This window comes from Taudactylus pleione, unplaced genomic scaffold (assembly GCF_031769625.1).
Source record: "Taudactylus pleione unplaced genomic scaffold, aTauple2 ptg000038l, whole genome shotgun sequence".
Taxonomy (NCBI): domain Eukaryota; kingdom Metazoa; phylum Chordata; class Amphibia; order Anura; family Myobatrachidae; genus Taudactylus; species Taudactylus pleione.
In genome coordinates this window covers 8037692-8109780 of record NW_028284440.1, presented here as the reverse complement: position 1 = coordinate 8109780, position 72089 = coordinate 8037692, and positions in this window count along the sequence as shown.

The window sequence follows — 72089 nt, the reverse complement described above, 5'->3', positions numbered from 1 at the left end:
CATCTCCGTGCCGCGTAAGTAAAGTACACCACAATGTTTTCTACAGCACTGTGTCGCTCTCCTTTTTTACCCTTGTCAGTCTCTCTCTCTCTCTCTGTCTTTCTCTCTTCCTCTCCCCCTCCCTCTCTCTTTTTCTCACTCTGTCTGTGTTTGTTTTTTGTTGATATGGAGGCTCTGTTCAAGATTTATGGTGCATACACACTAGGCGATAAAGTGGACGACTCAGGGAGCATATCGTGTAGTGTGTACGCACCATTACACAGTATATTTGTTACCAAATGTTTTTGATGGAAACTGTTCTTTGTCCACAGAACTAACACCATCGACGGCTACACCACCACCACCACCACCCACTGGCATCTCCGTGCCGCATAAGTAAAGTACACCACATTGTTTTCTACAGCAGTGTATCGCTCTCCTTTTTTACCCTTGTCAGTCTCTTTCTCTCTCTATCTTTCTTTCTCTCTTCCTCTACCCCTCCCTCTCTCTTTTTCTCCCTCTGTCTGTGTTTGTTTTTTGTTCTTATGGAGGCTCTGTTCAAGATTTATTTTGCGTACACACTAGGCGATAAAGTGTACGACTCAGGGAGCATATCGTGTAGTGTGTACGCACCATTACACAGTTTATTTTTTCCAAATGGTTTTGATGGAAACTGTTCTTTGTCCACAGTCCTAACACCATCGGTGGCTACACCACCACCACCACCACCCACTGGCATCTCCATGCCACGTAAGTAAAGTACACCACATTGTTTTCTACAGCACTGTATCGCTCTCCTTTTTTACCCTTGTCAGTCTCTCTCTCTCTCTCTGTCTTTCTCTCTTCCTCTCCCTCTCCCTCTCTCTTTTTCTCCCTCTGTCTGTGTTTGTTTTTTGTTGTTTAGGAGGCTCTGTTCAAGATTTATGGTGCGTACACACTTTGCGATAACGTGGACGACTCAGGGAGCATATCGTGTAGTGTGTACGCACAATTACACAGTTTATTTGTTTCCAAATGGTTTTGATGGAAACTGTTCTTTGTCCACAGTCCTAACACCATCAGCGGCTACAGCACCACCACCACCACCCAGTGGCATCTCCGTGCCGCGTAAGTAAAGTACACCACATTGTTTTCTACAGCACTGTATCTCTCTCCTTTTTTACCCTTGTCAGTCTCTCTCTCTCTCTGTCTTTCTCTCTTCCTCTCCCCCTCCCTCTCTCTTTTTCTCCCTCTGTCTGTGTTTGTTTTTTGTTGTTATGGAGGCTCTGTTCAAGATTTATGGTGCGTACACACTAGGCGATAAAGTAGATGACTCAGGGAGCATATCATGTAGTGTGTACGCACCATTACACAGTTTATTTGTTTCCAAATGGTTTTGATGGAAACTGCTCTTTGTCCACAGTCCTAACACCATCGGCGGCTACACCACCACCACCATCACCCACTGGCATCTCCGTGCCACGTAAGTAAAGTACACAACAATGTTTTCTACACCACTGTGTCGCTCTCCTTTTTTACCCTTGTCAGTCTCTCTCTCTCTCTCTGTCTTTCCCTCTTCCTCTCCCCCTCCCTCTCTCTTTTTCTCCCTCTGTCTGTGTTTGTTTTTTGTTGTTATGGAGGCTCTGTTCAAGATTTATGGTGCGTACACACTAGTCGATAAAGTGGATGACTCAGGGAGCATATCGTGTAGTGTGAACGCACCATTACACAGTTTATTTGTTTCCAAATGTTTTTGATGGAAACTGCTCTTTGTCCACAGTCCTAACACCATCGGCGGCTACACCACAACCACCATCATCCACTGGCATCTCCATGCCACATAAGTAAAGTACACCACAATGTTTTCTACAGCACTGTGTCGCTCTCCTTTTTTACCCTTGTCAGTCTCTCTCTCTCTATCTCTCTCTGTCTTTCACTCTTACTCTCCCCCTCCCTCTCTCTTTTTCTCCCTCTGTCTGTGTTTGTTTTTTGTTTGTTATGGAGGCTCTGTTCAAGATTTATGGTGCAAACACACTAGGCGATAAAGTGGACGACTCAGTGAGCATATCGTGTAGTGTGTACGCACCATTACACAGTTTATTTGTTTCCAAATGGTTTTGATGGAAACTGTTCTTTGTCCACAGTCCTAACACCATCGGCGCCTACACCACCACCACCATCACCCACTGGCATCTCCGTGCCGCGTAAGTAAAGTACACCACATTGTTTTCTACAGCACTGTATCGCTCTCCTTTTTTACCCTTGTCAGTCTCTCTCTCTCTCTCTCTCTCTCTCTCTTTCTGTCTTTCTCTCTACCTCTCCACCTCCCTCTCTCTTTTTCTCCCTCTGTCTGTGTTTGTTTTTTGTTGTTATGGAGGCTCTGTTCAAGATTTATGGTGCGTACACACTAGGCGATGTAGTGTGTACGCACCATTACACAGTTTATTTGTTTCCAAATGGTTTTGATGGAAACTGTTCTTTGTCCACAGTCCTAACACCATCGGCGGCTACACCACCACCACCATCACCCACTGGCATCTCCGTGCCGTGTAAGTAAAGTACACCACATTGTTTTCTACAGCACTGTATCGCTCTCCTTTTTTACCCTTGTCAGTCTCTCTCTCTCTCTCTCTTTCTGTCTTTCTCTCTTCCTCTCCCCCTCCCTCTCTCTTTTTCTCCCTCTGTCTGTGTTTGTTTTTTGTTGTTATGGAGGCTCTGTTCAAGATTTATGGTGCATACACACTAGGCAATAAAGTGGACGACTCAGGGAGCATATCGTGTAGTGTGTACGCACCATTACATAGTTTATTTGATTCCAAATGGTTTTGATGGAAACTGTTCTTTTTCCACAGTCCGAACACCATCGGTGGCTACACCACCACCACCACCACCCACTGGCATCTCCATGCCATGTAAGTAAAGTACACCACATTGTTTTCTACAGCACTGTATCACTCTCCTTTTTTACCCTTGTCAGTCTCTCTCTCTCTCTCTGTCTTTCTCTCTTCCTCTCCCCTCCCTCTCTCTTTTTCTCCCTCTGTCTGTGTTTGTTTTTTGTTGTTTAGGAGGCTCTGTTTAAGATTTATTGTGCGTACACACTAGGCGATAAAGTGGACGACTCAGGGAGCATATCGTGTAGTGTGTACGCACCATTACACAGTTTATTTGTTTCCAAATGTTTTTGATGGAAACTGTTCTTTGTCCACAGTCCTAACACCATCGGCGGCTACACCACCACCACCACCACCCACTGGCATCTCAGTGCCGCGTAAGTAAAGTACACAACATTGTTTACTACAGCACTGTATCGCTCTCCTTTTTTACCCTTGTCAGTCTCTCTCTCTCTCTCTCTGTCTTTCTCTCTTCCTCTCCCCCTCCCTCTCTCTTTTTCTCCCTCTGTCTGTGTTTGTTTTTTGTTGTTTAGGAGGCTCTGTTTAAGATTTATGGTGCGTACACACTAGGCGATAAAGTGTATGACTCAGGGAGCATATCGTGTAGTGTGTACGCACCATTACACAGTTTATTTTTTCCAAATGGTTTTGATGGAAACTGTTCTTTGTCCACAGTCCTAACACCATCGGTGGCTACACCACCACCACCACCACCCACTGGCATCTCCATGCCACGTAAGTAAAGTACACCACATTGTTTTCTACAGCACTGTATCGCTCTCCTTTTTTACCCTTGTCAGTCTCTCTCTCTCTCTCTGTCTTTCTCTCTTCCTCTCCCTCTCCCTCTCTCTTTTTCTCCCTCTGTCTGTGTTTGTTTTTTGTTGTTATGGAGGCTCTGTTCAAGATTTATGGTGCGTACACACTAGGCGATAAAGTAGATGACTCAGGGAGCATATCATGTAGTGTGTACGCACCATTACACAGTTTATTTGTTTCCAAATGGTTTTGATGGAAACTGCTCTTTGTCCACAGTCCTAACACCATCGGCGGCTACACCACCACCACCACCACCCACTGGCATCTCAGTGCCGCGTAAGTAAAGTACACCACATTGTTTACTACAGCACTGTATCGCTCTCCTTTTTTACCCTTGTCAGTCTCTCTCTCTCTCTCTCTCTCTCTCTCTCTGTCTTTCTCTCTTCCTCTCCCCCTCCCTCTCTCTTTTTCTCCCTCTGTCTGTGTTTGTTTTTTGTTGTTTAGGAGGCTCTGTTTAAGATTTATGGTGCGTACACACTAGGCAATAAAGTGTACGACTCAGGGAGCATATCGTGTAGTGTGTACGCACCATTACACAGTTTATTTTTTCCAAATGGTTTTGATGGAAACTGTTCTTTGTCCACAGTCCTAACACCATCGGTGGCTACACCACCACCACCACCACCCACTGGCATCTCCATGCCACGTAAGTAAAGTACACCACATTGTTTTCTACAGCACTGTATCGCTCTCCTTTTTTACCCTTGTCAGTCTCTCTCTCTCTCTCTGTCTTTCTCTCTTCCTCTCCCTCTCCCTCTCTCTTTTTCTCCCTCTGTCTGTGTTTGTTTTTTGTTGTTATGGAGGCTCTGTTCAAGATTTATGGTGCGTACACACTAGGCGATAAAGTAGATGACTCAGGGAGCATATCATGTAGTGTGTACGCACCATTACACAGTTTATTTGTTTCCAAATGGTTTTGATGGAAACTGCTCTTTGTCCACAGTCCTAACACCATCGGCGGCTACACCACCACCACCACCACCCACTGGCATCTCAGTGCCGCGTAAGTAAAGTACACCACATTGTTTACTACAGCACTGTATCGCTCTCCTTTTATACCCTTGTCAGTCTCTCTCTCTCTCTCTGTCTTTCTCTCTTCCTCTCCCCCTCCCTCTCTCTTTTTCTCCCTCTGTCTGTGTTTGTTTTTTGTTGTTATGGAGGCTCTGTTCAAGATTTATGGTGCGTACACACTAGGCGATAAAGTGGACGACTCAGGGAGCATATCGTGTAGTGTGTACGCACCATTACACAGTTTATTTGTTTTCAAATGGTTTTGATGGAAAGTGTTCCTTGTCCATAGTGCTAACATCATCGGCGGCTACACCACCACCACCACCACCCACTGGCATCTCCGTGCCACGTAAGTAAAGTACACCACATTGTTTTCTACAGCACTGTATCGCTCTCCTTTTTTACCCTTGTCAGTCTCTCTCTCTCTGTCTTTCTCTCTTCCTCTCCCTCTCCCTCTCTCTTTTTCTCCCTCTGTCTGTGTTTGTTTTTTGTTGTTTAGGAGGCTCTGTTCAAGATTCATGGTGCGTACACACTAGGCGATAAAGTGGACAACTCAGGGAGCATATCGTGTAGTGTGTACGCACCATTACACAGTTTATTTGTTTCCAAATGTTTTTGATGGAAACTGTTCTTTGTCCACAGTCCTAACACCATCGGCGGCTACACCACCACCACCACCACCCACTGGCATCTCAGTGCCGCGTAAGTAAAGTACACAACATTGTTTACTACAGCACTGTATCGCTCTCCTTTTTTACCCTTGTCAGTCTCTCTCTCTCTCTCTCTCTCTGTCTTTCTCTCTTCCTCTCCCCCTCCCTCTCTCTTTTTCTCCCTCTGTCTGTGTTTGTTTTTTGTTGTTTAGGAGGCTCTGTTTAAGATTTATGGTGCGTACACACTAGGCGATAAAGTGTACGACTCAGGGAGCATATCGTGTAGTGTGTACGCACCATTACACAGTTTATTTTTTCCAAATGGTTTTGATGGAAACTGTTCTTTGTCCACAGTCCTAACACCATCGGTGGCTTCACCACCACCACCACCACCCACTGGCATCTCCATGCCACATAAGTAAAGTACACCACATTGTTTTCTACAGCACTGTATCGCTCTCCTTTTTTACCCTTTTCAGTCTCTCTCTCTCTGTCTTTCTCTCTTCCTCTCCCTCTCCCTCTCTCTTTTTCTCCCTCTGTCTGTGTTTGTTTTTTGTTGTTATGGAGGCTCTGTTCAAGATTTATGGTGCGTACACACTAGGCGATAAAGTAGATGACTCAGGGAGCATATCATGTAGTGTGTACGCACCATTACACAGTTTATTTGTTTCCAAATGGTTTTGATGGAAACTGCTCTTTGTCCACAGTCCTAACACCATCGGCGGCTACACCACCACCACCACCACCCACTGGCATCTCAGTGCCGCGTAAGTAAAGTACACCACATTGTTTACTACAGCACTGTATCGCTCTACTTTTTTACCCTTGTCAGTCTCTCTCTCTCTCTCTCTCTCTCTCTCTGTCTTTCTCTCTTCCTCTCCCCCTCCCTCTCTCTTTTTCTCCCTCTGTCTGTGTTTGTTTTTTGTTGTTATGGAGGCTCTGTTCAAGATTTATGGTGCGTACACACTAGGCGATAAAGTGGACGACTCAGGGAGCATATCGTGTAGTGTGTACGCACCATTACACAGTTTATTTGTTTTCAAATGGTTTTGATGGAAAGTGTTCCTTGTCCATAGTGCTAACATCATCGGCGGCTACACCACAACCACCACCACCCACTGGCATCTCCGTGCCACGTAAGTAAAGTACACCACATTGTTTTCTACAGCACTGTATCGCTCTCCTTTTTTACCCTTGTCAGTCTCTCTCTCTCTCTCTGTCTTTCTCTCTTCCTCTCCCCCTCCCTCTCTCTTTTTCTCCCTCTGTCTGTGTTTGTTTTTTGTTGTTTAGGAGGCTCTGTTCAAGATTCATGGTGCGTACACACTAGGCGATAAAGTGGACGACTCAGGGAGCATATCGTGTAGTGTGTACGCACCATTACACAGTTTATTTGTTTCCAAATGGTTTTGATGGAAACTGTTCTTTGTCCACAGTCCTAACACCATCGGCGGCTGCAGCACCATGTCCACCACCCACTGGCATCTCCGTGCCGCGTAAGTAAAGTACACCACAATGTTTTCTACAGCACTGTGTCGCTCTCCTTTTTTACCCTTGTCAGTCTCTCTCTCTCTCTCTGTCTTTCTCTCTTCCTCTCCCCCTCCCTCTCTCTTTTTCTCACTCTGTCTGTGTTTGTTTTTTGTTGATATGGAGGCTCTGTTCAAGATTTATGGTGCATACACACTAGGCGATAAAGTGGACGACTCAGGGAGCATATCGTGTAGTGTGTATGCACCATTACACAGTATATTTGTTTCCAAATGTTTTTGATGGAAACTGTTCTTTGTCCACAGAACTAACACCATCGACGGCTACACCACCACCACCACCACCCACTGGCATCTCCGTGCCGCATAAGTAAAGTACACCACATTGTTTTCTACAGCAGTGTATCGCTCTCCTTTTTTACCCTTGTCAGTCTCTTTCTCTCTCTATCTTTCTTTCTCTCTTCCTCTACCCCTCCCTCTCTCTTTTTCTCCCTCTGTCTGTGTTTGTTTTTTGTTCTTATGGAGGCTCTGTTCAAGATTTATTTTGCGTACACACTAGGCGATAAAGTGTACGACTCAGGAGCATATCGTGTAGTGTGTACGCACCATTACACAGTTTATTTTTTCCAAATGGTTTTGATGGAAACTGTTCTTTGTCCACAGTCCTAACACCATCGGTGGCTACACCACCACCACCACCACCCACTGGCATCTCCATGCCACGTAAGTAAAGTACACCACATTGTTTTCTACAGCACTGTATCGCTCTCCTTTTTTACCCTTGTCAGTCTCTCTCTCTCTCTCTGTCTTTCTCTCTTCCTCTCCTCTCCCTCTCTCTTTTTCTCCCTCTGTCTGTGTTTGTTTTTTGTTGTTTAGGAGGCTCTGTTCAAGATTTATGGTGCGTACACACTTTGCGATAACGTGGACGACTCAGGGAGCATATCATGTAGTGTGTACGCACAATTACACAGTTTATTTGTTTCCAAATGGTTTTGATGGAAACTGTTCTTTGTCCACAGTCCTAACACCATCAGCGGCTACAGCCCACCACCACCACCAGTGGCATCTCCGTGCCGCGTAAGTAAAGTACACCACATTGTTTTCTACAGCACTGTATCTCTCTCCTTTTTTACCCTTGTCAGTCTCTCTCTCTCTCTGTCTTTCTCTCTTCCTCTCCCCCTCCCTCTCTCTTTTTCTCCCTCTGTCTGTGTTTGTTTTTTGTTGTTATGGAGGCTCTGTTCAAGATTTATGGTGCGTACACACTAGGCGATAAAGTAGATGACTCAGGGAGCATATCATGTAGTGTGTATGCACCATTACACAGTTTATTTGTTTCCAAATGGTTTTGATGGAAACTGCTCTTTGTCCACAGTCCTAACACCATCGGCGGCTACACCACCACCACCATCACCCACTGGCATCTCCGTGCCACGTAAGTAAAGTACACAACAATGTTTTCTACACCACTGTGTCGCTCTCCTTTTTTACCCTTGTCAGTCTCTCTCTCTCTCTCTGTCTTTCCCTCTTCCTCTCCCCCTCCCTCTCTCTTTTTCTCCCTCTGTCTGTGTTTGTTTTTTGTTGTTTAGGAGGCTCTGTTCAAGATTTATGGTGCGTACACACTAGGCGATAAAGTGGACGACTCAGGGAGCATATCGTGTAGTGTGTACGCACCATTACACAGTATATTTGTTTCCAAATGTTTTTGATGGAAACTGTTCTTTGTCCACAGAACTAACACCATCGGCGGCTACACCACCACCACCACCACCCACTGGCATCTCCGTGCCACATAAGTAAAGTACACCACATTGTTTTCTACAGCACTGTATCGCTCTCCTTTTTTACCCTTGTCAGTCTCTCTCTCTCTCTCTGTCATTCTCTCTTCCTCTCCCCCTCCCTCTCTCTTTTTCTCCCTCTGTCTGTGTTTGTTTTTTGTTGTTATGGAGGCTCTGTTCAAGATTTATGGTGCGTACACACTAGGCGATAAAGTGGATGACTCAGGGAGCATATCGTGTAGTGTGAACGCACCATTACACAGTTTATTTGTTTCCAAATGTTTTTGATGGAAACTGCTCTTTGTCCACAGTCCTAACACCATCGGCGCTACACCACAACCACCATCATCCACTCGCATCTCATGCCACTTAAGTAAAGTACACCACAATGTTTTCTACAGCACTGTGTCGCTCTCCTTTTTTACCCTTGTCAGTCTCTCTCTCTCTATCTCTCTCTGTCTTTCACTCTTACTCTCCCCCTCCCTCTCTCTTTTTCTCCCTCTGTCTGTGTTTGTTTTTGTTTTTTGTTTGTTATGGAGGCTCTGTTCAAGATTTATGGTGCAAACACACTAGGCGATAAAGTGGACGACTCAGTGAGCATATCGTGTAGTGTGTACGCACCATTACACAGTTTATTTGTTTCCAAATGGTTTTGATGGAAACTGTTCTTTGTCCACAGTCCTAACACCATCGGCGCCTACACCACCACCACCATCACCCACTGGCATCTCCGTGCCGCGTAAGTAAAGTACACCACATTGTTTTCTACAGCACTGTATCGCTCTCCTTTTTTACCCTTGTCAGTCTCTCTCTCTCTCTCTCTCTCTCTCTTTCTGTCTTTCTCTCTACCTCTCCACCTCCCTCTCTCTTTTTCTCCCTCTGTCTGTGTTTGTTTTTTGTTGTTATGGAGGCTCTGTTCAAGATTTATGGTGCCTACACACTAGGCGATGTAGTGTGTACGCACCATTACACAGTTTATTTGTTTCCAAATGGTTTTGATGGAAACTGTTCTTTGTCCACAGTCCTAACACCATCGGCGGCTACACCACCACCACCATCACCCACTGGCATCTCCGTGCCGTGTAAGTAAAGTACACCACATTGTTTTCTACAGCACTGTATCGCTCTCCTTTTTTACCCTTGTCAGTCTCTCTCTCTCTCTCTCTCTTTCTGTCTTTCTCTCTTCCTCTCCCCCTCCCTCTCTCTTTTTCTCCCTCTGTCTGTGTTTGTTTTTTGTTGTTATGGAGGCTCTGTTCAAGATTTATGGTGCATACACACTAGGCAATAAAGTGGACGACTCAGGGAGCATATCGTGTAGTGTGTATGCACCATTACATAGTTTATTTGATTCCAAATGGTTTTGATGGAAACTGTTCTTTTTCCACAGTCCGAACACCATCGGTGGCTACACCACCACCACCACCACCCACTGGCATCTCCATGCCATGTAAGTAAAGTACACCACATTGTTTTCTACAGCACTGTATCACTCTCCTTTTTTACCCTTGTCAGTCTCTCTCTCTCTCTCTGTCTTTCTCTCTTCCTCTCCCCTCCCTCTCTCTTTTTCTCCCTCTGTCTGTGTTTGTTTTTTGTTGTTTAGGAGGCTCTGTTTAAGATTTATTGTGCGTACACACTAGGCGATAAAGTGGACGACTCAGGGAGCATATCGTGTAGTGTGTACGCACCATTACACAGTTTATTTGTTTCCAAATGTTTTTGATGGAAACTGTTCTTTGTCCACAGTCCTAACACCATCGGCGGCTACACCACCACCACCACCACCCACTGGCATCTCAGTGCCGCGTAAGTAAAGTACAAAACATTGTTTACTACAGCACTGTATCACTCTCCTTTTTTACCCTTGTCAGTCTCTCTCTCTCTCTCTCTGTCTTTCTCTCTTCCTCTCCCCCTCCCTCTCTCTTTTTCTCCCTCTGTCTGTGTTTGTTTTTTGTTGTTTAGGAGGCTCTGTTTAAGATTTATGGTGCGTACACACTAGGCGATAAAGTGTACGACTCAGGGAGCATATCGTGTAGTGTGTACGCACCATTACACAGTTTATTTTTTCCAAATGGTTTTGATGGAAACTGTTCTTTGTCCACAGTCCTAACACCATCGGTGGCTACACCACCACCACCACCACCCACTGGCATCTCCATGCCACGTAAGTAAAGTACACCACATTGTTTTCTACAGCACTGTATCGCTCTCCTTTTTTACCCTTGTCAGTCTCTCTCTCTCTCTCTGTCTTTCTCTCTTCCTCTCCCTCTCCCTCTCTCTTTTTCTCCCTCTGTCTGTGTTTGTTTTTTGTTGTTATGGAGGCTCTGTTCAAGATTTATGGTGCGTACACACTAGGCGATAAAGTAGATGACTCAGGGAGCATATCATGTAGTGTGTACGCACCATTACACAGTTTATTTGTTTCCAAATGGTTTTGATGGAAACTGCTCTTTGTCCACAGTCCTAACACCATCGGCGGCTACACCACCACCACCACCACCCACTGGCATCTCAGTGCCGCGTAAGTAAACTACACCACATTGTTTACTACAGCACTGTATCGCTCTCCTTTTTTACCCTTGTCAGTCTCTCTCTCTCTCTCTCTCTCTCTCTCTCTGTCTTTCTCTCTTCCTCTCCCCCTCCCTCTCTCTTTTTCTCCCTCTGTCTGTGTTTGTTTTTTGTTGTTTAGGAGGCTCTGTTTAAGATTTATGGTGCGTACACACTAGGCGATAAAGTGTACGACTCAGGGAGCATATCGTGTAGTGTGTACGCACCATTACACAGTTTATTTTTTCCAAATGGTTTTGATGGAAACTGTTCTTTGTCCACAGTCCTAACACCATCGGTGGCTACACCACCACCACCACCACCCACTGGCATCTCCATGCCACGTAAGTAAAGTACACCACATTGTTTTCTACAGCACTGTATCGCTCTCCTTTTTTACCCTTGTCAGTCTCTCTCTCTCTCTCTGTCTTTCTCTCTTCCTCTCCCTCTCCCTCTCTCTTTTTCTCCCTCTGTCTGTGTTTGTTTTTTGTTGTTATGGAGGCTCTGTTCAAGATTTATGGTGCGTACACACTAGGCGATAAAGTAGATGACTCAGGGAGCATATCATGTAGTGTGTACGCACCATTACACAGTTTATTTGTTTCCAAATGGTTTTGATGGAAACTGCTCTTTGTCCACAGTCCTAACACCATCGGCGGCTACACCACCACCACCACCACCCACTGGCATCTCAGTGCCGCGTAAGTAAAGTACACCACATTGTTTACTACAGCACTGTATCGCTCTCCTTTTATACCCTTGTCAGTCTCTCTCTCTCTCTCTCTCTCTCTGTCTTTCTCTCTTCCTCTCCCCCTCCCTCTCTCTTTTTCTCCCTCTGTCTGTGTTTGTTTTTTGTTGTTATGGAGGCTCTGTTCAAGATTTATGGTGCGTACACACTAGGCGATAAAGTGGACGACTCAGGGAGCATATCGTGTAGTGTGTACGCACCATTACACAGTTTATTTGTTTTCAAATGGTTTTGATGGAAAGTGTTCCTTGTCCATAGTGCTAACATCATCGGCGGCTACACCACCACCACCACCACCCACTGGCATCTCCGTGCCACGTAAGTAAAGTACACCACATTGTTTTCTACAGCACTGTATCGCTCTCCTTTTTTACCCTTGTCAGTCTCTCTCTCTCTCTCTGTCTTTCTCTCTTCCTCTCCCCCTCCCTCTCTCTTTTTCTCCCTCTGTCTGTGTTTGTTTTTTGTTGTTTAGGAGGCTCTGTTCAAGATTCATGGTGCGTACACACTAGGCGATAAAGTGGACAACTCAGGGAGCATATCGTGTAGTGTGTACGCACCATTACACAGTTTATTTGTTTCCAAATGGTTTTGATGGAAACTGTTCTTTGTCCACAGTCCTAACACCATCGGCGGCTGCACCACCACGTCCACCACCCACTGGCATCTCCGTGCCGCGTAAGTAAAGTACACCACAATGTTTTCTACAGCACTGTGTCGCTCTCCTTTTTTACCCTTGTCAGTCTCTCTCTCTCTCTCTGTCTTTCTCTCTTCCTCTCCCCCTCCCTCTCTCTTTTTCTCACTCTGTCTGTGTTTGTTTTTTGTTGATATGGAGGCTCTGTTCAAGATTTATGGTGCATACACACTAGGCGATAAAGTGGACGACTCAGGGAGCATATCGTGTAGTGTGTACGCACCATTACACAGTTTATTTGTTTCCAAATGGTTTTGATGGAAACTGTTCTTTGTCCACAGTCCTAACACCATCGGCGCCTACACCACCACCACCATCACCCACTGGCATCTCCGTGCCGTGTAAGTAAAGTACACCACATTGTTTTCTACAGCACTGTATCGCTCTCCTTTTTTACCCTTGTCAGTCTCTCTCTCTCTCTCTCTCTCTCTCTCTCTCTCTCTGTCATTCTCTCTTCCTCTCCCCCTCCCTCTCTCTTTTTCTCCCTCTGTCTGTGTTTGTTTTTTGTTGTTATGGAGGCTCTGTTCAAGATTTATGGCGCGTACACACTAGGCGATAAAGTGGATGACTCATGGAGCATATCGTGTAGTGTGTACGCACCATTACACAGTTTATTTGTTTCCAAATGGTTTTGATGGAAACTGTTCTTTGTCCACAGTCCTAACACCATCGGCGCCTACACCACCACCACCATCACCCACTGGCATCTCCGTGCCGCGTAAGTAAAGTACACCACATTGTTTTCTACAGCACTGTATCGCTCTCCTTTTTTACCCTTGTCAGTCTCTCTCTCTCTCTCTCTCTCTTTCTGTCTTTCTCTCTTCCTCTCCCCCTCCCTCTCTCTTTTTCTCCCTCTGTCTGTGTTTGTTTTTTGTTGTTATGGAGGCTCTGTTCAAGATTTATGGTGCATACACACTAGGCAATAAAGTGGACGACTCAGGGAGCATATCGTGTAGTGTGTAGGCACCATTACACAGTTTATTTGTTTCCAAATGGTTTTGATGGAAACTGTTCTTTTTCCACAGTCCTAACACCATCGGTGGCTACACCACCACCACCATCACCACCCAGTGGCATCTCCGTGCCGTGTAAGTAAAGTACACCACATTGTTTTCTACAGCACTGTATCGCTCTCCTTTTTTACCCTTGTCAGTCTCTCTCTCTCTCTATCTCTCTCTGTGTCTTTCTCTCTACCTCTCCACCTCCCTCTCTCTTTTTCTCCCTCTGTCTGTGTTTGTTTTTTGTTGTTATGGAGGCTCTGTTCAAGATTTATGGTGCGTACACACTAGGCGATGTAGTGTGTACGCACCATTACACAGTTTATTTGTTTCCAAATGGTTTTGATGGAAACTGTTCTTTGTCCACAGTCCTAACACCATCGGCGGCTACACCACCACCACCATCACCCACTGGCATCTCCGTGCCGTGTAAAGTAAAGTACACCACATTGTTTTCTACAGCACTGTATCGCTCTCCTTTTTTACCCTTGTCAGTCTCTCTCTCTCTCTCTCTCCTTCTGTCTTTCTCTCTTCCTCTCCCCCTCCCTCTCTCTTTTTCTCCCTCTGTCTGTGTTTGTTTTTTGTTGTTATGGAGGCTCTGTTCAAGATTTATGGTGCATACACACTAGGCAATAAAGTGGACGACTCAGGGAGCATATCGTGTAGTGTGTACGCACCATTACACAGTTTATTTGATTCCAAATGGTTTTGATGGCAACTGTTCTTTTTCCACAGTCCGAACACCATCGGTGGCTACACCACCACCACCACCACCCACTGGCATCTCCATGCCATGTAAGTAAAGTACACCACATTGTTTTCTACAGCACTGTATCACTCTCCTTTTTTACCCTTGTCAGTCTCTCTCTCTCTCTCTGTCTTTCTCTCTTCCTCTCCCCTCCCTCTCTCTTTTTCTCCCTCTGTCTGTGTTTGTTTTTTGTTGTTTAGGAGGCTCTGTTTAAGATTTATGGTGCGTACACACTAGGCGATAAAGTGGACGACTCAGGGAGCATATCGTGTAGTGTGTACGCACCATTACACAGTTTATTTGTTTCCAAATGTTTTTGATGGAAACTGTTCTTTGTCCACAGTCCTAACACCATCGGCGGCTACACCACCACCACCACCACCCACTGGCATCTCAGTGCCGCGTAAGTAAAGTACACAACATTGTTTACTACAGCACTGTATCGCTCTCCTTTTTTACCCTTGTCAGTCTCTCTCTCTCTCTCTCTGTCTTTCTCTCTTCCTCTCCCCCTCCCTCTCTCTTTTTCTCCCTCTGTCTGTGTTTGTTTTTTGTTGTTTAGGAGGCTCTGTTTAAGATTTATGGTGCGTACACACTAGGCGATAAAGTGTACGACTCAGGGAGCATATCGTGTAGTGTGTACGCACCATTACACAGTTTATTTTTTCCAAATGGTTTTGATGGAAACTGTTCTTTGTCCACAGTCCTAACACCATCGGTGGCTACACCACCACCACCACCACCCACTGGCATCTCCATGCCACGTAAGTAAAGTACACCACATTGTTTTCTACAGCACTGTATCGCTCTCCTTTTTTACCCTTTTCAGTCTCTCTCTCTCTCTCTCTGTCTTTCTCTCTTCCTCTCCCTCTCCCTCTCTCTTTTTCTCCCTCTGTCTGTGTTTGTTTTTTGTTGTTATGGAGGCTCTGTTCAAGATTTATGGTGCGTACACACTAGGCGATAAAGTAGATGACTCAGGGAGCATATCATGTAGTGTGTACGCACCATTACACAGTTTATTTGTTTCCAAATGGTTTTGATGGAAACTGCTCTTTGTCCACAGTCCTAACACCATCGGCGGCTACACCACCACCACCACCACCCACTGGCATCTCAGTGCCGCGTAAGTAAAGTACACCACATTGTTTACTACAGCACTGTATCGCTCTCCTTTTTTACCCTTGTCAGTCTCTCTCTCTCTCTCTCTCTCTCTCTCTCTCTGTCTTTCTCTCTTCCTCTCCCCCTCCCTCTCTCTTTTTCTCCCTCTGTCTGTGTTTGTTTTTTGTTGTTTAGGAGGCTCTGTTTAAGATTTATGGTGCGTACACACTAGGCGATAAAGTGTACGACTCAGGGAGCATATCGTGTAGTGTGTACGCACCATTACACAGTTTATTTTTTCCAAATGGTTTTGATGGAAACTGTTCTTTGTCCACAGTCCTAACACCATCGGTGGCTACACCACCACCACCACCACCCACTGGCATCTCCATGCCACGTAAGTAAAGTACACCACATTGTTTTCTACAGCACTGTATCGCTCTCCTTTTTTACCCTTGTCAGTCTCTCTCTCTCTCTCTGTCTTTCTCTCTTCCTCTCCCTCTCCCTCTCTCTTTTTCTCCCTCTGTCTGTGTTTGTTTTTTGTTGTTATGGAGGCTCTGTTCAAGATTTATGGTGCGTACACACTAGGCGATAAAGTAGATGACTCAGGGAGCATATCATGTAGTGTGTACGCACCATTACACAGTTTATTTGTTTCCAAATGGTTTTGATGGAAACTGCTCTTTGTCCACAGTCCTAACACCATCGGCGGCTACACCACCACCACCACCACCCACTGGCATCTCAGTGCCGCGTAAGTAAAGTACACCACATTGTTTACTACAGCACTGTATCGCTCTCCTTTTATACCCTTGTCAGTCTCTCTCTCTCTCTCTGTCTTTCTCTCTTCCTCTCCCCTTCCCTCTCTCTTTTTCTCCCTCTGTCTGTGTTTGTTTTTTGTTGTTATGGAGGCTCTGTTCAAGATTTATGGTGCGTACACACTAGGCGATAAAGTGGACGACTCAGGGAGCATATCGTGTAGTGTGTACGCACCATTACACAGTTTATTTGTTTTCAAATGGTTTTGATGGAAAGTGTTCCTTGTCCATAGTGCTAACATCATCGGCGGCTACACCACCACCACCACCACCCACTGGCATCTCCGTGCCACGTAAGTAAAGTACACCACATTGTTTTCTACAGCACTGTATCGCTCTCCTTTTTTACCCTTTTCAGTCTCTCTCTCTCTGTCTTTCTCTCTTCCTCTCCCTCTCCCTCTCTCTTTTTCTCCCTCTGTCTGTGTTTGTTTTTTGTTGTTATGGAGGCTCTGTTCAAGATTTATGGTGCGTACACACTAGGCGATAAAGTAGATGACTCAGGGAGCATATCATGTAGTGTGTACGCACCATTACACAGTTTATTTGTTTCCAAATGGTTTTGATGGAAACTGCTCTTTGTCCACAGTCCTAACACCATCGGCGGCTACACCACCACCACCACCACCCACTGGCATCTCAGTGCCGCGTAAGTAAAGTACACCACATTGTTTACTACAGCACTGTATCGCTCTACTTTTTTACCCTTGTCAGTCTCTCTCTCTCTCTCTCTCTCTCTCTCTCTGTCTTTCTCTCTTCCTCTCCCCCTCCCTCTCTCTTTTTCTCCCTCTGTCTGTGTTTGTTTTTTGTTGTTATGGAGGCTCTGTTCAAGATTTATGGTGCGTACACACTAGGCGATAAAGTGGACGACTCAGGGAGCATATCGTGTAGTGTGTATGCACCATTACACAGTTTATTTGTTTTCAAATGGTTTTGATGGAAAGTGTTCCTTGTCCATAGTGCTAACATCATCGGCGGCTACACCACAACCACCACCACCCACTGGCATCTCCGTGCCACGTAAGTAAAGTACACCACATTGTTTTCTACAGCACTGTATCGCTCTCCTTTTTTACCCTTGTCAGTCTCTCTCTCTCTCTCTGTCTTTCTCTCTTCCTCTCCCCCTCCCTCTCTCTTTTTCTCCCTCTGTCTGTGTTTGTTTTTTGTTGTTTAGGAGGCTCTGTTCAAGATTCATGGTGCGTACACACTAGGCGATAAAGTGGACGACTCAGGGAGCATATCGTGTAGTGTGTACGCACCATTACACAGTTTATTTGTTTCCAAATGGTTTTGATGGAAACTGTTCTTTGTCCACAGTCCTAACACCATCGGCGGCTGCAGCACCATGTCCACCACCCACTGGCATCTCCGTGCCGCGTAAGTAAAGTACACCACAATGTTTTCTACAGCACTGTGTCGCTCTCCTTTTTTACCCTTGTCAGTCTCTCTCTCTCTCTCTGTCTTTCTCTCTTCCTCTCCCCCTCCCTCTCTCTTTTTCTCACTCTGTCTGTGTTTGTTTTTTGTTGATATGGAGGCTCTGTTCAAGATTTATGGTGCATACACACTAGGCGATAAAGTGGACGACTCAGGGAGCATATCGTGTAGTGTGTATGCACCATTACACAGTATATTTGTTTCCAAATGTTTTTGATGGAAACTGTTCTTTGTCCACAGAACTAACACCATCGACGGCTACACCACCACCACCACCACCCACTGGCATCTCCGTGCCGCATAAGTAAAGTACACCACATTGTTTTCTACAGCAGTGTATCGCTCTCCTTTTTTACCCTTGTCAGTCTCTTTCTCTCTCTATCTTTCTTTCTCTCTTCCTCTACCCCTCCCTCTCTCTTTTTCTCCCTCTGTCTGTGTTTGTTTTTTGTTCTTATGGAGGCTCTGTTCAAGATTTATTTTGCGTACACACTAGGCGATAAAGTGTACGACTCAGGGAGCATATCGTGTAGTGTGTACGCACCATTACACAGTTTATTTTTTCCAAATGGTTTTGATGGAAACTGTTCTTTGTCCACAGTCCTAACACCATCGGTGGCTACACCACCACCACCACCACCCACTGGCATCTCCATGCCACGTAAGTAAAGTACACCACATTGTTTTCTACAGCACTGTATCGCTCTCCTTTTTTACCCTTGTCAGTCTCTCTCTCTCTCTCTGTCTTTCTCTCTTCCTCTCCCTCTCCCTCTCTCTTTTTCTCCCTCTGTCTGTGTTTGTTTTTTGTTGTTTAGGAGGCTCTGTTCAAGATTTATGGTGCGTACACACTTTGCGATAACGTGGACGACTCAGGGAGCATATCATGTAGTGTGTACGCACAATTACACAGTTTATTTGTTTCCAAATGGTTTTGATGGAAACTGTTCTTTGTCCACAGTCCTAACACCATCAGCGGCTACAGCACCACCACCACCACCCAGTGGCATCTCCGTGCCGCGTAAGTAAAGTACACCACATTGTTTTCTACAGCACTGTATCTCTCTCCTTTTTTACCCTTGTCAGTCTCTCTCTCTCTCTGTCTTTCTCTCTTCCTCTCCCCCTCCCTCTCTCTTTTTCTCCCTCTGTCTGTGTTTGTTTTTTGTTGTTATGGAGGCTCTGTTCAAGATTTATGGTGCGTACACACTAGGCGATAAAGTAGATGACTCAGGGAGCATATCATGTAGTGTGTATGCACCATTACACAGTTTATTTGTTTCCAAATGTTTTTGATGGAAACTGCTCTTTGTCCACAGTCCTAACACCATCGGCGGCTACACCACCACCACCATCACCCACTGGCATCTCCGTGCCACGTAAGTAAAGTACACAACAATGTTTTCTACACCACTGTGTCGCTCTCCTTTTTTACCCTTGTCAGTCTCTCTCTCTCTCTCTGTCTTTCCCTCTTCCTCTCCCCCTCCCTCTCTCTTTTTCTCCCTCTGTCTGTGTTTGTTTTTTGTTGTTTAGGAGGCTCTGTTCAAGATTTATGGTGCGTACACACTAGGCGATAAAGTGGACGACTCAGGGAGCATATCGTGTAGTGTGTACGCACCATTACACAGTATATTTGTTTCCAAATGTTTTTGATGGAAACTGTTCTTTGTCCACAGAACTAACACCATCGGCGGCTACACCACCACCACCACCACCCACTGGCATCTCCGTGCCACATAAGTAAAGTACACCACATTGTTTTCTACAGCACTGTATCGCTCTCCTTTTTTACCCTTGTCAGTCTCTCTCTCTCTGTCATTCTCTCTTCCTCTCCCCCTCCCTCTCTCTTTTTCTCCCTCTGTCTGTGTTTGTTTTTTGTTGTTATGGAGGCTCTGTTCAAGATTTATGGTGCGTACACACTAGGCGATAAAGTGGATGACTCAGGGAGCATATCGTGTAGTGTGAACGCACCATTACACAGTTTATTTGTTTCCAAATGTTTTTGATGGAAACTGCTCTTTGTCCACAGTCCTAACACCATCGGCGGCTACACCACAACCACCATCATCCACTCGCATCTCCATGCCACATATGTAAAGTACACCACAATGTTTTCTACAGCACTGTGTCGCTCTCCTTTTTTACCCTTGTCAGTCTCTCTCTCTCTATCTCTCTCTGTCTTTCACTCTTACTCTCCCCCTCCCTCTCTCTTTTTCTCCCTCTGTCTGTGTTTGTTTTTTGTTTGTTATGGAGGCTCTGTTCAAGATTTATGGTGCAAACACACTAGGCGATAAAGTGGACGACTCAGTGAGCATATCGTGTAGTGTGTACGCACCATTACACAGTTTATTTGTTTCCAAATGGTTTTGATGGAAACTGTTCTTTGTCCACAGTCCTAACACCATCGGCGCCTACACCACCACCACCATCACCCACTGGCATCTCCGTGCCGCGTAAGTAAAGTACACCACATTGTTTTCTACAGCACTGTATCGCTCTCCTTTTTTACCCTTGTCAGTCTCTCTCTCTCTCTCTCTCTCTCTCTTTCTGTCTTTCTCTCTACCTCTCCACCTCCCTCTCTCTTTTTCTCCCTCTGTCTGTGTTTGTTTTTTTTGTTATGGAGGCTCTGTTCAAGATTTATGGTGCCTACACACTAGGCGATGTAGTGTGTACGCACCATTACACAGTTTATTTGTTTCCAAATGGTTTTGATGGAAACTGTTCTTTGTCCACAGTCCTAACACCATCGGCGGCTACACCACCACCACCATCACCCACTGGCATCTCCGTGCCGTGTAAGTAAAGTACACCACATTGTTTTCTACAGCACTGTATCGCTCTCCTTTTTTACCCTTGTCAGTCTCTCTCTCTCTCTCTCTCTTTCTGTCTTTCTCTCTTCCTCTCCCCCTCCCTCTCTCTTTTTCTCCCTCTGTCTGTGTTTGTTTTTTGTTGTTATGGAGGCTCTGTTCAAGATTTATGGTGCATACACACTAGGCAATAAAGTGGACGACTCAGGGAGCATATCGTGTAGTGTGTATGCACCATTACATAGTTTATTTGATTCCAAATGGTTTTGATGGAAACTGTTCTTTTTCCACAGTCCGAACACCATCGGTGGCTACACCACCACCACCACCACCCACTGGCATCTCCATGCCATGTAAGTAAAGTACACCACATTGTTTTCTACAGCACTGTATCACTCTCCTTTTTTACCCTTGTCAGTCTCTCTCTCTCTCTCTGTCTTTCTCTCTTCCTCTCCCCTCCCTCTCTCTTTTTCTCCCTCTGTCTGTGTTTGTTTTTTGTTGTTTAGGAGGCTCTGTTTAAGATTTATTGTGCGTACACACTAGGCGATAAAGTGGACGACTCAGGGAGCATATCGTGTAGTGTGTACGCACCATTACACAGTTTATTTGTTTCCAAATGTTTTTGATGGAAACTGTTCTTTGTCCACAGTCCTAACACCATCGGCGGCTACACCACCACCACCACCACCACCCACTGGCATCTCAGTGCCGCGTAAGTAAAGTACAAAACATTGTTTACTACAGCACTGTATCACTCTCCTTTTTTACCCTTGTCAGTCTCTCTCTCTCTCTCTCTGTCTTTCTCTCTTCCTCTCCCCCTCCCTCTCTCTTTTTCTCCCTCTGTCTGTGTTTGTTTTTTGTTGTTTAGGAGGCTCTGTTTAAGATTTATGGTGCGTACACACTAGGCGATAAAGTGTACGACTCAGGGAGCATATCGTGTAGTGTGTACGCACCATTACACAGTTTATTTTTTCCAAATGGTTTTGATGGAAACTGTTCTTTGTCCACAGTCCTAACACCATCGGTGGCTACACCACCACCACCACCACCCACTGGCATCTCCATGCCACGTAAGTAAAGTACACCACATTGTTTTCTACAGCACTGTATCGCTCTCCTTTTTTACCCTTGTCAGTCTCTCTCTCTCTCTCTGTCTTTCTCTCTTCCTCTCCCTCTCCCTCTCTCTTTTTCTCCCTCTGTCTGTGTTTGTTTTTTGTTGTTATGGAGGCTCTGTTCAAGATTTATGGTGCGTACACACTAGGCGATAAAGTAGATGACTCAGGGAGCATATCATGTAGTGTGTACGCACCATTACACAGTTTATTTGTTTCCAAATGGTTTTGATGGAAACTGCTCTTTGTCCACAGTCCTAACACCATCGGCGGCTACACCACCACCACCACCACCCACTGGCATCTCAGTGCCGCGTAAGTAAAGTACACCACATTGTTTACTACAGCACTGTATCGCTCTCCTTTTTTACCCTTGTCAGTCTCTCTCTCTCTCTCTCTCTCTCTCTCTCTCTGTCTTTCTCTCTTCCTCTCCCCCTCCCTCTCTCTTTTTCTCCCTCTGTCTGTGTTTGTTTTTTGTTGTTTAGGAGGCTCTGTTTAAGATTTATGGTGCGTACACACTAGGCGATAAAGTGTACGACTCAGGGAGCATATCGTGTAGTGTGTACGCACCATTACACAGTTTATTTTTTCCAAATGGTTTTGATGGAAACTGTTCTTTGTCCACAGTCCTAACACCATCGGTGGCTACACCACCACCACCACCACCCACTGGCATCTCCATGCCACGTAAGTAAAGTACACCACATTGTTTTCTACAGCACTGTATCGCTCTCCTTTTTTACCCTTGTCAGTCTCTCTCTCTCTCTCTGTCTTTCTCTCTTCCTCTCCCTCTCCCTCTCTCTTTTTCTCCCTCTGTCTGTGTTTGTTTTTTGTTGTTATGGAGGCTCTGTTCAAGATTTATGGTGCGTACACACTAGGCGATAAAGTAGATGACTCAGGGAGCATATCATGTAGTGTGTACGCACCATTACACAGTTTATTTGTTTCCAAATGGTTTTGATGGAAACTGCTCTTTGTCCACAGTCCTAACACCATCGGCGGCTACACCACCACCACCACCACCCACTGGCATCTCAGTGCCGCGTAAGTAAAGTACACCACATTGTTTACTACAGCACTGTATCGCTCTCCTTTTATACCCTTGTCAGTCTCTCTCTCTCTCTCTCTCTCTCTGTCTTTCTCTCTTCCTCTCCCCCTCCCTCTCTCTTTTTCTCCCTCTGTCTGTGTTTGTTTTTTGTTGTTATGGAGGCTCTGTTCAAGATTTATGGTGCGTACACACTAGGCGATAAAGTGGACGACTCAGGGAGCATATCGTGTAGTGTGTACGCACCATTACACAGTTTATTTGTTTTCAAATGGTTTTGATGGAAAGTGTTCCTTGTCCATAGTGCTAACATCATCGGCGGCTACACCACCACCACCACCACCCACTGGCATCTCCGTGCCACGTAAGTAAAGTACACCACATTGTTTTCTACAGCACTGTATCGCTCTCCTTTTTTACCCTTGTCAGTCTCTCTCTCTCTCTCTGTCTTTCTCTCTTCCTCTCCCCCTCCCTCTCTCTTTTTCTCCCTCTGTCTGTGTTTGTTTTTTGTTGTTTAGGAGGCTCTGTTCAAGATTCATGGTGCGTACACACTAGGCGATAAAGTGGACAACTCAGGGAGCATATCGTGTAGTGTGTACGCACCATTACACAGTTTATTTGTTTCCAAATGGTTTTGATGGAAACTGTTCTTTGTCCACAGTCCTAACACCATCGGCGGCTGCACCACCACGTCCACCACCCACTGGCATCTCCGTGCCGCGTAAGTAAAGTACACCACAATGTTTTCTACAGCACTGTGTCGCTCTCCTTTTTTACCCTTGTCAGTCTCTCTCTCTCTCTCTGTCTTTCTCTCTTCCTCTCCCCCTCCCTCTCTCTTTTTCTCACTCTGTCTGTGTTTGTTTTTTGTTGATATGGAGGCTCTGTTCAAGATTTATGGTGCATACACACTAGGCGATAAAGTGGACGACTCAGGGAGCATATCGTGTAGTGTGTACGCACCATTACACAGTTTATTTGTTTCCAAATGGTTTTGATGGAAACTGTTCTTTGTCCACAGTCCTAACACCATCGGCGCCTACACCACCACCACCATCACCCACTGGCATCTCCGTGCCGTGTAAGTAAAGTACACCACATTGTTTTCTACAGCACTGTATCGCTCTCCTTTTTTACCCTTGTCAGTCTCTCTCTCTCTCTCTCTCTCTCTCTCTCTCTGTCATTCTCTCTTCCTCTCCCCCTCCCTCTCTCTTTTTCTCCCTCTGTCTGTGTTTGTTTTTTGTTGTTATGGAGGCTCTGTTCAAGATTTATGGCGCGTACACACTAGGCGATAAAGTGGATGACTCATGGAGCATATCGTGTAGTGTGTACGCACCATTACACAGTTTATTTGTTTCCAAATGGTTTTGATGGAAACTGTTCTTTGTCCACAGTCCTAACACCATCGGCGCCTACACCACCACCACCATCACCCACTGGCATCTCCGTGCCGCGTAAGTAAAGTACACCACATTGTTTTCTACAGCACTGTATCGCTCTCCTTTTTTACCCTTGTCAGTCTCTCTCTCTCTCTCTCTCTCTTTCTGTCTTTCTCTCTTCCTCTCCCCCTCCCTCTCTCTTTTTCTCCCTCTGTCTGTGTTTGTTTTTTGTTGTTATGGAGGCTCTGTTCAAGATTTATGGTGCATACACACTAGGCAATAAAGTGGACGACTCAGGGAGCATATCGTGTAGTGTGTAGGCACCATTACACAGTTTATTTGTTTCCAAATGGTTTTGATGGAAACTGTTCTTTTTCCACAGTCCTAACACCATCGGTGGCTACACCACCACCACCATCACCACCCAGTGGCATCTCCGTGCCGTGTAAGTAAAGTACACCACATTGTTTTCTACAGCACTGTATCGCTCTCCTTTTTTACCCTTGTCAGTCTCTCTCTCTCTCTATCTCTCTCTGTGTCTTTCTCTCTACCTCTCCACCTCCCTCTCTCTTTTTCTCCCTCTGTCTGTGTTTGTTTTTTGTTGTTATGGAGGCTCTGTTCAAGATTTATGGTGCGTACACACTAGGAGATGTAGTGTGTACGCACCATTACACAGTTTATTTGTTTCCAAATGGTTTTGATGGAAACTGTTCTTTGTCCACAGTCCTAACACCATCGGCGGCTACACCACCACCACCATCACCCACTGGCATCTCCGTGCCGTGTAAAGTAAAGTACACCACATTGTTTTCTACAGCACTGTATCGCTCTCCTTTTTTACCCTTGTCAGTCTCTCTCTCTCTCTCTCTCCTTCTGTCTTTCTCTCTTCCTCTCCCCCTCCCTCTCTCTTTTTCTCCCTCTGTCTGTGTTTGTTTTTTGTTGTTATGGAGGCTCTGTTCAAGATTTATGGTGCATACACACTAGGCAATAAAGTGGACGACTCAGGGAGCATATCGTGTAGTGTGTACGCACCATTACACAGTTTATTTGATTCCAAATGGTTTTGATGGCAACTGTTCTTTTTCCACAGTCCGAACACCATCGGTGGCTACACCACCACCACCACCACCCACTGGCATCTCCATGCCATGTAAGTAAAGTACACCACATTGTTTTCTACAGCACTGTATCACTCTCCTTTTTTACCCTTGTCAGTCTCTCTCTCTCTCTCTGTCTTTCTCTCTTCCTCTCCCCTCCCTCTCTCTTTTTCTCCCTCTGTCTGTGTTTGTTTTTTGTTGTTTAGGAGGCTCTGTTTAAGATTTATGGTGCGTACACACTAGGCGATAAAGTGGACGACTCAGGGAGCATATCGTGTAGTGTGTACGCACCATTACACAGTTTATTTGTTTCCAAATGTTTTTGATGGAAACTGTTCTTTGTCCACAGTCCTAACACCATCGGCGGCTACACCACCACCACCACCACCCACTGGCATCTCAGTGCCGCGTAAGTAAAGTACACAACATTGTTTACTACAGCACTGTATCGCTCTCCTTTTTTACCCTTGTCAGTCTCTCTCTCTCTCTCTCTGTCTTTCTCTCTTCCTCTCCCCCTCCCTCTCTCTTTTTCTCCCTCTGTCTGTGTTTGTTTTTTGTTGTTTAGGAGGCTCTGTTTAAGATTTATGGTGCGTACACACTAGGCGATAAAGTGTACGACTCAGGGAGCATATCGTGTAGTGTGTACGCACCATTACACAGTTTATTTTTTCCAAATGGTTTTGATGGAAACTGTTCTTTGTCCACAGTCCTAACACCATCGGTGGCTACACCACCACCACCACCACCCACTGGCATCTCCATGCCACGTAAGTAAAGTACACCACATTGTTTTCTACAGCACTGTATCGCTCTCCTTTTTTACCCTTTTCAGTCTCTCTCTCTCTCTCTCTCTGTCTTTCTCTCTTCCTCTCCCTCTCCCTCTCTCTTTTTCTCCCTCTGTCTGTGTTTGTTTTTTGTTGTTATGGAGGCTCTGTTCAAGATTTATGGTGCGTACACACTAGGCGATAAAGTAGATGACTCAGGGAGCATATCATGTAGTGTGTACGCACCATTACACAGTTTATTTGTTTCCAAATGGTTTTGATGGAAACTGCTCTTTGTCCACAGTCCTAACACCATCGGCGGCTACACCACCACCACCACCACCCACTGGCATCTCAGTGCCGCGTAAGTAAAGTACACCACATTGTTTACTACAGCACTGTATCGCTCTCCTTTTTTACCCATGTCAGTCTCTCTCTCTCTCTCTCTCTCTCTCTGTCTTTCTCTCTTCCTCTCCCCCTCCCTCTCTCTTTTTCTCCCTCTGTCTGTGTTTGTTTTTTGTTGTTATGGAGGCTCTGTTCAAGATTTATGGTGCGTACACACTAGGCGATAAAGTGGACGACTCAGGGAGCATATCGTGTAGTGTGTACGCACCATTACACAGTTTATTTGTTTTCAAATGGTTTTGATGGAAAGTGTTCCTTGTCCATAGTGCTAACATCATCGGCGGCTACACCACAACCACCACCACCCACTGGCATCTCCGTGCCACGTAAGTAAAGTACACCACATTGTTTTCTACAGCACTGTATCGCTCTCCTTTTTTACCCTTGTCAGTCTCTCTCTCTCTCTCTGTCTTTCTCTCTTCCTCTCCCCCTCCCTCTCTCTTTTTCTCCCTCTGTCTGTGTTTGTTTTTTGTTGTTTAGGAGGCTCTGTTCAAGATTCATGGTGCGTACACACTAGGCGATAAAGTGGACGACTCAGGGAGCATATCGTGTAGTGTGTACGCACCATTACACAGTTTATTTGTTTCCAAATGGTTTTGATGGAAACTGTTCTTTGTCCACAGTCCTAACACCATCGGCGGCTGCACCACCACGTCCACCACCCACTGGCATCTCCGTGCCGCGTAAGTAAAGTACACCACAATGTTTTCTACAGCACTGTGTCGCTCTCCTTTTTTACCCTTGTCAGTCTCTCTCTCTCTCTCTGTCTTTCTCTCTTCCTCTCCCCCTCCCTCTCTCTTTTTCTCCCTCTGTCTGTGTTTGTTTTTTGTTGTTATGGAGGCTCTGTTCAAGATTTATGGTGCGTACACACTAGGCGATAAAGTGGACGACTCAGGGAGCATATCGTGTAGTGTGTACGCACCATTACACAGTTTATTTGTTTTCAAATGGTTTTGATGGAAAGTGTTCCTTGTCCATAGTGCTAACATCATCGGCGGCTACACCACCACCACCACCACCCACTGGCATCTCCGTGCCACGTAAGTAAAGTACACCACATTGTTTTCTACAGCACTGTATCGCTCTCCTTTTTTACCCTTGTCAGTCTCTCTCTCTCTCTCTGTCTTTCTCTCTTCCTCTCCCCCTCCCTCTCTCTTTTTCTCCCTCTGTCTGTGTTTGTTTTTTGTTGTTTAGGAGGCTCTGTTCAAGATTCATGGTGCGTACACACTAGGCGATAAAGTGGACAACTCAGGGAGCATATCGTGTAGTGTGTACGCACCATTACACAGTTTATTTGTTTCCAAATGGTTTTGATGGAAACTGTTCTTTGTCCACAGTCCTAACACCATCGGCGGCTGCACCACCACGTCCACCACCCACTGGCATCTCCGTGCCGCGTAAGTAAAGTACACCACAATGTTTTCTACAGCACTGTGTCGCTCTCCCTTTTTACCCTTGTCAGTCTCTCTCTCTCTCTCTGTCTTTCTCTCTTCCTCTCCCCCTCCCTCTCTCTTTTTCTCACTCTGTCTGTGTTTGTTTTTTGTTGATATGGAGGCTCTGTTCAAGATTTATGGTGCATACACACTAGGCGATAAAGTGGACGACAAAGGGAGCATATCGTGTAGTGTGTACGCACCATTACACAGTATATTTGTTTCCAAATGTTTTTGATGGAAACTGTTCTTTGTCCACAGAACTAACACCATCGGCGGCTACACCACCACCACCACCACCCACTGGCATCTCCGTGCCACATAAGTAAAGTACACCACATTGTTTTCTACAGCACTGTATCGCTCTCCTTTTTTACCCTTGTCAGTCTCTCTCTCTCTCTCTGTCATTCTCTCTTCCTCTCCCCCTCCCTCTCTCTTTTTCTCCCTCTGTCTGTGTTTGTTTTTTGTTGTTATGGAGGCTCTGTTCAAGATTTATGGCGCGTACACACTAGGCGATAAAGTGGATGACTCAGGGAGCATATCGTGTAGTGTGAACGCACCATTACACAGTTTATTTGTTTCCAAATGTTTTTGATGGAAACTGCTCTTTGTCCACAGTCCTAACACCATCGGCGGCTACACCACAACCACCATCATCCACTGGCATCTCCATGCCACATAAGTAAAGTACACCACAATGTTTTCTACAGCACTGTGTCGCTCTCCTTTTTTACCCTTGTCAGTCTCTCTCTCTCTATCTCTCTCTGTCTTTCACTCTTACTCTCCCCCTCCCTCTCTCTTTTTCTCCCTCTGTCTGTGTTTGTTTTTTGTTTGTTATGGAGGCTCTGTTCAAGATTTATGGTGCAAACACACTAGGCGATAAAGTGGACGACTCAGTGAGCATATCGTGTAGTGTGTACGCACCATTACACAGTTTATTTGTTTCCAAATGGTTTTGATGGAAACTGTTCTTTGTCCACAGTCCTAACACCATCGGCGCCTACACCACCACCACCATCACCCACTGGCATCTCCGTGCCGCGTAAGTAAAGTACACCACATTGTTTTCTACAGCACTGTATCGCTCTCCTTTTTTACCCTTGTCAGTCTCTCTCTCTCTCTCTCTCTCTCTCTCTCTCTCTCTTTCTGTCTTTCTCTCTTCCTCTCCCCCTCCCTCTCTCTTTTTCTCCCTCTGTCTGTGTTTGTTTTTTGTTGTTATTGAGGCTCTGTTCAAGATTTATGGTGCATACACACTAGGCAATAAAGTGGACGACTCAGGGAGCATATCGTGTAGTGTGTAGGCACCATTACACAGTTTATTTGTTTCCAAATGGTTTTGATGGAAACTGTTCTTTTTCCACAGTCCTAACACCATCGGTGGCTACACCACCACCACCATCACCACCCAGTGGCATCTCCGTGCCGTGTAAGTAAAGTACACCACATTGTTTTCTACAGCACTGTATCGCTCTCCTTTTTTACCCTTGTCAGTCTCTCTCTCTCTCTATCTCTCTCTGTGTCTTTCTCTCTACCTCTCCACCTCCCTCTCTCTTTTTCTCCCTCTGTCTGTGTTTGTTTTTTGTTGTTATGGAGGCTCTGTTCAAGATTTATGGTGCGTACACACTAGGCGATGTAGTGTGTACGCACCATTACACAGTTTATTTGTTTCCAAATGGTTTTGATGGAAACTGTTCTTTGTCCACAGTCCTAACACCATCGGCGGCTACACCACCACCACCATCACCCACTGGCATCTCCGTGCCGTGTAAGTAAAGTACACCACATTGTTTTCTACAGCACTGTATCGCTCTCCTTTTTTACCCTTGTCAGTCTCTCTCTCTCTCTCTCTCTTTCTGTCTTTCTCTCTTCCTCTCCCCCTCCCTCTCTCTTTTTCTCCCTCTGTCTGTGTTTGTTTTTTGTTGTTATGGAGGCTCTGTTCAAGATTTATGGTGCATACACACTAGGCAATAAAGTGGACGACTCAGGGAGCATATCGTGTAGTGTGTACGCACCATTACACAGTTTATTTGATTCCAAATGGTTTTGATGGAAACTGTTCTTTTTCCACAGTCCGAACACCATCGGTGGCTACACCACCACCACCACCACCCACTGGCATCTCCATGCCATGTAAGTAAAGTACACCACATTGTTTTCTACAGCACTGTATCACTCTCCTTTTTTACCCTTGTCAGTCTCTCTCTCTCTCTCTGTCTTTCTCTCTTCCTCTCCCCTCCCTCTCTCTTTTTCTCCCTCTGTCTGTGTTTGTTTTTTGTTGTTTAGGAGGCTCTGTTTAAGATTTATGGTGCGTACACACTAGGCGATAAAGTGGACGACTCAGGGAGCATATCGTGTAGTGTGTACGCACCATTACACAGTTTATTTGTTTCCAAATGTTTTTGATGGAAACTGTTCTTTGTCCACAGTCCTAACACCATCGGCGGCTACACCACCACCACCACCACCCACTGGCATCTCAGTGCCGCGTAAATAAAGTACACAACATTGTTTACTACAGCACTGTATCGCTCTCCTTTTTTACCCTTGTCAGTCTCTCTCTCTCTCTCTCTCTGTCTTTCTCTCTTCCTCTCCCCCTCCCTCTCTCTTTTTCTCCCTCTGTCTGTGTTTGTTTTTTGTTGTTTAGGAGGCTCTGTTTAAGATTTATGGTGCGTACACACTAGGCGATAAAGTGTACGACTCAGGGAGCATATCGTGTAGTGTGTACGCACCATTACACAGTTTATTTTTTCCAAATGGTTTTGATGGAAACTGTTCTTTGTCCACAGTCCTAACACCATCGGTGGCTACACCACCACCACCACCACCCACTGGCATCTCCATGCCACGTAAGTAAAGTACACCACATTGTTTTCTACAGCACTGTATCGCTCTCCTTTTTTACCCTTTTCAGTCTCTCTCTCTCTCTCTGTCTTTCTCTCTTCCTCTCCCTCTCCCTCTCTCTTTTTCTCCCTCTGTCTGTGTTTGTTTTTTGTTGTTATGGAGGCTCTGTTCAAGATTTATGGTGCGTACACACTAGGCGATAAAGTAGATGACTCAGGGAGCATATCATGTAGTGTGTACGCACCATTACACAGTTTATTTGTTTCCAAATGGTTTTGATGGAAACTGCTCTTTGTCCACAGTCCTAACACCATCGGCGGCTACACCACCACCACCACCACCCACTGGCATCTCAGTGCCGCGTAAGTAAAGTACACCACATTGTTTACTACAGCACTGTATCGCTCTCCTTTTTTACCCTTGTCAGTCTCTCTCTCTCTCTCTCTCTCTCTCTGTCTTTCTCTCTTCCTCTCCCCCTCCCTCTCTCTTTTTCTCCCTCTGTCTGTGTTTGTTTTTTGTTGTTATGGAGGCTCTGTTTAAGATTTATGGTGCGTACACACTAGGCGATAAAGTGGACGACTCAGGGAGCATATCGTGTAGTTTGTACGCACCATTACACAGTTTATTTGTTTTCAAATGGTTTTGATGGAAAGTGTTCCTTGTCCATAGTGCTAACATCATCGGCGGCTACACCACAACCACCACCACCCACTGGCATCTCCGTGCCACGTAAGTAAAGTACACCACATTGTTTTCTACAGCACTGTATCGCTCTCCTTTTTTACCCTTGTCAGTCTCTCTCTCTCTCTCTGTCTTTCTCTCTTCCTCTCCCCCTCCCTCTCTCTTTTTCTCCCTCTGTCTGTGTTTGTTTTTTGTTGTTTAGGAGGCTCTGTTCAAGATTCATGGTGCGTACACACTAGGCGATAAAGTGGACGACTCAGGGAGCATATCGTGTAGTGTGTACGCACCATTACACAGTTTATTTGTTTCCAAATGGTTTTGATGGAAACTGTTCTTTGTCCACAGTCCTAACACCATCGGCGGCTGCACCACCACGTCCACCACCCACTGGCATCTCCGTGCCGCGTAAGTAAAGTACACCACAATGTTTTCTACAGCACTGTGTCGCTCTCCTTTTTTACCCTTGTCAGTCTCTCTCTCTCTCTGTCTTTCTCTCTTCCTCTCCCCCTCCCTCTCTCTTTTTCTCACTCTGTCTGTGTTTGTTTTTTGTTGATATGGAGGCTCTGTTCAAGATTTATGGTGCATACACACTAGGCGATAAAGTGGACGACTCAGGGAGCATATCGTGTAGTGTGTACGCACCATTACACAGTATATTTGTTTCCAAATGTTTTTGATGGAAACTGTTCTTTGTCCACAGAACTAACACCATCGACGGCTACACCACCACCACCACCACCCACTGGCATCTCCGTGCCGCATAAGTAAAGTACACCACATTGTTTTCTACAGCAGTGTATCGCTCTCCTTTTTTACCCTTGTCAGTCTCTTTCTCTCTCTATCTTTCTTTCTCTCTTCCTCTACCCCTCCCTCTCTCTTTTTCTCCCTCTGTCTGTGTTTGTTTTTTGTTCTTATGGAGGCTCTGTTCAAGATTTATTTTGCGTACACACTAGGCGATAAAGTGTACGACTCAGGGAGCATATCGTGTAGTGTGTACGCACCATTACACAGTTTATTTTTTCCAAATGGTTTTGATGGAAACTGTTCTTTGTCCACAGTCCTAACACCATCGGTGGCTACACCACCACCACCACCACCCACTGGCATCTCCATGCCACGTAAGTAAAGTACACCACATTGTTTTCTACAGCACTGTATCACTCTCCTTTTTTACCCTTGTCAGTCTCTCTCTCTCTCTCTGTCTTTCTCTCTTCCTCTCCCTCTCCCTCTCTCTTTTTCTCCCTCTGTCTGTGTTTGTTTTTTGTTGTTTAGGAGGCTCTGTTCAAGATTTATGGTGCGTACACACTTTGCGATAACGTGGACGACTCAGGGAGCATATCGTGTAGTGTGTACGCACAATTACACAGTTTATTTGTTTCCAAATGGTTTTGATGGAAACTGTTCTTTGTCCACAGTCCTAACACCATCAGCGGCTACAGCACCACCACCACCACCCAGTGGCATCTCCGTGCCGCGTAAGTAAAGTACACCACATTGTTTTCTACAGCACTGTATCGCTCTCCTTTTTTACCCTTGTCAGTCTCTCTCTCTCTCTCTCTCTCTCTCTCTCTCTCTTTCTGTCTTTCTCTCTTCCTCTCCCCCTCCCTCTCTCTTTTTCTCCCTCTGTCTGTGTTTGTTTTTTGTTGTTATGGAGGCTCTGTTCAAGATTTATGGTGCATACACACTAGGCAATAAAGTGGACGACTCAGGGAGCATATCGTGTAGTGTGTAGGCACCATTACACAGTTTATTTGTTTCCAAATGGTTTTGATGGAAACTGTTCTTTTTCCACAGTCCTAACACCATCGGTGGCTACACCACCACCACCATCACCACCCAGTGGCATCTCCGTGCCGTGTAAGTAAAGTACACCACATTGTTTTCTACAGCACTGTATCGCTCTCCTTTTTTACCCTTGTCAGTCTCTCTCTCTCTCTATCTCTCTCTGTGTCTTTCTCTCTACCTCTCCACCTCCCTCTCTCTTTTTCTCCCTCTGTCTGTGTTTGTTTTTTGTTGTTATGGAGGCTCTGTTCAAGATTTATGGTGCGTACACACTAGGCGATGTAGTGTGTACGCACCATTACACAGTTTATTTGTTTCCAAATGGTTTTGATGGAAACTGCTCTTTGTCCACAGTCCTAACACCATCGGCAGCTACACCACCACCACCACCACCCACTGGCATCTCAGTGCCGCGTAAGTAAAGTACACCACATTGTTTACTACAGCACTGTATCGCTCTCCTTTTTTACCCTTGTCAGTCTCTCTCTCTCTCTCTCTCTCTCTCTGTCTTTCTCTCTTCCTCTCCCCCTCCCTCTCTCTTTTTCTCCCTCTGTCTGTGTTTGTTTTTTGTTGTTATGGAGGCTCTGTTTAAGATTTATGGTGCGTACACACTAGGCGATAAAGTGGACGACTCAGGGAGCATATCGTGTAGTGTGTACGCACCATTACACAGTTTATTTGTTTTCAAATGGTTTTGATGGAAAGTGTTCATTGTCCATAGTGCTAACATCATCGGCGGCTACACCACAACCACCACCACCCACTGGCATCTCCGTGCCACATAAGTAAAGTCGACCACATTGTTTTCTACAGCACTGTATCGCTCTCCTTTTTTACCCTTGTCAGTCTCTCTCTCTCTCTCTGTCTTTCTCTCTTCCTCTCCCCCTCCCTCTCTCTTTTTCTCCCTCTGTCTGTGTTTGTTTTTTGTTGTTTAGGAGGCTCTGTTCAAGATTCATGGTGCGCACACACTAGGCGATAAAGTGGACGACTCAGGGAGCATATCGTGTAGTGTGTACGCACCATTACACAGTTTATTTGTTTCCAAATGGTTTTGATGGAAACTGTTCTTTGTCCACAGTCCTAACACCATCGGCGGCTGCACCACCACGTCCACCACCCACTGGCATCTCCGTGCCGCGTAAGTAAAGTACACCACAATGTTTTCTACAGCACTGTGTCGCTCTCCTTTTTTACCCTTGTCAGTCTCTCTCTCTCTCTGTCTTTCTCTCTTCCTCTCCCCCTCCCTCTCTCTTTTTCTCACTCTGTCTGTGTTTGTTTTTTGTTGATATGGAGGCTCTGTTCAAGATTTATGGTGCATACACACTAGGCGATAAAGTGGACGACTCAGGGAGCATATCGTGTAGTGTGTACGCACCATTACACAGTATATTTGTTTCCAAATGTTTTTGATGGAAACTGTTCTTTGTCCACAGAACTAACACCATCGACGGCTACACCACCACCACCACCACCCACTGGCATCTCCGTGCCGCATAAGTAAAGTACACCACATTGTTTTCTACAGCAGTGTATCGCTCTCCTTTTTTACCCTTGTCAGTCTCTTTCTCTCTCTATCTTTCTTTCTCTCTTCCTCTACCCCTCCCTCTCTCTTTTTCTCCCTCTGTCTGTGTTTGTTTTTTGTTCTTATGGAGGCTCTGTTCAAGATTTATTTTGCGTACACACTAGGCGATAAAGTGTACGACTCAGGGAGCATATCGTGTAGTGTGTACGCACCATTACACAGTTTATTTTTTCCAAATGGTTTTGATGGAAACTGTTCTTTGTCCACAGTCCTAACACCATCGGTGGCTACACCACCACCACCACCACCCACTAGCATCTCCATGCCACGTAAGTAAAGTACACCACATTGTTTTCTACAGCACTGTATCACTCTCCTTTTTTACCCTTGTCAGTCTCTCTCTCTCTCTCTGTCTTTCTCTCTTCCTCTCCCTCTCCCTCTCTCTTTTTCTCCCTCTGTCTGTGTTTGTTTTTTGTTGTTTAGGAGGCTCTGTTCAAGATTTATGGTGCGTACACACTTTGCGATAACGTGGACGACTCAGGGAGCATATCGTGTAGTGTGTACGCACAATTACACAGTTTATTTGTTTCCAAATGGTTTTGATGGAAACTGTTCTTTGTCCACAGTCCTAACACCATCAGCGGCTACAGCACCACCACCACCACCCAGTGGCATCTCCGTGCCGCGTAAGTAAAGTACACCACATTGTTTTCTACAGCACTGTATCTCTCTCCTTTTTTACCCTTGTCAGTCTCTCTCTCTCTCTGTCTTTCTCTCTTCCTCTCCCCCTCCCTCTCTCTTTTTCTCCCTCTGTCTGTGTTTGTTTTTTGTTGTTATGGAGGCTCTGTTCAAGATTTATGGTGCGTACACACTAGGCGATAAAGTAGATGACTCAGGGAGCATATCATGTAGTGTGTACGCACCATTACACAGTTTAGTTGTTTCCAAATGGTTTTGATGGAAACTGCTCTTTGTCCACAGTCCTAACACCATCGGCGGCTACACCACCACCACCATCACCCACTGGCATCTCCGTGCCACGTAAGTAAAGTACACAACAATGTTTTCTACACCACTGTGTCACTCTCCTTTTTTACCCTTGTCAGTCTCTCTCTCTCTCTGTCTTTCCCTCTTCCTCTCCCCCTCCCTCTCTCTTTTTCTCCCTCTGTCTGTGTTTGTTTTTTGTTGTTTAGGAGGCTCTGTTCAAGATTTATGGTGCGTACACACTAGGCGATAAAGTGGACGACTCAGGGAGCATATCGTGTAGTGTGTACGCACCATTACACAGTTTATTTGTTTCCAAATGGTTTTGATGGAAACTGTTCTTAGTCCACAGTCCTAACACCATCGGCGGCTGCACCACCACCACCACCACCCACTGGCATCTCCGTGCCACGTAAGTAAAGTACACCACTTTGTTTTCTACAGCACTGTATCGCTCTCCTTTTTTACCCTTGTCAGTCTCTCTCTCTCTCTCTGTCTTTCTCTCTTCCTCTCCCCCTCCCTCTCTCTTTTTCTCCCTCTGTCTGTGTTTGTTTTTTGTTTTTTAGGAGGCTCTGTTCAAGATTCATGGTGCGTACACACTAGGCGATAAAGTGGACGACTCAGGGAGCATATCGTGTAGTGTGTACGCACCATTACACAGTTTATTTGTTTCCAAATGGTTTTGATGGAAACTGTTCTTTGTCCACAGTCCTAACACCATCGGCGGCTGCACCACCACGTCCACCACCCACTGGCATCTCCGTGCCGCGTAAGTAAAGTACACCACAATGTTTTCTACAGCACTGTGTCGCTCTCCTTTTTTACCCTTGTCAGTCTCTCTCTCTCTCTCTGTCTTTCTCTCTTCCTTTCCCCCTCCCTCTCTCTTTTTCTCACTCTGTCTGTGTTTGTTTTTTGTTGATATGGAGGCTCTGTTCAAGATTTATGGTGCATACACACTAGGCGATAAAGTGGACGACTCAGGGAGCATATCGTGTAGTGTGTACGCACCATTACACAGTATATTTGTTTCCAAATGTTTTTGATGGAAACTGTTCTTTGTCCACAGAACTAACACCATCGGCGGGCTACACCACCACCACCACCACCCACTGGCATCTCCGTGCCGCATAAGTAAAGTACACCACATTGTTTTCTACAGCAGTGTATCGCTCTCCTTTTTAACCTTGTCAGTCTCTTTCTCTCTCTATCTTTCTTTCTCTCTTCCTCTACCCCTCCCTCTCTCTTTTTCTCCCTCTGTCTGTGTTTGTTTTTTGTTGTTATGGAGGCTCTGTTCAAGATTTATGGTGCGTACACACTAGGCGATAAAGTAGATGACTCAGGGAGCATATCATGTAGTGTGTACGCACCATTACACAGTTTATTTGTTTCCAAATGGTTTTGATGGAAAACTGTTCTTTGTCCACAGTCCTAACACCATCGGCGGCTGCACCACCACGTCCACCACCCACTGGCATCTCCGTGCCGCGTAAGTAAAGTACACCACAATGTTTTCTACAGCACTGTGTCGCTCTCCTTTTTTACCCTTGTCAGTCTCTCTCTCTCTCTCTCTGTCTTTCTCTCTTCCTCTCCCCCTCCCTCTCTCTTTTTCTCACTCTGTCTGTGTTTGTTTTTTGTTGATATGGAGGCTCTGTTCAAGATTTATGGTGCATACACACTAGGCGATAAAGTGGACGACTCAGGGAGCATATCGTGTGGTGTGAACGCACCATTACACAGTATATTTGTTTCCAAATGTTTTTGATGGAAACTGTTCTTTGTCCACAGAACTAACACCATCGGCGGCTACACCACCACCACCACCACCCACTGGCATCTCCGTGCCGCATAAGTAAAGTACACCACATTGTTTTCTACAGCAGTGTATCGCTCTCCTTTTTTACCTTGTCAGTCTCTTTCTCTCTCTATCTTTCTTTCTCTCTTCCTCTACCCCTCCCTCTCTCTTTTTCTCCCTCTGTCTGTGGTTTGTTTTTTGTTGTTATGGAGGCTCTGTTCAAGATTTATGGTGCGTACACACTAGGTGATAAAGTAGATGACTCAGGGAGCATATCATGTAGTGTGTACGCACCATTACACAGTTTATTTGTTTGCAAATGTTTTGATGGAACTGCTCTTTGTCCACAGTCCTAACACCATCGGCGGCTACACCACCGCCACCACCACCCACTGGCATCTCAGTGCTGCGTAAGTAACGTACACCACATTGTTTACTACAGCACTGTATCGCTCTCCTTTTTTACCCTTGTCAGTCTCTCTCTCTCTCTCTCTCTCTCTCTCTGTCTTTCTCTCTTCCTCTCCCCCTCCCTCTCTCTTTTTCTCCCTCTGTCTGTGTTTGTTTTTTGTTGTTATGGAGGCTCTGTTCAAGATTTATGGTGCGTACACACTAGGCGATAAAGTGGACGACTCAGGGAGCATATCGTGTAGTGTGTACGCACCATTACACAGTTTATTTTTTCCAAATGGTTTTGATGGAAACTGTTCTTTGTCCACAGTCCTAACACCATCGGTGGCTACACCACCACCACCACCACCCACTGGCATCTCCATGCCACGTAAATAAAGTACACCACATTGTTTTCTACAGCACTGTATCGCTCTCCTTTTTTACCCTTGTCAGTCTCTCTCTCTCTCTCTGTCTTTCTCTCTTCCTCTCCCTCTCCCTCTCTCTTTTTCTCCCTCTGTCTGTGTTTGTTTTTTGTTGTTTAGGAGGCTCTGTTCAAGATTTATGGTGCGTACACACTTTGCGATAAAGTGGACGACTCAGGGAGCATATCGTGTATTGTGTACGCACAATTACACAGTTTATTTGTTTCCAAATGGTTTTGATGGAAACTGTTCTTTGTCCACAGTCCTAACACCATCAGCGGCTACAGCACCACCACCACCACCCAGTGGCATCTCTGTGCCGCGTAAGTAAAGTACACCACATTGTTTTCTACAGCACTGTATCTCTCTCCTTTTTTACCCTTGTCAGTCTCTCTCTCTCTCTGTCTTTCTCTCTTCCTCTCCCCCTCCCTCTCTCTTTTTCTCCCTCTGTTTGTGTTTGTTTTTTGTTGTTATGGAGGCTCTGTTCAAGATTTATGGTGCGTACACACTAGGCGATAAAGTAGATGACTCAGGGAGCATATCATGTAGTGTGTACGCACCATTACACAGTTTATTTGTTTCCAAATGGTTTTGATGGAAACTGCTCTTTGTCCACAGTCCTAACACCATCGGCGGCTACACCACCACCACCATCACCCACTGGCATCTCCGTGCCACGTAAGTAAAGTACACAACAATGTTTTCTACACCACTGTGTCGCTCTCCTTTTTTACCCTTGTCAGTCTCTCTCTCTCTATCTCTCTCTGTCTTTCACTCTTCCTCTCCCCCTCCCTCTCTCTTTTTCTCCCTCTGTCTGTGTTTGTTTTTTGTTGTTATAGAGGCTCTGTTCAAGATTTATGGTGCGTACACACTAGGCGATAAAGTGTACGACTCAGGGAGCATATCGTGTAATGTGTACGCACCATTACACAGTTTATTTGTTTCCAAAAGGTTTTGATGGAAACTGTTCTTTGTCCACAGTCCTAACACCATCGGTGGCTACACCACCACCACCACCACCCACTGGCATCACCGTGCCACGTAAGTAAAGTACACCACATTGTTTTCTACAGCACTGTATCGCTCTCCTTTTTTACCCTTGTCAGTCTCTCTCTCTCTCTGTCCTTCTCTCTTTCTCTCCCCCTCCCTCTCTATTTTTCTCCCTCTGTCTGTGTTTGTTTTTTGTTGTTATGGAGGCTCTGTTCAAGATTTATGGGGCGTACACACTAGGCAATAAAGTGGATGACTCAGGGAGCATATCGTGTAGTGTGTACACACCATTACACAGTTTATTTGTTTCCAAATGGTTTTGATGGAAACTGTTCTTTGTCCACAGTCCTAACACCATCGGTGGCTACACCACCACCACCACCACCCACTGGCATCTCCGTGCCGCGTAAGTAAAGTACACCACATTGTTTTCTATAGCAGTGTATCGCTCTCCTTTTTTACCCTTGTCAGTCTCTCTCTCTCTCTCTCTCTCTGTCTTTCTCTCTTCCTCTCCCCCTCCTTCTCTCTTTTTCTCCCTCTGTCTGTGTTTGTTTTTTGTTGTTATGGAGGCTCTGTTCAAGATTTATGGTGCATACACACTAGGCGATAAAGTGGATGACTCAGGGAGCATATCTTGCAGTGTGTACACACCATTACACAGTTTATTTGTTTCCAAATGGTTTTGATGGAAACTGTTCTTTGTCCACAGTCCTAACACCATCGGTGGCTACACCACCACCACCACCCACTTACATCTCCGTGCCACGTAAGTAAAGTACACCACTTTGTTTTCTACAGCACTGTATCGCTCTCCTTTTTTACCCTTGTCAGTCTCTCTCTCTCTGTCTTTCTCTCTTCCTCTCCCCCTCCCTCTCTCTTTTTCTCCCTCTGTCTGTGTTTGTTTTTTGTTGTTTAGGAGGCTCTGTTCAAGATTTATGGTGCGTACACACTAGGCGATAAAGTGGACGACTCAGGGAGCATATCATGTAGTGTGTACGCACCATTACACAGTTTATTTGTTTTCAAATTGTTTTGATGGAAACTGTTCCTTGTCCATAGTGCTAACATCATCGGCGGCTACACCACCACCACCACCACCCACTGGCATCTCCGTGCCACGTAAGTAAAGTACACCACATTGTTTTCTACAGCACTGTATCGCTCTCCTTTTTTTCCCTTGTCAGTCTCTCTCTCTCTCTGTCTTTCCCTCTTCCTCTCCCCCTCCCTCTCTCTTTTTCTCCCTCTGTCTGTGTTTGTTTTTTGTTGTTTAGGAGGCTCTGTTCAAGATTTATGGTGCGTACACACTAGGCGATAAAGTGGACGACTCAGGGAGCATATCGTGTAGTGTGTACGCACCATTACACAGTTTATTTGTTTCCAAATGGTTTTGATGGAAACTGTTCTTTGTCCACAGTCCTAACACCATCGGCGGCTGCACCACCACGTCCACCACCCACTGGCATCTCCGTGCCGCGTAAGTAAAGTACACCACAATGTTTTCTACAGCACTGTGTCGCTATCCTTTTTTACCCTTGTCAGTCTCTCTCTCTCTCTCTGTCTTTCTCTCTTCCTCTCCCCCTCCCTCTCTCTTTTTCTCACTCTGTCTGTGTTTGTTTTTTGTTGTTATGGAGGCTCTGTTCAAGATTTATGGTGCGTACACACTAGGCGATAAAGTGGACGACTCAGGGAGCATATCGTGTAGTGTGTACGCACCATTACACAGTTTATTTTTCCCAAATGGTTTTGATGGAAACTGTTCTTTGTCCACAGTCCTAACACCATCGGTGGCTACACCACCTCCACCACCACCCACTGGCATCTCCATGCCACGTAAGTAAAGTACACCACATTGTTTTCTACAGCACTGTATCGCTCTCCTTTTTTACCCTTGTCAGTCTCTCTCTCTCTCTCTGTCTTTCTCTCTTCCTCTCCCTCTCCCTCTCTCTTTTTCTCCCTCTATCTGTGTTTGTTTTTTGTTGTTTAGGAGGCTCTGTTCAAGATTTATGGTGCGTACACACTAGGCGATAAAGTGGACGACTCAGGGAGCATATCGTGTAGTGTGTACGCACAATTACACAGTTTATTTGTTTCCAAATGGTTTTGATGGAAACTGATCTTTGTCCACAGTCCTAACACCATCAGCGGCTACAGCACCACCACCACCACCCAGTGGCATCTCCGTGCCATGTAAGTAAAGTACACCACATTGTTTTCTACAGCACTGTATCTCTCTCCTTTTTTACCCTTGTCAGTCTCTCTCTCTCTCTGTCTTTCTCTCTTCCTCTTCCCCTCCCTCTCTCTTTTTCTCCCTCTGTCTGTGTTTGTTTTTTGTTGTTATGGAGGCTCTGTTCAAGATTCATGGTGCGTACACACTAGGCGATAAAGTAGATGACTCAGGGAGCATATCGTGTAGTGTGTACGCACCATTACACAGTTTATTTGTTTCCAAATGGTTTTGATGGAAACTGCTCTTTGTCCACAGTCCTAACACCATCGGCGGCTACACCACCACCACCATCACCCACTGGCATCTCCGTGCCACGTAAGTAAAGTACACCACAATGTTTTCTACAGCACTGTGTCGCTCTCCTTTTTTACCCTTATCAGTCTCTCTCTCTCTATCTCTCTCTGTCTTTCACTCTTCCACTCCCCCTCCCTCTCTCTTTTTATCCCTCTGTCTGTGTTTGTTTTTTGTTGTTATGGAGGCTCTGTTCAAGATTTAAGGTGCATACACACTAGGCAATAAAGTTGATGACTCAGGGAGCATATCGTGTAGTGTGTACGCACCATTACACAGTTTATTTGTTTCCAAATGGTTTTGATGGAAAATGTTCTCTGACCACAGTCCTAACACCATAGGCGGCTACACCACCACCACCACCCCCACCCACTGGCATCTCTGTGCCATGTAAGTAAAGTACACTACATTGTTTTCTACAGCACTGTATCGCTCTCCTTTTTTACCCTTGTCAGTCTCTCTCTCTCTCTCTGTCTTTCTCTCTTCCTCTCCCTCTCCCTCTCTCTTTTTCTCCCTCTATCTGTGTTTGTTTTTTGTTGTTTAGGAGGCTCTGTTCAAGATTTATGGTGCGTACACACTAGGCGATAAAGTGGACGACTCAGGGAGCATATCGTGTAGTGTGTACGCACAATTACACAGTTTATTTGTTTCCAAATGGTTTTGATGGAAACTGTTCTTTGTCCACAGTCCTAACACCATCGGCGGCTACACCACCACGTCCACCACCCACTGGCATCTCCGTGCCGCGTAAGTAAAGTACACCACAATGTTTTCTACAGCACTGTGTCGCTCTCCTTTTTTACCCTTGTCAGTCTCTCTCTCTCTCTCTGTCTTTCTCTCTTCCTCTCCCCCTCCCTCTCTCTTTTTCTCACTCTGTCTGTGTTTGTTTTTTGTTGATATGGAGGCTCTGTTCAAGATTTATGGTGCATACACACTAGGCGATAAAGTGGACGACTCAGGGAGCATATCGTGTAGTGTGTACGCACCATTACACAGTATATTTGTTTCCAAATGTTTTTGATGGAAACTGTTCTTTGTCCACAGAACTAACACCATCGGCGGCTACACCACCACCACCACCACCCACTGGCATCTCCGTGCCGCATAAGTAAAGTACACCACATTGTTTTCTACAGCAGTGTATCGCTCTCCTTTTTTACCCTTGTCAGTCTCTTTCTCTCTCTATCTTTCTTTCTCTCTTCCTCTACCCCTCCCTCTCTCTTTTTCTCCCTCTGTCTGTGTTTGTTTTTTGTTGTTATGGAGGCTCTGTTCAAGATTTATGGTGCGTACACACTAGGCGATAAAGTAGATGACTCAGGGAGCATATCATGTAGTGTGTACGCACCATTACACAGTTTATTTGTTTCCAAATGGTTTGATGGAAACTGTTCTTTGTCCACAGTCCTAACACCATCGGCGGCTGCACCACCACGTCCACCACCCACTGGCATCTCCGTGCCGCGTAAGTAAAGTACACCACAATGTTTTCTACAGCACTGTGTCGCTCTCCTTTTTTACCCTTGTCAGTCTCTCTCTCTCTCTCTGTCTTTCTCTCTTCCTCTCCCCCTCCCTCTCTCTTTTTCTCACTCTGTCTGTGTTTGTTTTTTGTTGATATGGAGGCTCTGTTCAAGATTTATGGTGCATACACACTAGGCGATAAAGTGGACGACTCAGGGAGCATATCGTGTAGTGTGTACGCACCATTACACAGTATATTTGTTTCCAAATGTTTTTGATGGAAACTGTTCTTTGTCCACAGAACTAACACCATCGGCGGCTACACCACCACCACCACCACCCACTGGCATCTCCGTGCCGCATAAGTAAAGTACACCACATTGCTTTCTACAGCAGTGTATCGCTCTCCTTTTTTACCCTTGTCAGTCTCTTTCTCTCTCTATCTTTCTTTCTCTCTTCCTCTACCCCTCCCCTCTCTCTTTTTCTCCCTCTGTCTGTGTTTGTTTTTTGTTGTTATGGAGGCTCTGTTCAAGATTTATGGTGCATACACACTAGGCGATAAAGTAGATGACTCAGGGAGCATATCATGTAGTGTGTACGCACCATTACACAGTTTATTTGTTTGCAAATGGTTTTGATGGAAACTGCTCTTTGTCCACAGTCCTAACACCATCGCCGGCTACACCACCACCACCACCACCCACTGGCATCTCAGTGCCGCGTAAGTAAAGTACACCACATTGTTTACTACAGCACTGTATCGCTCTCCTTTTTTACCCTTGTCAGTCTCTCTCTCTCTCTCTCTCTGTCTTTCTCTCTTCCTCTCCCCCTCCCTCTCTCTTTTTCTCCCTCTGTCTGTGTTTGTTTTTTGTTGTTATGGAGGCTCTGTTCAAGATTTATGGTGCGTACACACTAGGCGATAAAGTGGACGACTCAGGGAGCATATCGTGTAGTGTGTACGCAACCATTACACAGTTTATTTGTTTCCAAATGGTTTTGATGGAAACTGTTCTTTGTCCACAGTCCTAACACCATCGGCGGCTGCACCACCACGTCCACCACCCACTGGCATCTCCGTGCCGCGTAAGTAAAGTACACCACAATGTTTTCTACAGCACTGTGTCGCTCTCCTTTTTTACCCTTGTCAGTCTCTCTCTCTCTCTCTGTCTTTCTCTCTTCCTCTCCCCCTCCCTCTCTCTTTTTCTCACTCTGTCTGTGTTTGTTTTTTGTTGATATGGGAGGCTCTGTTCAAGATTTATGGTGCATACACACTAGGCGATAAAGTGGACGACTCAGGGAGCATATCGTGTAGTGTGTACGCACCATTACACAGTATATTTGTTTCCAAATGTTTTTGATGGAAACTGTTCTTTGTCCACAGAACTAACACCATCGGCGGCTACACCACCACCACCACCACCCACTGGCATCTCTGTGCCGCATAAGTAAAGTACACCACATTGTTTTCTACAGCAGTGTATCGCTCTCCTTTTTTACCCTTGTCAGTCTCTTTCTCTCTCTATCTTTCTTTCTCTCTTCCTCTACCCCTCCCTCTCTCTTTTTCTCCCTCTGTCTGTGTTTGTTTTTTGTTCTTATGGAGGCTCTGTTCAAGATTTATATTGCGTACACACTAGGCGATAAAGTGTACGACTCAGGGAGCATATCGTGTAGTGTGTACGCACCATTACACAGTTTATTTTTTCCAAATGGTTTTGATGGAAACTGTTCTTTGTCCACAGTCCTAACACCATCGGTGGCTACACCACCACCACCACCACCCACTGGCATCTCCATGCCACGTAAGTAAAGTACACCACATTGTTTTCTACAGCACTGTATCGCTCTCCTTTTTTACCCTTGTCAGTCTCTCTCTCTCTCTCTGTCTTTCTCTCTTCCTCTCCCTCTCCCTCTCTCTTTTTCTCCCTCTGTCTGTGTTTGTTTTTTGTTGTTTAGGAGGCTCTGTTCAAGATTTATGGTGCGTACACACTTTGCGATAAAGTGGACGACTCAGGGAGCATATCGTGTATTGTGTATGCACAATTACACAGTTTATTTGTTTCCAAATGGTTTTGATGGAAACTGTTCTTTGTCCACAGTCCTAACACCATCAGCGGCTACAGCACCACCACCACCACCCAGTGGCATCTCCGTGCCGCGTAAGTAAAGTACACCACATTGTTTTCTACAGCACTGTATCTCTCTCCTTTTTTACCCTTGTCAGTCTCTCTCTCTCTCTGTCTTTCTCTCTTCCTCTCCCCCTCCCTCTCTCTTTTTCTCCCTCTGTCTGTGTTTGTTTTTTGTTGTTATGGAGGCTCTGTTCAAGATTTATGGTGCGTACACACTAGGCGATAAAGTAGATGACTCAGGGAGCATATCATGTAGTGTGTACGCACCATTACACAGTTTATTTGTTTCCAAATGGTTTTGATGGAAACTGCTCTTTGTCCACAGTCCTAACACCATCGGCGGCTACACCACCACCACCACCATCACCCACTTGCATCTCCGTGCCACGTAACTAAAGTACACAACAATGTTTTCTACACCACTGTGTCGCTCTCCTTTTTTACCCTTGTCAGTCTCTCTCTCTCTATCTCTCTCTGTCTTTCACTCTTCCTCTCCCCCTCCCTCTCTCTTTTTCTCCCTCTGTCTGTGTTTGTTTTTTGTTGTTATAGAGGCTCTGTTCAAGATTTATGGTGCGTACACACTAGGCGATAAAGTGGACGACTCAGGGAGCATATCGTGTAATGTGTACGCACCATTACACAGTTTATTTGTTTCCAAAAGGTTTTGATGGAAACTGTTCTTTGTCCACAGTCCTAACACCATCGGTGGCTACACCACCACCACCACCACCCACTGGCATCACCGTGCCACGTAAGTAAAGTACACCACATTGTTTTCTACAGCACTGTATCGCTCTCCTTTTTTACCCTTGTCAGTCTCTCTCTCTCTCTGTCCTTCTCTCTTTCTCTCCCCCTCCCTCTCTATTTTTCTCCCTCTGTCTGTGTTTGTTTTTTGTTGTTATGGAGGCTCTGTTCAAGATTTATGGGGCGTACACACTAGGCAATAAAGTGGATGACTCAGGGAGCATATCGTGTAGTGTGTACACACCATTACACAGTTTATTTGTTTCCAAATGGTTTTGATGGAAACTGTTCTTTGTCCACAGTCCTAACACCATCGGTGGCTACACCACCACCACCACCACCCACTGGCATCTCCGTGCCGCGTAAGTAAAGTACACCACATTGTTTTCTATAGCAGTGTATCGCTCTCCTTTTTTACCCTTGTCAGTCTCTCTCTCTCTCTCTCTCTCTCTCTCTGTCTTTCTCTCTTCCTCTCCCCCTCCTTCTCTCTTTTTCTCCCTCTGTCTGTGTTTGTTTTTTGTTGTTATGGAGGCTCTGTTCAAGATTTATGGTGCATACACACTAGGCGATAAAGTGGATGACTCAGGGAGCATATCTTGCAGTGTGTACACACCATTACACAGTTTATTTGTTTCCAAATGGTTTTGATGGAAACTGTTCTTTGTCCACAGTCCTAACACCATCGGTGGCTACACCACCACCACCACCACCCACTTACATCTCCGTGCCACGTAAGTAAAGTACACTACTTTGTTTTCTACAGCACTGTATCGCTCTCCTTTTTTACCCTTGTCAGTCTCTCTCTCTCTGTCTTTCTCTCTTCCTCTCCCCCTCCCTCTCTCTTTTTCTCCCTCTGTCTGTGTTTGTTTTTTGTTGTTTAGGAGGCTCTGTTCAAGATTTATGGTGCGTACACACTAGGCGATAAAGTGGACGACTCAGGGAGCATATCATGTAGTGTGTACGCACCATTACACAGTTTATTTGTTTTCAAATTGTTTTGATGGAAACTGTTCCTTGTCCATAGTGCTAACATCATCGGCGGCTACACCACCACCACCACCACCCACTGGCATCTCCGTGCCACGTAAGTAAAGTACACCACATTGTTTTCTACAGCACTGTATCGCTCTCCTTTTTTACACTTGTCAGTCTCTCTCTCTCTCTCTGTCTTTCCCTCTTCCTCTCCCCCTCCCTCTCTCTTTTTCTACCTCTGTCTGTGTTTGTTTTTTGTTGTTTAGGAGGCTCTGTTCAAGATTTATGGTGCGTACACACTAGGCGATAAAGTGGACGACTCAGGGAGCATATCGTGTAGTGTGTACGCACCATTACACAGTTTATTTGTTTCCAAATGGTTTTGATGGAAACTGTTCTTTGTCCACAGTCCTAACACCATCGGCGGCTGCACCACCACGTCCACCACCCACTGGCATCTCCGTGCCGCGTAAGTAAAGTACACCACAATGTTTTCTACAGCACTGTGTCGCTCTCCTTTTTTACCCTTGTCAGTCTCTCTCTCTCTCTCTGTCTTTCTCTCTTCCTCTCCCCCTCCCTCTCTCTTTTTCTCACTCTGTCTGTGTTTGTTTTTTGTTGTTATGGAGGCTCTGTTCAAGATTTATGGTGCGTACACACTAGGCGATAAAGTGGACGACTCAGGGAGCATATCATGTAGTGTGTACGCACCATTACACAGTTTATTTTTCCCAAATGGTTTTGATGGAAACTGTTCTTTGTCCACAGTCCTAACACCATCGGTGGCTACACCACCTCCACCACCACCCACTGGCATCTCCATGCCACATAAGTAAAGTACACCACATTGTTTTCTACAGCACTGTATCGCTCTCCTTTTTTACCCTTGTCAGTCTCTCTCTCTCTCTCTGTCTTTCTCTCTTCCTCTCCCTCTCCCTCTCTCTTTTTCTCCCTCTATCTGTGTTTGTTTTTTGTTGTTTAGGAGGCTCTGTTCAAGATTTATGGTGCGTACACACTAGGCGATAAAGTGGACGACTCAGGGAGCATATCGTGTAGTGTGTACGCACAATTACACAGTTTATTTGTTTCCAAATGGTTTTGATGGAAACTGATCTTTGTCCACAGTCCTAACACCATCAGCGGCTACAGCACCACCACCACCACCCAGTGGCATCTCCGTGCCACGTAAGTAAAGTACACCACATTGTTTTCTACAGTACTGTATCTCTCTCCTTTTTTACCCTTGTCAGTCTCTCTCTCTCTCTGTCTTTCTCTCTTCCTCTTCCCCTCCCTCTCTCTTTTTCTCCCTCTGTCTGTGTTTGTTTTTTGTTGTTATGGAGGCTCTGTTCAAGATTTATGGTGCGTACACACTAGGCGATAAAGTAGATGACTCAGGGAGCATATCGTGTAGTGTGTACGCACCATTACACAGTTTATTTGTTTCCAAATGGTTTTGATGGAAACTGCTCTTTGTCCACAGTCCTAACACCATCGGCGGCTACACCACCACCACCATCACCCACTGGCATCTCCGTGCCACGTAAGTAAAGTACACCACAATGTTTTCTACAGCACTGTGTCGCTCTCCTTTTTTACCCTTGTCAGTCTCTCTCTCTCTATCTCTCTCTGTCTTTCACTCTTCCACTCCCCCTCCCTCTCTCTTTTTCTCCCTCTGTCTGTGTTTGTTTTTTGTTGTTATGGAGGCTCTGTTCAAGATTTAAGGTGCCTACACACTAGGCAATAAAGTTGATGACTCAGGGAGCATATCGTGTAGTGTGTACGCACCATTACACAGTTTATTTGTTTCCAAATGGTTTTGATGGAAAATGTTCTCTGACCACAGTCCTAACACCATAGGCGGCTACACCACCACCACCACCCCCACCCACTGGCATCTCTGTGCCGTGTAAGTAAAGTACACTACATTGTTTTCTACAGCACTGTATCGCTCTCCTTTTTTACCCTTGTCAGTCTCTCTCTCTCTCTCTCTGTCTTTCTCTCTTCCTCTCCCCTTCCCTCTCTCTTTTTCTCCCTCTGTCTGTGTTTGTTTTTTGTTGTTATGGAGGCTCTGTTCAAGATTTATGATGCGTACACACTACGCGATAAAGTGGACGACTCAGGGAGCATATCGTGTAGTGTGTACGCACCATTACACAGTTTATTTGTTTCCAAATGGTTTTGATGGAAACTGTTCTTTGTCCACAGTCCTAACACCATTGGTGGCTACACCACCACCACCATCACCCACTGGCATCTCCGTGCCGCGTAAGTAAAGTACACCACATTGTTTTCTACAGCACTGTATCGCTCTCCTTTTTTACCCTTGTCAGTCTCTCTCTCTCTCTCTTTCTGTCTTTCTCTCCTCCTCTCCCCCTCCCTCTCTCTTTTTTTCCCTCTGTCTGTGTTTGTTTTTTGTTGTTTAGGAGGCTCTGTTTAAGATTTATGGTGCATACACACTAGGCGATAAAGTGGACGACTCAGGGAGCATATCGTGTAGTGTGTACGCACCATTACACAGTTTATTTGTTTCCAAATGGTTTTGATGGAAACTGTTCTTTGTCCACAGTCCTAACACCATCGGCGGCTACACCACCACCACCACCACCCACTGGCATCTCTGTGTTGCGTAAGTAAAGTACACCACATTGTTTTCTACAGCACTGTATAGCTCTCCTTTTTTACCCTTGTCAGTCTCTCTCTCTCTATCTCTCTCTGTCTTTCACTCTTCCTCTCCCCCTCCCTCTCTCTTTTTCTACCTCTGTCTGTGTTTGTTTTTTGTTGTTATGAAGGCTCTGTTCAAGATTTATGGTGCGTACACACTAGGCGATAAAGTGGACGACTCAGGGAGCATATCGTGTAGTGTGCATGCACCATTACACAGTTTATTTGTTTCCAAATGGTTTTGATGGAAACTGTTCTTTGTCCACAGTCCTAACACCATCAGCGGCTACACCACCACAACCACCACCCACTGGCATCTGCGTGCTGCGTAAGTAAAGTACACCACATTGTTTTCTACAGCACTGTATCGCTCTCCTTTTTTACCCTTGTCAGTCTCTCTCTCTCTCCCTTTCCCCCCCTCCTTCTCTCTTTTTCTCCCTCTGTCTGTGTTTGTTTTTTGTTGTTATGGAGGCTCTGTTCAAGATTTATGGTGCATACACACTAGGCGATAAAGTGGACGACTCAGGGAGCATATCGTGTAGTGTGTATGCACCATTACACAGTTTATTTGTTTCCAAATGGTTTTGATGGAAACTGTTCTTTGTCCACAGTCCTAACACCATAGGCGGCTACACCACCACCACCCCCTGGCATCTCCGTGCCGTGTAAGTAAAGTAAACCACATTGTTTTCTACAGCACTGTATCGCTCTCCTTTTTTACCTTTGTCAGTCTCTCTTTCTCTCTCTCTCTCTCTCTGTCTTTCTCTCTTCCTCTCCCCCTCCCTCTCTCTTTTTCTCCCTCTGTCTGTGTTTGTTTTTTGTTGTTATGGAGGCTCTGTTCAAGATTTATGTTGAGTACACACTAGGCAATAAAGTGGACGACTCAGGGAGCATATCATGTAGTGTGTACGCACCATTACACAGTTTATTTGTTTCCAAATGGTTTTGATGGAAACTGTTCTTTGTCCACAGTCCTAACACCATCGGCGGCTACACCACCACCACCATCACCCAGTGGCATCTCCGTGCCACGTAAGTAAAGTACACCACATTGTTTTCTACAGCAGTGTATCGTTCTCCTATTTTACCCTTGTCAGTCTCTTTCTCTCTCTCTTTCTGTCTTTCTCTCTTCTTCTCCCCCTCCCTCTCTCTTTTTCTCCCTCTGTCTGTGTTTGTTTTTTTTGTTATGGAGGCTCTGTTCAAGATTTATGGTGCATACACACTAGGAGATAAAGTGGACGACTCAGGGAGCATATCGTGTAGTGTGTACGCACCATTACACAGTTTATTTGTTTCCAAATGTTTTTGATGGAAACTGTTCTTTGTCCACAGTCCTAACACCATTGGTGGTTACACCACCACCACCACCACCACCCACTGGCATCTCCGTGCCACGTAAGTAAAGTACACCACAATGTTTTCTACAGCACTGTGTCGCTCTCCTTTTTTACCCTTGTCAGTCTCTCTCTCTCTATCTCTCTCTGTCTTTCTCTCTTCCTCTCCCCCTCCCTCTCTCTTTTTCTCCCTCTGTCTGTGTTTGTTTTTTGTTGTTTAGGAGGCTCTGTTTAAGATTTATGGTGCGTACACACTAGGCGATAAAGTGGACGACTCAGGGAGCATATCGTGTAGTGTGTACGCACCATTACACAGTTTATTTGTTTCCAAATGGTTTTGATGGAAACTGTTCTTTGTCCACAGTCCTAACACCATCGGAGGCTACACCACCACCACCACCACCCACTGGCATCTCCGTGCCACGTAAGTAAAGGTCACCACATTGTTTTCTACAGCACTGTATCGCTCTCCTTTTTTACCCTTGTCAGTCTCTCTCTCTCTCTCTGTCTTTCTCTCTTCCTCTCCCCCTCCCTCTCTCTTTTTCTCCCTCTGTCTGTGTTTGTTTTTTGTTGTTTAGGAGGCTCTATTCAAGATTTATGGTGCGTACACACTAGGCGATAAAGTGGACGACTCTGGGAGTATATTGTGTAGTGTGTACGCACCATTACACAGTTTATTTGTTTACAAATGGTTTTGATGGAAACTGTTCTTTGTCCACAGTCCTAACACCATCGGCGGCTACACCACCACCACCACCACCCAATGGCATCTCCATGCCGTATAAGTAAAGTACACCAAATTGTTTTCTACAGCGGCGGCACCCCCACCAGCACCCACTCGTGTCTCCTTTGCACCCTATAGAGCACGGCTTGCCGCCCTGAGTAAGTACCGTGCACTGCTGTATATTGTGCTCTCCTTTTTACAGTGCCTCTCTCCTCCTCCTGTACTCCAAAGACCCATCTCCAACCTCTTCTCCTTACACACTAATTGTGTCTGTACTTGTGTAACAGGAATAATTTTTTACCCCACAGTGCAGGAACGTGGAAGACCCCGGCCACAGACCAAGCCCCCCACTGGCCAGTTGCCAGAACCTGGGCCAAGCAGGGCTCACAGGCCATGTAAGTAAGTACCCTACACAACTGTACATTGTCTTCCTCTGTACTGTCTCTCTCCGTTTTTGTTTTCACAGCATCTCTTTCTCTCTCTTCTGTACTACAAAGATGCATCTCCAACCTCTTTTCCTTACACACTGTGTGTTTTAATTTTTTTTATAAAGGACATCACTCTAAAGGTGGCCATCCACTTAAAGATACCGGTATGACAACCACTGCATGATTATGACATTGTAATCGTGCAGTCATTTCTCAGTACAGTATGTGATGAGCCTTCTCTGAACAAGCAGTTGTTCAGTGCAGAGTCATCAAGCATTTGCAAACATGCTTTGCAGATACTGTACAGTAATAGTCAGTAAATTGTGGGAGGTTACTGTACTGTATCTACACCGCACCTAAAGTATCCCTCTGTCTGCCAGCCTGAAGCTTCAGTCAGTATAATGACCTTTGGTATAGCAATGTTTAGACTGTACAGTACTTTTCCTGCATTGTACAGTACTTTGTTAGGAGCTACATTAGCCAAACCATGTACAGTAGCACTATACCATATAATGGTAAATACAGCACTGTTAATGTGAATATGTTTTTTTCCAATACAGTCTCTCAGGGACCCCAAAGGAGGCAGGGACCCCAAGGGAGGCAGGGACCCCGCCTGACTCGAGGTAGAGTACAGTATGTATGGTAGTGTCAAGATTGTACAATATTGTATATTAGTGTTGTAATACTGTACCCTTTTTTTTCTCCCTACAGAACAAATCATACTGTTTCTGGCCCTGTATCGCCAGATGGCCCACCTCCTGGTGGATTTATTTTAAAAAATTTTGTTTACTTTATTTTTGTTTATTTTTGACTTCTATTAAAAATTGTTTTATATAGTACAATGTTTTCTGTATTTACTTGCTTCTGTGGATAAATTGCAGTATACTGTATTTAAATTAATTGATACGGTAGCAACTAAAAGGTAAGAATATACAGTACAGTACAGTAAGTCACCCTCTCAGTACTTTTATTAATTGCACACCACTCTTAAGGGGTGATTTCATAAAGCTTGAAGAGAGATAAAATTGGAGAAACTGTAAATACAGAAGCACCAACCAATTAGCTACTACTGTAACTGTCATTTTTCAAACACAGCCTGTACAGTGACAGTTAGGATCTGATTGGTTGGTGCTATTTAGTGTATCTACAATTTTATCTCGGTCTAAGCTTTAACTAAATAAATACACGACAACAGTAAACTTTTTTTAGCCAATCACGTGTTTTTGCTCCAATGGGTGCAAAAGTGCCAACCGATGTGCTCCCAACTGTCATCTCACAGGCTGTGTTTGAAAAATGACAGTTGGGAGCTGATTGACTGACACCTTAGCACTTTTTTATCACTTTTCACTCTGTCTCCTAACACTGCTTAGAATAGTAAATAGACCCCTTGGAGTGAAAAGACGAGACCGGCTAAAAACAGTAAATAGACCACTCCAAAATTGAAAACGTCCCTCAGTGTATACAGTACTGTATGTCTACTGTACTGCATTCTACTGTAAGTGCCTGGCAGCTATGAAATCACTAACGGGCAACAGTGATACTGTACAGTATATGACTGTGCGGCAACCCCCATTGGCCAGCGCGCCTCTGGTGAGTGAAATCCTGTCCAGTAGTACGATACACCCCTGCATCTGTGTGTTATTGACTTTTTGTACCTTTTTAATGACAGATGCACGTGTTGGTTCTCAAGCGCACTAAAAGACTGAATTACATACAGTACAAACACCAATTGTATAAATTAATGACAATTTTTATTTAACCTACAGTAACATGCTGTACAGGGGGGGAATTCTTTAGCTTTCCACCCCCGTAGTCCTCTACAGTACCCCGCTTCTTTCTTCTGCCGCTGGCATGTCCTGGAGTTCCAAGCTTGACGCGGACATGACTACTGTACAGTACCTAGGAGGAAAGAGATGACATGAGAACAGTCCTTACTCAATGCCAACTGATACGCCCTACTGGACCAAGGAATACACAAAAAGAGTTGGCTTTTAAGTTAAAATCATCACTGGCACTTTTGGCCTCAGATGCAGAGTTTCACCTATACCAGGTGCAGACTCTACCTTGCATCAGAGTGCAAGGTCCACTGTATGCCCTGAAGAAAGGAGGATAGGCAGAGACAAACAGACAGTAAAAGACAGACACACAGGTATGGTACGGTACATACAGTATTCACCAGAGATACTCTTGTTCTTTGTCCCGCTCAATCCCACACAGAGGTCCCTGTAGGAGAGAGAATATGCCATGCAAGGCCCTTTCATGCTCTAATAGTGTCACACTAATCTACTGTAACATTAATATCAGCCCTACTGTATCTCACCAGCCTAACAAACTACAATATAAATAATGTACAGTACAGTTGGCCTCACAGAGGGCCTACTGGTACCTGTTATGGTGGAAGAGGCTTTGAGGGGTGGAACTTCTTTAGCTCTTTTGCTTTCCACCCCTGTAGTCCTCTCCTGTCCTCCGCTTTTCTCTTCACATGGGTCTTCCTCTCTTCAGACCTGTTGGTCTACTGTACTGTAGGTTGGTTTAATATTCCATTGGCCTCACATAGGGCCTATCTGTTATGGTGGAAGAGGCTTTGAGGGCGGGAACTTCTTTAGCTCTTTTGCTTTCCACCCCTTTAGTCCTCTCCTGTCCTCAGCTTCTTTTTTCTGCCGCTGCCACGTCCTGGACAGCGGCGGCGCCGGGTCTTACTGTCTTCTGACAAGTCCCTTCAAGTCATGTTTGTTGATTGCAGATCTGTACTTGTATGTGTGACTGTCCTCCTTGCATGTTTCCTTGGCATGCGCAGCACCCCATTCAGCATGTCCTTTATCCGGGTAAGTCCTTCCTTGCCAATCCTGAATCTTTGTCCGGCATCTTGAGAGGATATCTTCTCTTAAATTGTTGGGGATTGGCACTTTCTTCCGACTTCCGTCAAAGTTCACCCGCTTCGTCCAATTGCAATACAGGTCGTAGGGCACGTGTTCCTGAAATATTGCTTGTGCATATTGATGCATCTCACAATTCACAGCTCTGTAAATTTCATTGTCCTTGTCAACATTGATCACAGCCAGTGGTATATCCGGTAAGGGTGTTCCAAATACAGTCAGTGGTGCTGGCATGCTCGACATGACAGGCGTTCCTGGTGAAAGTACAGGCATGCTTGCATTGTTGATCCTTGATTCTTCAACTGACCATTCAGGCAGGCGATGTGATGCCACTGGTGTACTCTCCCACTGAGGCAGGCTGCATGATGGCACTGGTGTCATGTCCAAGTGCTCTGATGCCACTGTATTGTCCATATGTAGCAAGTGGAAGGATGGGTCAGTCTCCAAGTTGAAATCGTCATCGTTCTCCTCAGGCTCAAATTCATCCGGTGTGACCATTTCATACTGGATTGCCTGGTCATGTCTCTTCCTGGTACTCTGGGCAGCGGCCTCTTGCCATTCTTCTTTACTTTGCCGGATTGCTTCTTTCATTGCTTCTGCAATGGTGTCCTTCAGCCCTTCCTTCAGCTCTTCTTTCAAGTTGTCAATTTTCGCTTCCAGTTGACCAACTTTTCCGACGAGGTCTCTCACCATCCTGGCACAGCTACATGTGCATGCATTATCTTCTTGGAATGACAGTTTTCGCCAAGTAGGTGAGCAGGATACATCTTCAACAAGAGGCTCAAAGGTGTCCAATTCTTCTGGCCCATAAATGACTGGTGTTTCCTCCTGGTTCGGGACGTTCATGGGTTGCTCCACGTTCCCTGGTCCATTTTCTCCAATGTCCACTTGCACAGTGTTGTTCTTCGCCTTTGCATTCTTATTTTCCATGACTAGAAGAGGTACCTGTAAATTTTCCTTACCTGTTTTCTTCTTGGAAGGTTTGCTTGTAGACCATTATGGGACTATAGCACTCAGCCTTTTGGTCAGTGGAAGTGGGCAAGATTCGTTTCCATTGTAAAAACCTTTGCTCTTCACCATTTTGACAGTTTGGTGCACTCTGAAATACACAAGTATAAAGACACTAAATACAATGTTAAGTAAAATAGTGGAAATACATGTACTGTATACAGTAAATGTTTCACATTACAACACTGTAAATAATTACAGTACTCTTTCTGTCTCCTAAGACTGTGCATGTGTTATACAGTATATACAGGTAAATATAGGAGATTACACTGCGCTAAATCTGTTAAAGCACTAACCACTATTGTTAGATTGTAAAGAGGCACAAGATAATAAATATGATAAATACAGGTGTATAAAAAACTCTCCCTAATTATATACTGTACGGTAAGGTACAGTAGGTGTCAGCTCAACAGTAATAAAATGTGTGAATATCTCAACTGATATACAGTACAGTACTGTAAAGTACAGCACCAAGTTTGCTATTTTTATAACATAAATCAAAACTTAGTGTGTACATGACCATTAACACCATTAGTCTCAAAGTTAAATGTGCAAACTGGTGCAATAATCCAAACACATGTTAAACACAGCAATATTGCGACTGAAACTAAAATGGCCGCAGAGCAAAACAAGATGGCGGCGGTCACTCATGGGAAACTATGAGGGGCAATGGGAGGTTAGGAACGATCGGTATGTGTGTGTGATAGTTACTGGATTCACAAGTAAGCCTCTACGGTGATGGGTGAAGGACGGGGCATACCGAGGCAGCGGGATGATAAACACAGCAATATTGCGACTGAAACTAAAATGGCCACCGAGCAAAACAAGATGGCGGTGGTCACTCACGGGAAACTATGAGGGGCAACGGGAGGCTAGGAACGATCGGTATGTGTGTGTGATAGTTACTGGATTCACAAGTAAGCCTCTACGGGGATGGGTGAAGGACGGGGCATACCGAGGCAGTGGGATGATAAACACAGCAATATTGCGACTGAAACTAAAATGGCCACTGAGCAAAACAAGATGGCTGCGGTCACTCACGGGAAACTATGAGGGGCAACGGGAAGCTAGGAACAATCGGTATGTGTGTGTGATAGTTACTGGATTCACAAGTAAGCCTCTACGGGGATGGGTGAAGGAAGGTGCATACCGAGGCAGCGGGACGATAAACACAGCAATATTGCGACTGAAACTAAAATGGCCGCCGAGCAAAACAAAACGGTACCGTACTGTATATGCATTGAAACCTCGCTATGCAAATCAGCATCTAACACAGCAAACTGCAAAAACATAGCAAGCTACCATACTTACAGTACCAGCGAGTTGATACTGTAGGAAACAGCTGTAGAAGCTCAGGGTACAGCAACAAAGGTGACTCGGAAGTCAGGCAGAGTTGCAGAGGTAAATCACGGTAATGAGCAGCAACAACAGCGACTTAGAAGTCAGGCAGCGTTGCAGGTAGTAGTATCTCAAGGGTTCGTACTGTTGATACATGCCAATGAGACAATCCGAGCAGCAAGTCCATACAGTTAAGTAGCAGATTCACAGTGTGGATAGCTAGTGTGGTCTGAGACGCTCTTTTATGCTACCAGAGACAAAGAAAACCTTGCCGCCGAAACTCTGCCATGCCATTGGACCACAACGAAGTGCATTTTTCAAATACACCAATCAGCGGCCAGATTTTCTGCGGGAAGGAATTCTTTGTCTCTGGTAGCATAAAAGAGCGTCTCAGACCGCACTAGCTATCCACACTGTGAATCTGCTACTTAACTGTATGGACTTGCTGCTCGGTTTGTCTCATCGGCACGTATCAACAGTACGAACCCTTGAGCTGCAACTACTACTACTACTACTACTACTGCTACTACTACTACTACTACTACTACTACTACTACTACTTCTACTACTACTACTACTACCTGCAATGCTGCCTGACTTCTAAGTCGCTGTTGTTGCTGCTCATTGCTGTACCCTGAGATTCTACAGGTGTTTCCTACAGTATCAACCCGCTGGTACTGTAAGTATGGGAGCTTGCTAGGTTCACGGTCATTTTGCAGTTTGCTGTGTTAGACGCTGATTTGCGCAGTGAGTTTTCAATGCATATATGGTACCGTTTTGTTTTGCTCGGTGGCCATTTTAGTTTCAGTCGCAATATTGCTGTGTTTATCGTGCCGCTGCCTCGGTATGCCCCGTCCTTCACCCATCTCCGTAGAGGCATATTTTTGTATGGAGTAGCTATCACACACACAACGATCATTCCCTAGCCCCCCGCTGCCCCTCATAGTCTCCCATGAGTGACCGTCACCATCTTGTTTTGCTCGGCGGCCATCTTAGTTTCAGTCGCAATATTGCTGTGTTTATTGTGCCGCTGCCTCGGTATGCCCCGTCCTTCATCCATCCCCGTAGAGGCTTATTTGTGTATGGAGTAACTATCACACACACATCGATCGTTCCCTAGCCCCCCGCTGCCCCTCATAGTCTCCCATGAGTGACCGTCACCATCTTGTTTTGCTCGGCGGCCATCTTAGTTTCAGTCGCAATATTGCTGTGTTTATTGTCCTGTTTGTCTCCTTCTTACGGTAGATGCATATTTGCGTATTTAGGGGCATACTGTATGAAAGCTTGATGTGAGATTAAATTGGGAAATATATATCACTAATTAGCTCAAAACTATCATTTATTAAGCACAGCCTGCAAAAGGAAATTTACTAGCTGGTTATACTGTACAGTACAGTATATACTGGTGTACACATGTTACGGCTGATGTACAGTAAGAATGTAATACACCCCTGTGTTTAAGATACTGAACATTAAATTATGTACAGTATACTGTACTCAGTCTGTATACTCAGCAACAGTACTGTAACGTATTTCTCTTGTTCTTTACACAGATTTTGTTGTCAAACATGGCAAAAATCAGCAAAGCCATCAGCAAGATAATTTCAAGCATGAAAAAAGAACACAAAACAACATGACAGATCTATGCCTGGCTGAAAGAGTGTGGTGTTCTTGTTAGTTTACAGACTGTGCGCTATCATGCATTTGAGAGAACGTGGACCAGATATAGATTTCCTTCTAAATGCACATGGTAGGTACTTTACATCAACCTTTTTTTATTACAGTAAACTGTATGTTGCTAGATTGCTACTGTATTGTGTTCCAATTTCAACACTAACTGTCCAATAATTGCTATATACTCTGTATGTGTTCTACCGTAGGAGCGTCAAAAGATTGTGCACAAATTGACTTGTGAGGATGATGAGCGTACAGCTTTACAAATCAAACGTATTCTAAAAGCAGAATGTGACCTGGACATCTCCTGTTCCAGCATCAAACGGATGCGTAAGGAACTGGGATGGACTTTTGGCCCTACAAGGTACTGTACATACTGTAAAATATATATATACCGTATATTAATAAAGCACTGATTTTACATGACAGTAAACTAAAACTTGTTTTTATTCCACAGGATAAATCCCATGATAAGGGATGTTAATAAAGTAAAGGGAGTTGAATAAGCACAACGGTGGATAGATTGTGGAGAGAATTTTAATGACGTCATTTTCACAGATGAAACTTCAGTTTCTCTCGAGAGGTTCTCAAAACTGTCCTTCCGACATCGTGCACATCTCTCACTTAAACCACGTCCGAAGCATCCGTTAAAAGTCCATGTATGGGGAGGTATATCTCGTTGGGGTGCAGGACCGATCTATATTTTTGAAGGTGCAGTACAGTAATGTTTGTTCTAAAAATTATTTACAGTCCTGTACAGTGTACGCTTGTTACTGACAATTTCTCATCTCTTTAGGCATCATGGATAAGAAATTCTTCCAAGAAAAATTAGTAGATTGCTGTATGGTACCATTTGTGAGAAAATGTTTATTGTACCAAAAAGTATGTACAGTACCGAGCAGTAATTATTCTAGTACACTTTTTACTAAAGTACAGTACTGTGACTGAATATTTTTTTTTACTTACCTGTAGGTCACCGGACCTTAATCCCATTGAAATGGTCTGGGCCCAGTTGAAGAGGTTCATCAGGTCTGATGTGAAACCAACAACTACACAGGAACTTTTGGATGGGATAATGAAGTTTTGGAGAACAGTATTGACACGTGCCCAGTGTAACAATTATATTGATCATCTCCATAGAGTCTTACCAGTTGTCATCAAAAGAAACGGTCAAGCAACAGCTATGTAGCTTATACTGTACTGTATATAATTAGTAATGTGGAGGAGGGGTTTAACTTCCTCTTTTCAGTTTGTGATCCGGACTGCTAAGTACTGTACACTGTGTCCATACTGTATGTACAGTATTGTGGTTGTGCTTTCTGTCCCTACATTATACAGTATTCTCCAAATTTATTTATAAGCTCTTTATCTACAATAACTTTCCCTTACTGTACATTATGTACTGTACTTCATACTTTTCCTCTTTTCCTTACACCTACTTTTACTGTACATTGACCCCTGTTCCAAGGCACACATTGGCATCGTCACAGATTGTGCTGCAGCTGCCACTTTCTGCTACTGCACTTGATGTTGCCATTTGTAATGCAGATGTTTCAAGTTTTCAGGTTCCTTTAGTTCATATACAGTACAATAGTAGTGGCTGCTTCAACATCCACATCCATAGTTGCAGACATACAGTACTGTACAGTAGTGGGTGCACCGTGAATTGAGAGACAGGCTTCTACTGTACATCTACTGTATGGTTGGAGCGGCTGTCCCTTTGACATCAGGATAAGGAGAGAAAAGCATTTTTTATAATGTTAGTGCTCTGTTATCGTATTCAGACAGCTGGTGTTCACCTCCATCTGGGGCACCCAAATACTGTCTTGTTTCATGTATTTTTTTTTTTATTGTTATATTATGGGCTGTGGGCCTAGGGGCACTGCTTACAGTATTTCACCACCAGGCTTAATTATAATACAAATTAGTTATTAATAAAATTGTTAGTCTGGTTAGTTAGGGCATATATTAATGTGGAGAAGTGGATTAGTGTGACACTGTTAGAGCAGGGAAGGGCCCTGCACAGCAGATTCTCTCTCCTACAGTACAGGGTGTGTGGGATCAAGCAGGATGAAGAACAAGAGAATCTCCAGTGAGAACCTGTGTGTCTGTCTTTTACTGTCTGTTTGTCTCTGCCTATCCTCCTTTCTTCAGGGCGTACAGTGGACCTTGCACTTTGATGCATGGTAGAGTCTGCACCTGGTATAGGTGAAACTCTGCATCTGAGGCCAAAAGTGCCAGTGATGATTTTAACTTAAAAGCCAACTCTTTTTGTGTAGTCCTCGATCCAGTAGGGCATATCGGTCGGCATTGAGGAAGGACTGTTCTCACATCATCTCTTTCCTCCTACTGTAGGTACTGTACAGTAGTCATGTCCGTGTCCAGCTTGGAACTCCAGGACATGCCAGCGGCAGAAGAAAGAAGCGTGTGACAGTAGAGGACTACAGGGGTGGAAAGCTAAAGAAGTCCCCCCCCCTCTGTAAAGCATGTTACTGTAGTTTAAATAAAAATTGTCATTAATTTATACAATTGGTGTTTGTACTGTATGTAATTCAGTCTTTAAGTGCGCCTGAGACCCAACACGTGCATCTGTCATTAAAAAAGTACAAAAAGTCAATAACACACAGATGCAGGGGTGTATCGTCCTATTTGCCAGGATTTCACTCACCAGGGGTGCACCGGCCGATGGGGGTTGCCGCCCACAGTCATATACTGTACAGTATCCCTGTTGCCCATCACAGTGATTTCACAGCTGCCCGGCACTTACAGTAGAATACAGTACAGTAGACATACAGTACTGTATACACTGAGGGACGTTTTCAATTTAGGGGTGGTCTATTTACTTTTATTAGCCGGTCTGGTATTTTCACTCCAAGGGGTCTATTTACTGTACTAAGCAGTGTTAGGAGACAGTGAGAAGTGATAAAAAAGTGATAAGGTGTCAGTCAATCAGCTCCCAACTGTCATTTTTCAAACACAGCCTGTGAGATGACAGTTGGGAGAACATTGGTTGGCACTTTTTCACCCATTGGAGCAAAAACACGGGATTGGCTAAAAAAAGTTTCGGAGATTACGTCATTTCACCAGGCGTAAAATTATCGCTGTATTCAATTTGAAAGCTTTTCTGCCTTCCGTAGGCGGGAAGTCAATGCAATGTACAGTAAGACAGTATGTTAAAAAGATTCGCCTACTGTATGAATAGCAGGCGGAAAAATTTGGTGAATTGGGGTGCAATGTTGCGGGAAGCCTTCAACGTCCCCTAAAGGTACTGTAAACTGCGTAACTTTTTTTTAAAAAAAAATCAGAACACTAAAAATGAACTTTCATTTTGGGGGGCGGAAGAATAAAAATTGGGGGGAAAAAGTGAAACTTGTAGGGGTAAATTTACTAAGATGGGAGTTCTATTTAAGAAGTTACTGTACTGTATGTTGCCCATAGCGTCCAATCACATTCTACTGTACTTAGCATTTTTCTACAGTAGCACCTTCTAGAAGATACTGTACAGTAATACCTGGAATCAGATTGGTTGCTATGGGCAACATCACTTCTTAATAGCACTACCATCTTAGTACATTTACCCCTAATATATAAAATTTACTGAGTTTAATAAGGGTTGGATAACAATACTGAACAAAAGTAGCGAAGACTTAGAAAAAAAAAAAAGCGCTACATGGGTATACAGTAGATCTGGGCATGTGCCTGAGATACGATGACGTACAGTATTGTAGGAAACACTCAAGCCAGGTGCAAACTTGGTATTGCAGGCAGCTGTAGTGTAATGGTAAATAATCAAACCAATACATTATGCTGCCTGTACAACCCTTTTGCGGGTTCGAAGCTTGAAAGGTTACACTTTTTATTTTTTATTACCAAGGTTAGACTTTTTTGTCAAAGTACTGTGGCATAGAAATACCAGAAATCCTGGATAATGTAATAGTGAAGTTTTAAAACAAAATAAAATTACCATATACAGTATGTACTTTAAAGGTCTCCAACCAGCGGGACAAGAAAATGGTAGATGCAGTAGGGCTAGGCATTAGCCCCCTAGACTACTGCATCTACTGTACTGTAGTTCCTAGAGTCAGGGAATCACTACAATGTCTACCGTATTGTACTTACAACTACAGTTGTAAGTACCGTATAATACAGACAACTGGGCATGCGCAGTGCTATGAGACTCAATACACAACAGTGTAGCACGCAACTAGCAATGCGGTATACTGTATGGCGTACCCTATGGAGCACCAAACTACAGTACTGTAGCTGGGCACATCTACAGTACAATAGATTGATTTTTGTAAGGGTTGGATAACAAGACTGAACTACAGTACTATAGTGAACATTAAAAAAATTAATTAAATTATCAAGGTCTCGAACATAAGGAGAGAAGTGTAAGCAAGATGGATCACCTAAGCCCTTGCTCATAAGTCTCTCCTAGTCCTCTACAGTACTTTATGTGACATCTACAGTACCATACGATGAAGTACAGTACTCAGGCGTCTGTAGCGTAGAGGTAAGAAATCAAACTTCTACATTGCAGACATCTGTACAACCCGGGTTCGAAACCAGGAAGCTTAAACTTTTTTTTCATTATTATTAGACAGTCAAGGTTACACTTTTTATTTTTAATATTATTATTACACAGTCAGTGTAATAATAATAACACACTTTCACTGTGTGTGAATCATGACCCGCTACTGTACAGTATGATATTCCATACTGTACACCATGGCGTACAATACATAGCCATAGCGCTACAATGGCAATGCATTGCAACCCCGCCACTGGGCACACGCCAGAGATCCTATTTGTACCGTAACCCATCAGAACTGGCTATAAGTTACCACAACGCAAACTGTGCTGACATTGACGCAATTTTGCGGTTTAAACACAGAGTCAGTTTGTACTATAGAGACCCCTCTCTTATACACAGTCAACTATCAGTTACTAAACATATTAAATTACTAATGTTTTCAAGTCTAGGACAGCATTTTCATTGACGCAAGTTTGCGCTCTGCCTCTGCCCTACAAACTGCTGTTAGTCCACTACTGTAGCACCTTATGAAGTAATGAATTTACTATTGTGTATACTGTGCGGTAAGTCTCGGACAGTGCAGAATGGCTCTAGTGTGAAAATTCAACAGTACTGATAGCAATACGGACAACTGGGCATGTGCCATAAAATAGCGTTACTTAATGTATGGCTTGGGTCCACTGGACATGCGGCACACATTCCATTGTGATTAAAACCCGACCACTGGGCATGCGCAGACATTGATGCAATTTTGCGGTTTAAACGCGCAGTCAGTTTGATATACAGAAACCAGTCTCTTTAACAGGGCCCATTGCCACTTGATGGTCATAATAAATCACTATAATGTCCACGTTCATGTCAGCGCTGGCATTGACGCAAGTTTGCGTTCTAAGGTACAGTACTGTATGTACAATAATAAAAATCCTAGTTTCGCTGTTTGACTCCTGAAGCACTGGGCAGACATGCACTCCACATGTACTGTATTGAATACTGAATATTTTAAGTGAAGATTTTAAAAAATAAATTAAAAAAACATACTGTATTTTCAAGGTCTCGAACCCACGGAACAAGAAGAGGGGAGAAGCAGTGAGACTAGGCATTAAACCGCTAGGCCACACGCTTCACCCATTACTAGAGTTCTGTAGTTTGTAAAGTCTAATGTCTAAGTCTGGAACAGTGCTGACAGTATTTACATTTGCGCAAACACAGTATGATTTCAACCGCACAATCAGTGGTTAATACAGAACTTAATGATTTCAAACAGGATTAGACATTCTTCTACCGCTTTATTATACCGTACATTCCTGATTCCATGTGGAAAACGCTGTAATACTGTATAGTGTACCAAATCACCGCTTCTGTCAAACAATCATCGGCCGGTGATACAGAACATACCGTACGGTACATTGGAAAGTGACACCTGGTGGGCAAAATGTTGTATTACACGTAATGAAATCACACGCATGCGCTATGTATTTTAGGAAAAGTGACATCTGGTGGGCAAAATGTTGTATTACACGTAATGACTACTAAACTTTCTTTGTGGCGCGACTCATGGCATGGTGTGTGGCGTGAGAGATAGCGCTGTGATGCCACGTTATAGCTGGGCACATCAGTATATCACTTCCAGTTTCAGGTATTGCATAACCAGGCACCAACAGCACTAGATGTGTTTCAACAAGCTTTATGAAGTTACATAAATCAAAACACAACTTAATCAGCAAGAATGTTTACAAACAACCCCATCAAGGAAAAGTAAATACAAATTAATACAAATTGCCAATTACATAATTACTGTCTACAGTATTTCAAGTATCCAATTTAGGACAAAGTTAATCAAAGTCAACCAAAAATATCTAAAAAATCATTACAAACAACTACAACCATTATTATAAAAAGACACACACATATATTATCCTAACACTTCCATGCTTTCATTAATGTGGACTCACAATAATAACAGTGTACTGTAAAACAAGAAAAAAAAGCAATAACAAAATTAAACCAAAGATTGCCAGACAAAAAGTAAATAAAAAAGGTGACTAGTAGCTAATGTATACAACATACTGCTTAACAGAATTCCCAGTGGATTAACTTAATTCCGTACTTTTGGTGAAACTGTGTCTATGTATCCACCATCCTTTTATCTAAACAAAGTTATGGCTCACTCACCACCCCTCTTGAGAGCATGCAACACATGTTAGACATTTAATAATTCACATATAAAAAAATGTTTTGGTTTGTCAGTGTGTCCATAGATAAATGTCTGTCTAATTAAAGACCTCTGTCCTTTAATTTATCTTTCCAGCATTCCAACATACATATATCCATGTGGACAAGACAAGTTATAAATTACATGATCAGAGGTACATTTTAAATTGTTTTTGATAGTTATTTGATATCCAAAATGAGGATGTGAAAACACTGCTCTGGAGTTCATACTCCTAGAGATTTTAAAATCTGGACATCATACATAGAAAGGTTTTGCTCTAGATAGCCAAGTAGATATTTTTGAGCCCTTAGATATTATTTGTGGACTCATTAGAAGTTTCTTGAGATTGGCCTCTCTACGATGAGAAATTAGACTTCTTCAAGGTACTACCAATGAGTGGTTCAGTGGCCACAATGGGACAGTGTACAACTATAAAGATCACATGTGTTCATGTATCAAATTGGGTATTAAGTACAATTCTCCCACTGACGTCTTGGTTAACATTCTGTTTCTTCACACCTGTCTCTTTGTAGCTTTATCCTTGCAATGTTGAATGCATTTGTTGGATTAGCCACTCTTGCAGAATCTCATTTAACTGCTTTTTCCAGCAATGGTGAAACAGAATTGAGTCTCAATGCTCCCAGAAATTGAGAAATAGAAAAATATTATTTTAAATGTTTTGGATGGTGGTCAATCACAAATAAAAGAGTATTCCTGTGAGTTCCTTTTCTATATAGAATGTTGCCAACATTTGATATCAAAAGAAATGCCCCAACATCCAAAAATGTTATTTTTTCATATGGATCTCATATGATATCTTACAGATGATGTTAAAGAATTCAAATCAAGCATAATTTCTTCAAATTTGGGCACACAGCCCTTCCAGACAGGAGAGTATCTTGAATGTATTGTTGGTAATATGCAATCCATGCACTGTATTTGGTATGCATTTCAATATTCAACCATATGTATGTTTGTATAAATGTGCTATATTTGAGCCCATTGCAGTGCCAGTAGATTGCATATAAATGTCACCTGTATAACTAATATAATTGCAGGTTAACAACAACTCAATTAATTACAACAAAAAATTAATAGAGTGTGGGAAAGTGAATTCAATACCAAAGCCTCCCTATCTGCTTGCATCACCCCTCCATGGGATATGATTGTGTATAGGGATGAAACATCCATAGAAGCTTACCAACAATTTAGTATCAATGTATGTAAATTCTTTAAACCCAAAAAATCATTGGTATCCTTTATGTAACTCCAAATTTTGGTTACAAATGGGTTTAGATAGATATCAGGATATTATGCAATGGGTTGGAAAATATATCCCCTGGCTGTAACTATAGAATTTTTAGCAAGAAATATATAAAAGGACAGATGGGAAGTGTCTAATGAAAAAATACATTTTAGCTTTATCATTCCGTCTTCCTGCCAAGAGTAGAGAGATCACATTAGCAATTCTCTTTTTCATATCTACAGTGGAGTCATGGGGCACAAGTCTATTATTTAGACAATTGCCTCCTGAACTCAGTATAATCATACGATCACGATTGGCTGGCCTTTGTTAGATGGGTGAATCCCAATAGAACAGTCAGTTCTTAAATAATTCAAAGCTTGTTCATTCCATGATTGAATGTGATAAATTTTTGTTTTCAAACATTGTACTTTGACTCTTATCTTCAACCAATCTAGGATATGTTTTGGTACCCACATTGTATGACACTGGTCAAGAAGTGCTAAATTCCTTAATGCCATCTGGAAATCAGTCATGTTGCCTGTTTGGTTCATAAAATGTTCCTGTAAATATAACATTCTACTGATCTTGAAGTGATTAATTTTCCAACCAAACCTATCCTTCTTCACTGCAGAGATAAAGTATAAACCCCTATTAACAATGTAACCTCATTAGATATTTATACCCACTCAAACATATTGAATATTAAGTCAGTGGTCACCTCCTTCTGTAACCTCTTCCCCTTGACCATCCTCATGTAAATCCTTTGTTTGTCTGATCACCCTGAGTTATAAGTCTCAGTTTGAAACCCTGGTCTGCATCTTGAACTGAAGTTTCTCCTGATAGGTCCCTGTATATTGGTCACAGTCAACCACTTATAGAATATATATTCTTTAAAGTCATTAGTGACAACCTCCAATTTATTTATTTTGCAGTTTATTAGGTCTTTGATATATTTATCAACCTACTGTATGTCTGCATTCTAGCTAACCGCTTCTATGATGAGTCCTTAATCAAAACAGTTTTGGTTTTATTGAATATTTCTAATTGTGCCCAAAATTTTGTAAGCTCAACACCAACCTCCTCTATTACTAACAAAATTAAATCAAAAGAGCAATTTTTCAGGAAACTGCACCAATGACTGCAGAATAGGGAATTATTCCTACATAGGGGTAGGTGCATTATCAATCCTAAAACACATAGGGTTCTTTTAACTTCTGAAATGTTCTAGAAACACAAAATCATAATGAAAAAGGAGATCTTTTCAGCTCTTTTGAAACTTTAAGGCTTTATGATAGCGATCCACTGTGGTTTCTGCTGCTAGAGCTGAAAAGTCACTTTGTTTGAATAACACTCATTCTGCATCATCATCCGTAAGACTAAGCAATACATTTTCTGCATCTTCCAGCAGCTTATCAGTCAGAAATAAATTCCTTTCCTGACTCACAACAAGAGCTTACAACTAAAAGAAAGAATCAAAAGCAGTTTGGACTAATCTATTTGGAGAAACAGTTAGGGAGTGTCCAGACACATAAACTAATTGCAATATGTAAACTTAAATTCTTCAATGTCACTAAAAATAACAATAATAAAAAAAAGAAAATAGTATTACTGTTCTATTCACATACAAAATGCTTTAAATCCTAAAATATATCAAAATATTATTTATCCTGGATGCTGAGTAAGAAAAGGCCAGGTTACCCAGGGCTTAATATAATGTCCACACACTTGCAATGCACACCATCATATTTACATCCAAACAGATATTTACTCACATACAAACATATCCAGTTAATTAAAAAAAAGCTAGAATTTATATAATTATCAATAAGGAAAATGATCTCAGTTTCCCCAATGTTTTGCAGAGAGAGCCCTGTGTTCCACTGTAAAACATAAGGCACTTCCAGGAAGCAGAAAAATTACAAAGAGTGCCAGCCCATAAGATCTTAATCAGCAACAGATCAACATCCAACCATTATAAAGGAACTTACTTGTATACAGAGGCATTCCAATTGCTTAACAAATGCATCCCTTCAGGGCACACCAGAGGCAATGTGAGGCATCGGGATGCAGTTATGTCACAATCCCAACAGCAGAATGCTGGCTAGGGAATTATGATAGGCATCAGTATACTGATGCCTATCATAATCCCAACACCGGAATGCCGAGGATGACATCCCGAGCAAAGGTAAGTCCGGGGTGTCCTTAGCATTAGCTGGGGGGGAAGGGTTAGCATTAGGGAGTTTAGCGAGGTTAGGGTTAGGTTTGGGGGGGAGATTAGGTTTAGGCACCTCTAGGGGGGAGGGTTAGGCACCCCCAGGGAGAGGTTAAGGTTAGGCTAAGGGAGAGGTAAGAGGAGTTTAGGATCTGGCACCCCCGAAGGCAGATTAGGGTTAGGCACCACTAAGGGAGGGTTAGGGTTAGGGTGGGGACAAAGGAGGTTAGGGTACTTACCTGCCTCAGTCGGGATCATTATCTTGTCGGGAAGCCGCTGTTGGGATTTGAACAGCCAGCATTTCAATCCTATTCTGAGGCATCATGTGCCCTACAGTACTGTACTTCATCCCTCCCATTATGACTCTCCAGTTTTAGAAGACACAAGTATTATATCTATGTAGGCAAATCTCCATAAACATGATTGTGCTGTTTTTTGTAGGCATGCATATTTCAACATATTTTAACTTTGTGAATTTTGTGCTACATAAACTGATGAACATCCCAATCAGCATCAGGTGAACTGTGTATTTCCCAAAAAAATAACTTATTTTCAAAAGTGGTTCTAAAGTGGTAGGATATTGGTACTTTTGGAGATTTAACACCCATAAATGCACTAAGGTTCACTTCTAGATTGTGTACAGTATAAGGTTACTGATACAAAAATTAAGATAATTTGTGGTGCGTGTCAACTGAGTTTCATAAATAACTTCAATTATAGGAAAGCTTGAAGCAATGGCTCATTGTGACTAGTGGCAAAGCTAGGTATTTGAAGGCTCCATAGCAAAAGTTTGTAAGGGTCCCTATGTACAGCCCAATGATGAAAAATGTATATAACACGTGTAATTTTGGAAGATGGACCCCCTAAGCTCTGGGCCCCATAGCAGCTGCACTCCTTGCACCTATGGTAGTTACACCCATGATTGTAACTATTGCAAATAATACAAAAAGTTTATATTTAAGAAAGAAAAAAGTAAACTTTCACACACTTAGCTTTACCAAAAACTGTTTATTTTTTATGAAGAAAGAGTCAAAGTTTCAAAGGACATAGGCCCAGATTCAGAGCCGCTTGCTTTGAATCAGGGCCCACCTCCATTAATATGGAGCATCCTCCTGGATGCTCGTATAGCTGTGGGTCACCACCCACAGCATATACGAGCATGCAGGATGATGGTCGCAATGGTCTTGACCATCGCGACCATCGAAACTGCGAGCAAAAGCTTGCGGTTGGGTTTTTCAACCGCAAGGCCAGGAGTGATTTTGGCTCTATCAGAGCCAAAATCACTCCCACTGACATCACTAGTGATGTCAGTGGAGCCGGCTTCAGACGGTAGGCGTTCCCTTGGGAACACCTCCGTCTGGCAGGCACGCCCCCAGCACGCCCACCAAAGGGGGCGTGCTGTCAGTCAACATCGACAGCACGAACCTTTGACGAGACACTCCGAGCAAAGGAAAGTCCTTCGCTCGTCGTGTCTCGCGCATGCGCACGACGGAGCTCCCTCCGTCGTGCGCATGTGCAGTGGGGACCATCGACCCACTTGCGAGCAGACAGCCGCTCGCGAGTGGGTCTGAATGAGGGCCATAATGCACTGTACCACTGAAAAAATAGTGAAGACTTCCAGGCCTACAGTTTACTAACAAAGTTTTACTCAAGACAAACTGAATCTATTTGTGTTGTTACAGGAGGGACTTGTAAACTTTTTCTACTGTTTTATTCTACTTTGCAGAAGTAGTGCAATCAACAACTCACAGGAAAATGACATGAATCTGACATTTATTTCTGTTACATGTGAGAAATATTTTACTGCAAAATGGTTTTCTATGATTTTGAAAGAGATGAATGCTATTTAAAAAAAAACTATTAACCAATGTTTAATAATTGTACAACAGATAATGTTTAAGAGATCTGGATACACTAGCTTCCAGATAAGGTTCAATAGGTGGTTCAGGCATTGCATTAAAATAGGTGGCTGAAATAAAAAAAAGTTAAATATCACATTAATATATTTTCTAAAGTATAATTAATATGTTGATGTGATGTTAAAAAATAAATGTATTTTTTTCCTTGTTTTTTAGTTTACTGCAACTATGGAGCAGTGGAATTGTATTGTCCAGGAATTTGAGGACCGCTGGGACATCACAACTTGTGACAGAGCTATAGATTGGAAGCACATGCACACAAAATTACCTGCCAACAGTGGGTCATTCTACTACAATTATTTAAGCTACTTTAGCATTGTACTGATGGCTGCGGTCAGAGGCGCCGAGAGTGGGGGAGCTTGTACTATTTACCAGGGCCTGGTCTTCCTGAGAGTCCCGATGGCGGCCCGGGTCTGGTGCCATCCCCCTCCCTTCCTCACAGCAGCCCAGCACACAGTGTGGGTATTAATATATTATTAATTGTTCTTTCTTTTGCTAAACATATGCTGACTGTTCTCTTGATACAGTTGTTACACATAGCCCCCCGTTTTTCTATTCCCTTCTCCACATCACATCTTATCATCTTTCCTCTTCTTCCCATCCCTTCCCTCCCTATATTCAAATACCCTTAACCCTGTCCAATTCCAACATAGCTGACACTCAATTCAGCCTACATATAGCAGTATCCCTAAAACATTTGGTGACCAGTCAACTAGTCTCTTTCATAATTGCCTTGTACCACCCCTCATGAAACCTTTCTTTTGTTGCAATCATTTATCAGTTCATACTTGTAACAACTCCCACAGGGCCTTTATATTATGAAGTTTATGCCTAATTGGGCTTCCCTTTTACCTTTCTCTCTTCCCCCCTTCATTCCTCCTGTGGATTTTCTCTCTTTCTTTAAATTCAATTCTTTCTTCAGATGGATTCACATTTCACTATCAGGAGTCATCTCATTAGTTCTGCTGCAAATGCAAAACAATTTGGCATCTCAGGAAAATTACTATCTCAAGATC